We start from the raw sequence: 72,089 nt of genomic DNA on the forward strand, positions 1-72,089 counted from the left end.
CAAAACAAGGTGTTTCAACCGATTTTGATGCTTTATGGAATCCCAACCCAGCTTTGTCATAAAGAGGTTTTTAACTTGCCAATAGTTGATTTAAATTTTCTGAACTTTGTGCAAATTTGGCTAAGTCTTCTTTAAGCTTTTTTATCTCTTTATATAGCCACTCATTTTCTTCAAAATAAATCAGATTAGCAGTTACGGAATGGTGGTATTCACAGCTTTTAAGTTGAGCTTTTAACTGCTTGTTTTCTTCAACAAGTTCAACATCAGTTTCAGCATCTCTCAACTTATCTTTTAGAAAACCATTTTCAGCTTTAAGGATTTCAATTTGAGACTCAAGATTTTGGTTTTCAAGCAAGAAGCGTATAATTTTTTCAGACAGGTGATCGATCATGAGATGAAGATCTTCAGTGTCAGGGTTATGAAATACTACCTGCTCAACATGATCAGCCATAAGGCAAGTTTGAGACTTGGTTTCTGATTCTTCATCTTCATCAGAATCGTTCTCCAAGTCTTCCCAAGAATCCATGAGTCCCTTCCTCTTTCCTTTTTCCGGCTTCTCATCTTTCTTTAGCTTAGGGCAATCAGATTTGAAGTGCCCAGTCTCCTTGCAGTTGTAGCATATCACTTTGTTGGAATCTTTCCTTGGTTTTCTTGAACCGCTTCCTTTGTTCCTTTTCTTGAGTTTCACCATTTTCCTGAATTTTTTTGCAAACAAAACAAATTGATTTTCAGAAGAATAATCACTGGATTCCTCATCTAGGGGGTTAGTAACAGATGTGAGAGCTATTCCTTTTCTTTTAGTGTCTTTTTTCAAATATGTATTTTCAAAAGCAAGTAAATTTTCTCTCAAATCATCATATGTCATGGAATCAAGACTACTACTCTCAGATATCACTATAGCCTTAGTTTTCCACTCTTTAGTGAGACTTCTCAAAATTTTCCTCACAAGCACAGATTCAGGATACGTGATCCCCATAGCATCCAAGCCATTTATGATGATGTTGAATATTTCGAACAGATCATTAATTGATTCTCCTTCCTTCATTGTGAACATCTTATACTCTCTATTTAGCATGTCAATTCTGGTCTTCTTTACTAGGGTTGTGCCTTCATGAGTGACTTGTAATTTGTCCCAGATTTTCTTTGCCGTTGTACATCTTGATACCCGTCGGTATTCCTCGAAGATGATAGCACAATTAATCAAGTTGATAACTTTGGCGTTGAGCTCCACTTTCTTTCTATCTTCTTCGGTCCAGCTTGCTTCACCCTTGAGAGAGACCACACCATCTAGGATTATTTTCTAGAATCTATAATCTACTGATTGGACAAAGATCTTCATTCTTTCCTTCCAATACATATAGTTCTTTCCATTGAAGAGAGGAGGTTTGTTGCTTGACTGCCCTTCTGTCAGAGTGTAGGCCACCAGGTTTGAGCCACTGTTTTCTGCCAACAGGATCTTTTCTCCAAGATGCAAAGCTTGATCCCTTTGAGACCAAGCTCTGATACCAATTGATGGTTATCAGTGGCTAAGAGAAGGGTAGGAGGTTGAATCTTAGCCCCTTTTTTGCTGAGTAAATCTTGCTGCCCTTTTAAAACGCTTAAGGAGATATTTTTGCTTTTTATCTCGTTGCTAGTCAAGAGACATTTTCTTTTTGTCTCGTGACCAATGAGGAGATATTTTTCAATTTTGTCTCCTTCGAACAGATTCAAAATTTGAGTAGAGTAGAAAGAGAGAATCACACCCAGAAGTATCCTGGTTCAGCTGCTAAGTGCAGTGCAACCTACATCCAGTCTCCATCATAACAATGATGGAATTTTACTATAATCAAACAGATTACAGACACCAATTCTCCCTAGGAACTACCCTTCCTATCTGGGACAAGTCTAGAATCTATCCCCAATCCTGAACTTGACTTGGTCACCTGCCAAGCTTTCAACTGCTAAGTGCTAACCCAACTTGTAAGGGGATTTCCACAGAATCATGAAACACAACACAGATGTACAAAGGACCTCTAGGACATTTATGGCTTTTTCTTTTAATTTTGTATACTCTGCCTTTTTCCGCTCTATGGCTTTTTCATACAAACCTCACTGTTTGCTTTTTTCCATGAGACTCAAGACAGACAAAACTAAACAGAAAAATACAACATGAAGAACATTGAAGGAGAAGAACTTCTGTTAGCTTGGGTAGCTATGAGAAATCTGTACTTTACACTCCTTTTTCCTTGCCTCAAGCCTTGGCTGTTCACCCTTATTATAGAAGGGGAAGCCTCCAAGGTTGAAACGGTTGAACCGAGCTAATCTTCTTCTTCTTCAACACAAACCGGTTCGGCCAGAGAGAAAAGAGAGAGAACCGAATACAAAATCCAATATGCAATTACCTCTTTCTCATCCCTTCTCACCAAGCTTCATCAATCCGGGCCTTTCATCTTGACTTGCTCCCCAAGAAAGATTCCTGACCCTTGATGAGTCCTTGATGCTTGACAGCTCCTCCTGCTCTATCTTCTGCTTCTTACCCACGTAGCTACAGTAGCTACCTCCTGTGATGGATGAACAAAAGTAGAGACGAGCCATGCCTCTGGGATCTTCTTCTCTGACCGAGTTGGATCTCTTCTATTTTTGGGTATGGAGAGCTTGAGACTTCCTTACCACTTCTTATCATAAGTGGCAAAGATCTCAGCCACACCCTACTGTGAATCTTCCTTTTGCTAATGCCATCATCATAATGGCTTCTTGCTTGCAACTAGTTTCTTCTTCTTTCTTCTGATAGCTTGTTTTTGCTTTCATCTTTCCTGTAAAGTGACAACCGAATAGAGAAGAAAGAGAAGAGAGAGAATACAGAAAAGATTTCAAAGAAATTAAGAAAGAAAAAAATGAATTAAGTTTACACTCCCCATGCCTAGTAGCGTGTAAAGCAATAATAGCAATAAAATCAATGAGCTTTCTCTCTCATATTACCAAGGCATGTATTAAATTCAAGTTAATCAAAATTTGAATTTCATAACCCAAGTGAGTGGGTAACCGAACCCAATTAAGCATTTTCCCTTTCCTTCTTTTTTCAATTCGGACCAAGCTAGTTGGTCTTTCACCAAATGATTTAATTTGGGCTTACATAATAATTCCTGGCCCAATCCACATGATAATAATTCCAGCCACAAATATTCTTAAATATTTTTGCACAAGGCTAAATTTTGGCCAACCATTTTGGACTTTCATTTTTTCTTATGCCCAAAAACAAGATCTGCAAGCAACAAAATTATTAATTAACAAATGTGAATTAAAATTTAAATTAATAATTTTGTGATTAAATATTTTAATAATGTTTGAGCATCATCAAATTAATTTGGAGTTGTCCAAACTCATCAAGAATGAACCGAAATTACTTAATGATTGTGTTCGAAAATAAGCACACAAATAAAATTGAATGATCAGAAATTCACTCAGAAATGAACCGAAATTACATCCAGAATAAATCGAAAATTGAATTCCGAATGAACCAAAATTACTTAATGATAACGATACACAAAGAAATTTGTTTCATAACAAGCACAGACCAAGTCAATTTTGAACAAAAACACATCCAAATCAATTTTGGATCAGATAATGTCATCAATATGGCAAAAATTCAATGATACCAATAACAATGACGATGATAACGATAACGACGATACGTATTAGAAGAAGCCGATAATGACGATAACGATGATGATCATAATGATGATGATGATGATGATGATGATGATGATGATGGAGGAGGAGAAGGATAAAAAGGAAGGAGGAGAAGAAGAAGAAGACGTAACACCAGGGGTGAAAAAGAATGTGCGTGCGTGAATTTGAAAGAAGAAAAAGAAGAAAGCATGAAAAAAAGCGCATAAATCTAAAAGACTTGATTGGACTTGATTGATTAAATCACTTAAATATAGAGTTTTATTATATTATAAATCATAATACTTATTTCGAGTAACTTAATTTGATTTATTGCTCAAAATAATTAATTATATCTTTATTATTATTGATTAAGTCCATTAACTTATTATAAAAAATTTTTATATGCATTCTCAGTATAAAAAATTTATATAAACAACTAATTATATATTTATTACATCAATAAAAATAATTAATTTTTAAATTCTATACTTTAAATATTATCTAAATACATAAATCTGATTGAATAATTATATAAATTTTTTTATGCTGTTAGTAATTAAAATTAAATTTAACTTATAATTATAAGTAAAAGATAACAAAATCCTTTTATAAGTTCTAGTAATTTTCTCCGAGGAAATTATATAAATTCAAGAGTTATTAAACAATATATATGTAAGTAATTTGCCAAATAAACCCTATCATTGTTAATCCTTAATGTTGATTAATTCTACTAATAAAGGACAAATAAAGTACGTTTACCATGTGATAGTACAGAAAGGGTAAGAAATGAGCAAATGAGAGAGCGAAAATAAGGGTTTGAGGGCAAAATAGGGGAAAGACGACGGTCATGCCATCAAAAGAGATAAGGGAGAGAGTGAGGGTGGATGTGCACTCGGTGTCAAGGAGGATTTTTTTAGGAAGTTTTTCAAAGGCTTTGAAAGTCTCTTTTAGAGATAAAGTTATTAGTGTAGAAAAATCTAAGGCCTTTGCACTTGTAAGATCTCTTTCTGGGGATGGTATAACGACGGTGGTAGGTAAGTGGGGTGATTTCCAACCTCCGTGTGTTAACTTCACAAAAGAGACAAAGCTCTGCTTGATAGAACCTTATAGAGATGTCTTAGTGATCAAGGTCTTGGACAAGAACTACAGTTATACAACTCTTTCACATAAGTTTCAGATGGTCAAGCGCATCAAAGGTGGCTTCGATCTTCTAGACATGGGATTTGGGTATTTTCGGGTAAAATTTGATGCCACTGAAAATTGGGATAAGGTCATGCTTGGTAGCCCGTGGTTGATAGAGGGGAATCATGTTGCTGTAAAGCAAAATTTTAGGCCCAAGGTAGGAAGGGAACACTCAAGCATAGGTTCGGATAAGAAAGCAAGGCTCACGTTACATGTTCCTCATGTTGATGGGTTTGCTTCTTCACGAGCCAGGGTTGGATCTCGAACCATACTCCAGCAGCGTAGGTTGCGTGTGAAGAATGGAGATGCATCTGCAATGCCATTTTCTCAACAAACCCAAGCGCCCCGCGACTCCTCCCTTCGGAAATGGCCAAGACGCCGTCCTTACAAAGCTCGTCGACGAAGAAGAATGGAAGCTCGGTGGTAGACGCTTTCGCGAAGGTTGCTTCAGCGGCAGTACCACTGGGATGGAAGTCTCGGCATCGAAGGATGCAACGAGGGAAGGCATGGATGAAGGGGCCTCCCATGAGAGATCAATGACAATAAAGTGCAAGGGAGTTTGTCCCATGATTCAAGCCTCATCTTGAGGTTGGTGAACCAATTTTATATTCACTATTGTTCTATTATTCTATCTTTATATTATGGATAGTTTAAATATAATAATTTGAAACATTAGAGGTGCATCTAATAAGTTAGCCCGAATGAATTGCAAAGAGCTTGTTAGAAAATTTAAACCTATCTTTTTATTGTGGTTGAGATTCATTGTCCTTTTTAACACTTGAAACTATTTTGGGAAAGACTTGGTTATCATTCTATTGGTACAGTAGAAGCAACAGGGCATAAAGGGGGTATATGGTTCCTTTCTATAGTGTCGGATGCTTGCTGCAAGTGGGTAGATGCTTTTTGATCAGTGTGTTTCGGTGGAAGTTCAATTAGATAATGTGATTTGGAGGTGTAACGGTATTTATCGTAGTCCTCATTTTACCAGAGTTCTTTTATGGGATTATCTTGTGACCTAGCCCTCATCTTTTCGTCGGCCATGGATCATTCTTGGTGATTTTAATGAAGTCATCTTCTCTTATAAATATAAGGGTTGTCTTTTTTCAAGTCGATGCATAGATCGATTTGCTGCCTCATTAGGGGATACCAACCTGTTTGACTTAAAGACTATTGAAAGATGTTTCTCTTGATACATAAGGGTGAAAAATTATGTTGAGGCGGCAAAAATCCTTGACGGGGTTTATATCAATAGTGGATGGTTATCTCTATTTCCGAAGGCTTATGAGAAAATACTAAATAGACTTCAGTCTGATCATTGTCACATCCTAGTTCCCTTAAAGGTTGGCTCCAGCCGAAAAGGAACAGACCTTTCCGGTTTATTACAGCTTGGACTATCCATCTGGGGTACAGAGATAATGTGAACCAATCGTAGCAGTCTCTCTAGAGTTTAATTCTAAAGTGTTAGGTAATATTTTCATTAGGAAAAGCGAGTTGGAGTGCCAAATTAATTTCCTACAGAAGCGACTGGAAGTGATGGAAGATTTTTCTATGTGACAAAAAGAACAACAGTTGATTGAGGATTATAATAATACTCTTGTACAAGAGGAACTTCTATGGTTTCAGAAATCCAAAGAATAATGGATAAAATTCGGGGATAGAAATACCAATTTCTTTCATATTCAGACTCTGGTGCGGAGAAAACATCATGGTCTCTTTCTTCAGGATGGGGTATGAAAAACGGATCCGGATGTCCTTTGCAGGGAAGCTAAGTCTTTTTTTAGAAGCTTATTTCGCGAGTTGGAGGATGTGAATTTGGGATGTCTTGGTGAAGTGCCGCTTTCTTCCCTGATTGAGGACGCTTGCTATAACCTTATAGTGCTAGTTACATTAGAGAAAATTAAGTCGGCTATTTTTAGTATGTTTCTTTTAAGGCGTCGGGTCCTGATGGGTTTTAGGCTTTCTTTTTCAAGGAATATTGGGAGATTATTAGTTTTGATGTTTGGACTATGGTTAGTCAAGAGCATTCTCTGATATGGATATTGATTCGAGAATGATGGAAACTCTCTTGATTCTTATTCTGAAAGTAGAAGCTTCGATTTCCATGAAGGATTTTAGACTTATCAGTCTCTGTAATGTAGTTTACAAAGTTATAACGAAGGTCCTGGTTAATAGACTTCGTCCTCATCTCGCGGACATTGTTGGGCCCCTTCAAGGAGGTTTTATTTCAAGAAAGGGAACTCTTGACAACATCATTATTTTGCAAGAGATTTTTCACTTCATGAAGAAGACAAAGTCCAAGAAAGGCACACTGGCCTTTAAGATTGATCTGGAGAAAGCTTATGACAGAGTTGATTGGAAGTTTCTGAAACATACCCTTGTGAGTTTTGGCTTTCCTATCCCTACAATCAATCTGATTATACGTTGTGTCACTGCCTCTTTGTTGTCTATCCTGTGGAATGGGATAGATTAAATAGCTTCACTCCTAGTCGGAGACTTAGGCAAGGAGACCTAATGTCACCATATCTATTTGTGTTGTGTATGGAGAGATTGTGTTGCTTTATTAATCATCAAGTTGATAGGAGATTATAGAAGCCGATTGTGGTTTCTAGAGGGAGTCCAAGAATTTTTCTTTTGATTTCGCCGATTATTTGCTTCTTTTCTATAAAGCTGAAAATAGCAAGTTCAAAATGTAATGGTAGCTTTGGATAACTTCTGCAGAGCCTCTAGGATGAAGGTTAATATGGAGAAATCTAAAGCGCTATACTCCAAGAATGTCTCAGTGACAAGGAAAGAGATTTTTAATGGGGTGTCATCCATCAGATTCGTCCAAAATTTGGGTAAGAATTTAGGGGTTACCTTTAGTCACTATCGGGTGACACAAGCAGCGTTCAATGATGTTCTAGATAAGATTCGGGATAGGCTGGCCAGTTGAAAATGGAGATTGCTTATCAAGGCGAGAAGACTATGTTTGATCAATTCAGCAGTGGCTGGGATTCCTTCTTTCCACATGCAAGTATCTTTCTTCCTTAAAAGGATATCCAATAAGATAGAATCTATGATGCGGAGCTTTCTCTGAAAAAGTCAAGCTGATGGTAGAGGCATGAATCTGGTTAGTTGGAAGGTGTTGGTCACCCCTAAGAAGTTTGGAGGTTTGGGATTCGAGATCCGTTTTGTGCTAATGTTGCTCTTTTTGGGAAGCTAATATGGCAATTTTTTCATCATCCTACCAAGTTAGGGTTCAATTGTTGAGGGAAAAATACCGTTCTTCTCTCAAAGACTGTTTTAGTCGGTCTCAAGACACAGACTCTTATGTTTGGAAGAGTATATGTAAAACTTAAGATCTCTTGAAGGATGACTTTATTTGGTGCATTGGGAATCTGAATAAAAACTTTTGGTTTTCTAATTGGAGAAGAGAGGGGCAACTTTGTCATGAAATGGATTATGTTCACATTTCTGATTCATATCTTCGAATCTTGGATCTTTGATCATCTAGACAGTGGCATCTTCAGAATATCTATTCATATCTGTCCACTGCTGCTTTTCATTTCAGAAGGGGCATCTCGCCGACAGACAGCTGTCCACGATGTTTTTCTGGCCAGAAATCAGTTGTTCATTGTATTCGGGATTGTCCGAAAGTTCAGCTTGTTTGGCAAGCTTTGGAGATTTCTGGTCAACCACTGGATTTGATGAACTGGTTCTTACTTCATAGCAAAGAGCGCTCTTTTAGATTCTTTTCTGGTCTATGGTGGATTTGGCGTTCCAGGAATAATGAAATCTTTCATCCACATGAGTCCTAACTCCTGAATAAGGTGACTAGTATGGCTTTATCCTTTGAAAAAAGAGTTTCAGAATGTTTTTGAATTGTAACGAATTTTCTGTCCCCTCTACCATTAGTGACTCATAGTTTCCCCCCTTGGTGGGTACTTTTAAGATTAATTGTGATGCAAATTATCCTAGTACTGGCGATCGTGTTGGTTTTGCCTGTGTTAGCAGAGATTAGAATGAAAGTTGGCAACGAGGCTGTCTGGGAACGATTGAGAGTCGTAATATTCTGCAAGGAGAATTATTTGCTATTTGGAGAATATATCTTCTAGTCTGGGACTTAGGACAAAGAGATGTTATTTGTAAAACAGATTGTGTGGATGCCTTTATTCTTGTCAATAATTTTCAGGATACCTCTAATTTTGTTGATCCTTTGGTGCTGAAAATTTAGGACATCGTGTCTTAAAAATGGCCTATTGACTTCCGGTTGATGTTAAGAGATGCAAACAAAATGGCGGATATAATGGTAAAGACGGCAATGAGGATTCATACTCACCAAATAGAGCTTTGGTTGCCTTAAAAGGAACTTGAAAATAACATTAACGAAATTGTCCTACTTCTTAAGCAGTTTGATGTTTTTTATTTTTGTTTCTTTCTTATTTATTTCTTTTGTTACTTTCTAGTAAAAAAAAAAAAATACGTTTACATAATTTCACCTAAATCAAATTAGTTTTTATTGTCAGGTCAAAAATAATAATAGTAAAGTTAGAAATAAGATAGTAGCATTCCATAACTTAAAGCAGCAATTACTGTACACGATGATTTTTCTTTCTATGATTTCTTGAAGAGAACTCAGAATTTTAGTTGAGCAATCAAATCTCATAGACTCATAAAGATTCGTCTTTTTTTTTTTAATTCATATTGGATAAATAAATAAATAATCTATATCAGATTTTTTTTTCTATGAATATTCTTAATTTGGAAGAATATTTAATTTTGGTGTGAAATTTGTGTGATGGGGTGGTGCTTCTAGACGAATATAATCATACAAAATTCCTTGAAATGGACTTGTATTATTGGGTTGTGAAAAAAAGATTGAATTATTTCCCTGTGCAAGAAGAGTGCCTTTTATATCAACGTTGAAAAGCCAATAGAACCCATGAATTCCATGTCTAGCTATGGTGTTTTCTGATCCAATAACTCCACTTGTAAATAATGGTGGATTTGCTTCTGATGAATTCTTCACCCGAATCTAGCTCATTACATAAAAGCAAAAAAAATAAAATAAATAATAATATATAATCCAAAAGTACTTAATAAGTATTAATTCAATATAAAAGTATTAATAAGTATTAATTCAATATGCCAATGAATTATAGCTTAAATAGCATAGTTTTCCCATACTCAATTAAGAGGTTGCGGGTTCGAGTCTCCTATCTTTGATAAAAAAAAAAGTATTAATTCAATATGTTCATTACACATCATTAAGCATGCATAGTTATTATTTTAACAGGGTCCAACAGTCCGGCCCGTTGGGTCGAACCGAATTTAGTTACTATAATTTTGTTTTGGTTTAATTATTTTGTAAGTTTTATAGTTTTAGTTTTATCAAATTTTTAATTAGATATTTATATTTTTTTTAATTAATTTCTTACACTGATTTTAATTTTGTAATTAGGTCATTTTCATGTTAAAAATATTAAAATTAATATAATATTTCTCTCAAAAATATGTGATCAAAAATCTAATTAAATTTTTAATTATGAATACTTGCAAAAAAATATTCAATTTATTCTAATATATTTTATATTAGGAATGATTTAATTATAAAATTAAAAGTAATGCAAAGACTCAAATGAAAGAAAAAAAATATAAAAATCTAATTACAAATTTGATAAAACTACATGAATTAACAGAATAATTAATCTTTTTGTTTTTTATGTAATTGTGTAACTTTTACACAAATAATTGATCACATGTTATTATTGTTTATAAATTAATTTTTTTTTCGTTATAAACGTTATTAGCCTTAAATAATTTTATTTACAAATTTAAATTAGTAAGTAGGGTTATATGATTAATTTTATGTTTGATATACAAGACTTCTAAAATTGTAAAGAATACATCAATTAAACAAACTGAAACATATTTTTGTTTTATTCATTATTACTTAGCTAACATGTTAATATAAAGTTAGATATCCATATTTTAATATGAATGAAAAGTTGAAAACTTTTATACCTGTAACTCGGCATAATGTACAGAGGCCAGAGCCACTCGCAATTTGTAAGTTCCATTGGCATTCACATTTTCCAAATTGAAATTAATTTGCCAAGTGGTTGCTTGGTATGTCTTATTCTCCTTCTTCCTAACAAACATCAAAAGGAAATAATTATAATTATATTTATAAATGAGACTATAATCACATGAAACCTATTTCAAAATAAAAACTTATTCTCAAATTGACATTAAATACATCAAAGAAATTTAAAAAATTTATTATTATATTTTTAAAATATATTCTTAAAACACAAATTAGTTAAATCTTAACAATAATTAGGTTTAATTATTCTGTTGGTCCCTATAGTTTCACAAAGTTTTTAATTAGGTCCCTATACTTTTTTTCTTTTTAATTGGGTTCTGCACCAATTTTTTTTTTTCAATTAGGTCCCTTTTAATAGTAATTGGCTTCATTATATAGGGACCCAACTAAAAAAAAATTAGTGCAGGGACTCAAATAAAAGAAAAAAAAAGTGTAGGGACTCAATTGAAAAAAAATTAGTGTAGGGACCTAATTAAAAGAAAAAAATGTATAGGGATCTAATTGAAAATTTTGCGAAACTATAGGGACCAACAGAGTAATTAAACCCAATAATTTTATATGAAAATATAATCACATGAAACATATTTGAAAATAAAATCTTATCCTCAAATTGAGATTGGCAAAATAAAAGACATGAAAAATAAAACAAACCTGTTAACCTGAGCAAAGAACCAATCTTTTGTATAGTCACTTGTGCCAACATTGTATACTAAGTCTTCTTTTGGATACAAATCAGCATATCTCTCCCACAAACCATATTGCCTATACCTGCTACCCAATCAATTATTAGAATTTCATGTTAATCAACTCTTGTTTACACACTTTTTAAATTCAAATGTAGATATAATAAAAGAGTTTAATTTTAATACACTGATAGTATAAAGTATTTTATATTATAGTTCAATTATATCTATTTTTTGAATAATTATTCACTGATCGACTCAAAAGAATTATTTTTGACAACATATTGTTATTAGATGTATATATAAAACTATTTTTATATTGATAGTGTATCAAAAATTAAATATTATAATAAATTAGTAAAAATCAAGTAGAGTGAGTTTATAGTTTATTGGTTAAATTACACAGTTGGTCCCTATACTTTTAGTGAAATTGTAAATTGGTCCTTACACTTTAAAAGTTTGTAATTGAGTCCCTAAAAAGAATTAAAATTTGTAATTTAGTCCCTGCCGGTCAAAAAGTGTTGATTTAACAGAATATTCTCAGAATATACTGAGAATATTCTGTTAAAATAGAGAATATACTAAGAATATTCTGTTAAATCAAACACTTTTTAAACGATGGGGACTAAATTGCAAATTTTAATTCTCTTTAGGGACCCAATTACAAACTTTTAAAGTGTAGGGACTAATTTATAATTTTATTGAAAGTGTAGAGACCAATTATGTAATTTAACCTAGTTTATTCAACCTAGTAGTGATAAAATACAAATTAAAAAAAATACTTTTTTTAGATGTACAAATATTTTTTTTTAATTGTCACTATTAAAAGTTTAGTATATTCTAAAATTAGCTATTGATATAACAATACACTGAACTAGTGAATTTTAAAAGGATGGATAAAAAGCAAAAAGTAAAATATACTAATTACATTATTTGTCTAAAATAGTACTAGTATTAAATTTAAAAGGTTATACAAAGGGATTATAATATTATATTGCATGCCAATTATGAGAAATTAAAGAAGAATATATGAACAAACCTATCTGTATGGTTGACATAAATTCTGTTAATGTATTTGGGGTTAGGATCAGGAACATAGAACTCAGCAGCAGAACGATCAGGTATACCTATTTCCCACAAAGTAGCACCTTCTCTTGGTGCCTCATAAACAATTTCACCCACATTAACTTCACTCCCTGTGTTCACACATTTGCATCCCCAGGTTAAAATAATAGTTTAGAGAACAATAAATAATTAATTTCTTGAAGGATTTTGTAGTAAATTTATGTTTTTTCTTTAAAATAAGTAAGTTGTTTCGGCCAATGAGTTATAGTTCAAATGACATAGTCTCCCTATACTCATTTAAGAGGTTGCGGGTTCGAGTCTCCTATCTTTGGTAAAAAAAAAAAAAATAAGTTGTTTCGAATTTGAAAAAAGATAATTGCCAAATAATAAGAGATATTTAATATTAAAATATTTTTTAAGACCTACTTTTTTTAAGGACTTTAAAAATCAATCACAATAAATTTTGGAAAACTTATTTTGTATTTTTTTTTTAATTTAAGAACTTATAAATTAATTACAAAAGCTTTCAAAAGCCTAAAGTAATAATTTGTTTATTACCTGAAGTTATGTTAATGACTTTATCATATTTATAGTCACCAATGTATCCTTTGACCCAGGAGTAGAGATTATATTCCCCAGGGAGTATGTTAGTAATTGAGAAATAGCCTTTATCATCAGTAATGGTCCAAAATTGATAACCCTGTCAAGAAATTAGATTAAAAGAAAGTTAGTTTCTACATAACTGATAATTTAAATAAAGTAGTATATTTAAAAGGTTTAATTATTTATGTTAGTCCTTATAATTTTATTAAATTTGTAATTAGATTCTTATAAATATTTTGGAGTCTCGTTAGGAACAAACTTAAAATTAGTCAAGACTTGAAAATCAATAACAAATAAAGTGGAGAAGTTCAGTTTATAAAAAGCTAAGGTACTTAATAAAATTAGTAAGTTGGTAATCATTAAAACAGCATTAAATAGTCTACTGGTATATTATTTGATTTTATATAAAATATCAAAGATTATTGCTGAGGAAATAATTTCAATACAGAGGATTTTTTTATGGAGTAAAGAAGATTGGAGGAATTGTATAACATTGGTAAAGTAAAAAGTGGTGCAGGCTTCTAAAATGTTAGGTGGGTTTGGAGTCAGGGACGCAATGATTCATAACACAACACTTCTATTTAAGTGGTACTGGCGGTTTATAAAGGAGTGTCCGTTGTGGAAAAAAGGTAGTATGTTCCTATAATGATCTAAATCTTAATGAGCTGTTATCATTTCAGGAATTACCTACTAGAGGGGGTTCATAGAAGGATATTTGTCAACAACAATTTAGGAAGCAACAAGTAAAAGATAAGATGGTTACTGGTTTGTTTATGAAAGTTAGTGATGGAAGAAGAACTCAGTTCTGAGAGGATGTCTGGCTACGTTGTGGTTCATTGAAAGATCAGTTTTCAAATTTTTTTTTTCATAGGAGAATGTAAATTTTGGGATGGGTTAGAGAGAATTTGAAACTTCTAATGGAGGAGAGAGCTTTTCCAATGGGAGTTGAAACTTGTGAATCAATTACATGATATTTTAAGGCCAGTTAAGCTAGCGAATGGCACAGAGGATAGAGTTATATGAAAGCTTGATAGACAAGGAGTATTTTCTACTAACTCATTTGTGCAGGTGTTACAGGCAAAAACGCTTTCGGAGGACGTAACAAGTTACAATTTCACTAGGTCTATTTGAAAAGAGTTAGTTCCACCAAGAGTAGAGTTGTTTGTTTAGTTTGTTTTCATAGGCAGGGTGAATACAAAGGAAATGTTGAGTCGGGTCGAAATTGTTAATTAGAAAGATAATGTATGGGTATTATGTAACAAGGATGTTGAATATATTCATCACTTGTTTTTTTATCGTGAATTTACTTGGCAAGTATGGTGTGCATAAATATCCAATTTTGGCAAACAATGGTCTTTTCCAGAAACGTTGAAGGAATATTTTTAAAGATGGACAGAAGTAACAAATAGAAAGGAAGAGCACAATAAGTGGTTGATGTGTTTATTTGCGATCATCTGAATGGAAAGGAGTAGAAGGATGTTCAAGAATAAAGGAAAATGTATTCATGAAATTATCAATATATCTTTTCTTAGCTACAAGGACTGGAGGAGTATGGATCTCTTTTGTTGTTGAAGACAATGGCAAAAATGACAATGGGATAAAATTTGGTGTTGTTATGTTTTTTTTTTTTTTTAAAGGGAGTATATATTAAAATTAGAGATGGTCCATAATATCCAAAAAAGGCCAAATTGGTTACAACTAATGGAGACTCTTCCACCCAATTTAGTGTGGATAGAGCTAATCTTGCTAAGTTATTTGCAACTCTATTACCATCTCTCCTAACATGAGAGATTTGTCTACTTTTAAACCTATACAAAAGTCTTTTGCAATTTGACACTATAAGCCCAAGATTGTTTAAGAAGGGGGTATCTTTCTCTATAGCCCTGATTACGTTTATGTTATCCCCTTCCACCAAAAGGTCAAAAAAACAGTCTTCCAAAGCCATATTCAAACCCAAAAAACATGCCATTACTTCTGCCTCCTCTATCGAATAAGTAGTTGAAATATCCCATGTAGCTGCCAGCATAATAACTCCTTCATGGTTTCTAATAACTGCTCTTGCTCCAACCTTTCCCTCTTCTGTGCAAGATGCATCGAAATTGGGCTTGTAGAGATTCGGCAGTGGTGGCTCGCAAGACGACACACTATTGCTACCTGGAGGTGGCTCTGTGGATGTCGCGGCAGAGGCTTCTCTGAGCCCGGTAAGCTCCCGAAACGTGGATGATGCCATATCAATGATCTCCTGCATGTCCATTAATTTGCCTTCAAAAATTAATTCGTTCCTTTCCCACCATAATCCATGGAGGCACTCCAAGAAGAGACCCCTGAATTCTTTATAGATTCTCCCCAGCATCTTTTCAATCCACCTTCCTATTGATTGTTTTGTTTCTTGATCTGTTCTCAGGTTGAAAGGTGATAAGAATCAGAATCTGTGTCCAAGGACAGTCTTTGAATAGGTGAATATTTGTCTCTTCTCCCTTTCAGCATTTGGAACAAAGGTTTATGTCTCTGATTCCTCTTTTTTCCAGGTTAGATTTTGTGGGTAAAGCACGTGAGATTAATCTCCAAACAAAATTCAAAGTCCTTTAGCTTGCTTTGGTTTTTCAAAGTTTTTTTCAAGAGAAGTCCAGACGCTAGTTTGGATTGTTTTCTTGTGCTAAATTTTCGGGTTGGGACCTAATGAGATGGTATGCCTTTTTAACCTCAAACTCTCCTATTCTAGAATATTTTCAATAGTAGCAATCTTCTTGCTGGTTAATGTCAAGAGGTAGTTTTAGAATTTGCTCGACCTTAAATTGTAAGAAAGTCTGTTTAATTATCTCATCCTTCCATATTAATGAGTCTTGATCGATGAGGTTTTTCACTATGACTTCCTAATCAAAATTAGAGCAAGGACTCCAGATTTTGAAACCATTTTTATGAGGAAGCCACGGGTCACTCCAAATTCTTGTTGTTCTGCCCAAACCAATTCTCCACAGCCCTCCTAAATCAAGAACCCACTTAGCAGACCAAATGCTCCTCCAAGTATAGCTAGGCATGTACCCAATTTCAAACTTCAGAAAATTTTTTCTGTTAAAATATTAGCCTTTAAGGTCCTTGCAGCTAGAGAGTCGAGATTCTTGATGAGTCTCCAACCTTGCTTGGCAAAGAGTGCTTGGTTGAAAGCTTCAAAACTTCTTTGACCTACCCACAAAGGTTGGAATTCTCAAATATTTTGAGTGATTCTCCACTGACCTTATCTCTAACCATTCTTGTATAAGCTTTTGTCTGAAAGGAGGCACATTTTGGCTAAAGGAGAGTTCGGATTTGTCCAAGTTAACTCTTTGTCCATAAGCCATTTGGTAGGATTGAAGGATGTTCTTGATCTCTGTTATGTCTTGGTCTGATGCTCTCAAAAAAATTATGCTATCGTTCGCAAAGAAAAGGTGAGAGATCTCTGGAGCTTGTCTTGCAATCTTGATACCTCAAATAGCCTTCCTTTCTTGAGCTTTTATAAGCAGTCCTGAAAATACTTCAGCACCAAGGATAAACAGATAGGGGAATAGCGGGTCCCCCTATCTAATGCCCCTAGATAGGGTGAACTGCTTAGATGGTGTCCCGTTTATGAGAACTGAAAAAGAAACTGAGTTGATGAATCTTCCAATTAGTTCTGTCCATTAATCCGGGAAGCCCATGGCCCTGAGAACATCTATCAAAAAATTCTATTCAAGTCTATCATAGGCTTTTATCATGTCCAGTTTTAATCCCACATAACCTTTGCTTCCCGTTTTCTTCTTCCTCATGAAATGGAAAATATCAAAAGCAATCAGCCCATTGTCAGTGATCAGTCTCCTGAGAACAAAAGCACTTTGAAAATCACCCACAATTTTAATTAGGACTAGCTTTAGCTATTGGCTATAGTCTTCGTTGCTATCTTGAAAATGACATTGCATAAGGAGATTGGCCTAAATTCTCTTGTGTGCTTCAGATTCTTTGTCTTGGGAATTAGGCATATGTGAGTCTTGTTTAGTTCTAATAGGTCACCTCCTTCATTAATATAATTTAGCACCCAATTGGTTGTATCTTTTCCAACTACATTCCACATTTTTTGGTAGAACAGAGCTGGTAATCCATCCGGACCTGGGGCCTTTGATGGGTGCATCTGGTTTAATGCTCATTTGACATATTCTTTTCTGAATTTTTTTATCCAGCACATTAAACGCCTCTTGTGATATTCTCCCCCTCACTACATCAGCCATCTATTCCACAGTTTATGTGCTCTCTGCCCTGAAAAGGTTTTTGTAGAAGTCAACAATGATTTCTTTCATCTTTTCCTCCTCTTCAAAAACAATTCCAGCCTTATCGGCGATTCTTTCAATCCGATTTCTCTTTTTTCTTTGGGCTGCTTCTTGATGGAAAATATGGTATTTTTATCACCGGACTTTAGCCAAGTAGCCCGGGATCTTTGTGCCCACCAAACTTCTTGGCACAGAAGGTCATCTAAATCAACTTGAATCTCCTTTACTTCCTTCACTGTGTCCTCGGTTTGAGTGGGAGCTATTAGCTTATCTAGTCTTCTTTGTTTCTCATTTATTTTCTTTAGGATTATTCCAAAACTTGCTCACCCCCATTCGGTTAGGACTCTTCCACAATTCTCTATTCTTTTATTGATCTGATTTGAGTTGCTATTCCATGCTCTTTTCACCACATCTTTGCATTCCGGGTTCCCTAGCCACACCTCTTCGAACTTGAATAGTTTGGGCCTTTTTCTTCTCTTCAATGTCTTTCCTTTTACATCAATGAGAATGGGACAGTGATCAGATTGGTATCTTTAGAGATGTCGTACTATCGCTTTTAGGAAGGCTTCTTTCCAGTCTATAGATGCCACTGCCCTATCCAATCTTTCCTGAATGTTTGCAGCTCCTGTTTAGTTGTTCGACCATGTAAAGGTGTGTCCTACAAAATCCAAATCAAGTAATTGGTCGATCTGCAAAGTCTTTTGAAATCATTTTACCTGAGTATAAGTGACTGGTAAACCTTCTTGCTTCTCCTTTTGTTCATGAACCTAATTGAAATCACCAAAGACAAGCCATGGCATGTTTCGGGCTTGTCCAAGGATGTTCAAAAGATTCCATGATTCATGTTTGTTTGTTGTTTCTAGATTATCATAGAAGCCCGTGACTCTCCAAATCTGCTCACTCTCTTCTGCTTTAACCTCCATGTCTATGTGGTTTAGGGACATGGAAGAAACATTAATCTGGATAGAATTATCCCACAGAACTGCAAGGCCCCCTGCTCTGCTTCTACCTTTTCCGGAACAGTCAACTCCTGCAATGTTCATCATTCCTCCTCTGTTTCTTATCCTATTTAATTCATCTACTTTTCTCCTAGTCTCTATTAGGAACACCAGGTTGAAAGTTTGTTGTTTTAAGAGCTTGTTTAGGGCTCTCACTGCCCATGGGTTCCCAAGCCCATGGCAGTTTCAACTTATAAGTTTCATTGGTTTAGGCAGGGCTGTTGCCTTGCAGCCTTTGCCTCTCCTCCATTTTGTTCTCTTTTTTGTTGGGACTTTCCTCTTCATCAGACTTCATGACATCCTTCTCTTCATTTCTTCTTTTCTTTGATTCAGTTTCTGGCTTGCTTGTATTATGGGTTTGGCTTGGTTTGTTCTTGCGAGTCTCTTCCACTTTTTTTACGGTCTACTTGGGCAGCCTCTTTATTTTCTCTTTTCTTCCTTTTGTCATTTGTGTTCTTTTCACTTTCTGTTTTCTCCTTTACAATCTCTTTTTGTTTTGTTGCTCCGTCAACTTGCCTAACTTTTTATACGTTTTTACTTTCTTCTTGCACCTTCTCTTGCTCTTCTGCTTTCTTCTTCGTCTCTTTCCTGGTTACTTCAGCTTCCTTTTCTTATGATGGATTCTTTGTCTCTTCCACTGTTAGGTTGGCCATTTGCTCCAGCACACTTTCTTTCTCTATCTGAGTTTTTTCTTTTTCTGTCTAGGCATTGTTCCTTCCTAGTGCCATTTATTTTTGTTCCTTTTGCTCTATTTTGGTTCCTGTAATTTCTGATCGGATCCAGGGCCCCAACCCCTTTGTCTTTGAGCTGCTGTCCACTTCTTCTGCATTCTCGTAGGATGCTTCATCGTGTCCTTTTCTTCCACAAAAATAGCAGCAAGTGGATAATCTTTCATATTTGAAGTCCACCCATGTCTAGCCATCTTATTTGCTCCCCCATCTTATTCTACTTTTTTCTTCGTCTCTTTCCTGGTTACTTCAGCTTCCTTTTCTTCTGATAGATTATTTGTCTCTTTCACTATTAGGTTGGCCATTTGCTCCAGCACACTCCCTTTCTCTATCTGTGTTTTTTCTTTTTCTGTCTGGGCATTGTTCTTTTCTGGTGCCATTTATTTTTGTTCCTTTTGTTCTATTTTGGTTCCTGTAATTTCTGATCGGATCTAGGGCCCCAACCCCTTTGTCTTTGAGCTACTGTCCACTTCTTCTGCATTCTCGCAGGATGCTTCATCGTGTCCTATTCTTCCACAAAAATAGCAGCAAGTGGATAATCTTTCATATTTGAAGTCCACCCATGTCTAGCCATCTTATTTGCTCCCCATCTGTATGCCCTTCTTGATAGGTTCCGTTAGTTTTATCCATATTGTCGCTCTGATAAAACTTCCTTTGTCGGGGCTGGCTGTAAATAACTCGTAGTCAATGACATATCCTACTCAAGCGGCTATCTTCCTTCCCAAAATTGTGGTCTTGCAGTGTTTTGGCATATTCCAGATCTGAAGTTTGATCTGTGCTTTTGAAAAATCCATATCTGATGGGTTGGTTCTTCTTTCCCACTTTCTGGTCAGTAGTCATGAGTTCTTGAAAGTCCAAGGTTCCCTTTTTAGCACTCTCCTCATGTCAGCTTTCTTTTGAAAGAAGAATTGGTACAGTTTTGGCTTGATTTCTTCCATTCTGAAACCTTCTAATTTTTTTCAGATGTTGTACGTAGTAGTCTGCATCATATTGGGTTGATGAATTTTTCTGTGATTAGCTTTCCTATTATACTATGTTTGCATTTTTCTATACCCTCCTCTACATCTTTCTCTTCATACTCTATGTATTCCTCGTTCTCTTCTGGTGTATCTTCTGTGTGTATTGTATTTTCCTTTTCATATTCGATTACTAATGTTTCCATTGTCAGGACTTGGCTATGGGAATCAGCACGAAGGCGATTAATCACGATTTGTGGGGGCAAACGGCACTATTCACTACACTACTTGAAGCTGTTGGGTGTTGTCCTACCAGACCTTACCAGGAGAGAGGATATCTTTAAGGCATGTTAATTTACTTTCTTTTTTCTTTTTAATAATATCCTGTTTGTGACAATTTGGTGTTGTTATGTTATTTGATTGTTTGGTTGTTGCTTTATGTGTTTGTTCTGTTTTCGTTCCATTTTATTGTGTTGAACTTCTTTATTTTAATTTTTTTTAATTGGATTTTTACACTGATTTTAGTTTTTTAATTAGATCCTTCGTACAAAAAGTTATAGTTAAACAAATATTTCTCTGTAAATTAAATGTATCTATAATTAAGAACCTATTTTAATGTTTGGCCACATATTTTTAGAAAAAATATTCTATTAATTTTAACATTTTTGACATGAAAAGAATCTAATTATAAACTTAAAAGCAGTGTAAGAATTTAATTAAAAATATAGATATTTAATTGTAAATTTAGTAAAACTATAGAAACTAATAGAATAATTAAATTTATTTAAAATAAAATCAAAACTTTATTTAAATTGATGATTACTTTTAAAGAGAAAAAATAAATGCAAATAAGTTGGTTACCTTGGATTCCCTTTGCCAAGAGCCAGGCTCTCCTGGAGAAGCTAATCCCACAGAAGCACTGCTAACTGGGATGAATGCATCACTCATGTACCTTTGCATTTTTAATCATACATCAATACACCCCAAATTAAACTTTATAAAGTTCCATTTCCAATAACAATTATGTTCTTTGTACTTTAATTTCTTTTTTTTTTTTTTTTTTGTATTTTAGTCAAAATACTTTCTATTATCTGATATAATTTGAGATTTATTCGCCTGAATTCATTATCGGTTATAAGAAAAACGTGAAATTTTTAATTCCTAACAAGTAAAATTTATTGAATTTGAAAAGGATGTTAATAAATACCTGATCCGTTATTAGTTAATAAATATTGGACAATTACAATTAAAATATACCTTTTTCAATTTTTTTTTAATTTTTCACGCTATTTTTTAGTTTAATAGGTTAAAAATTTATTTGTTGCGGATTTAAATTTCATTTAATAAGTTATTGCAAATCAATAGATTGTTATATGTGCAGAAATCGAATTTTCAATACTTATAAGTTAACTATTGACTAATTAAAATTAATTATTTTGAATTGTCACATGAGTTCAGCAAAAAGAAGAGGTAACAATAAATGGAATTTAAATCCTCTAAATTTTTAATTTTATTTTAGAAGGTAAAATGTGATCTTTCACAATTTATTTTATAGGTAGAATAAAAAAAATATAAAAAAAACTCAATAATAAAAAATTATATTTTATCTTTTAAAATAAAAATTTAAAATTTAGACTATCTAAATTCCAATAAATGAGTACCTGTCTCGGACAAGCAATCTTCCTTCAACTTGACCCCTTTGCTCAGCTTTCACATACTCCTCCGAAGCTGGAAACTTATAGGGCCAGCTTTCAATTTCATTCACCATCTGAACATTATTATTTTATTTTGATTTTCAGTTTTTTCTTATACAGGGTAAAATAAAGAGTTAAGTATGATTTTGATCTTTAAAGTATATGCTAACATTTTTTTGTCTCCAACTTTTTTTTGAATACAAAATCGTCTCCAAAATTTAACTTGGTTTTAAAATCGTCCTTACTTTAGGGACTAAAATCATACGGAGGTAGCGACGAAAGTAGAGGCAAAGATGGATCGTGAACAGCTTTTTCTTCTTCTTCTTCTTCCCTTCTCATTTCTCGTTCTTCCATTTTCTCTTTAGAAACACTTTCTTTGTGTTATTTTTTTCTTTTTTTTTATTTTATATTTTTTTGTTATAGGTAATTTAGTCCAAAATTTTAATATTTAAGTAAAAATGACCATTTTAAAACTTGGTTTTAAACCTTAGGGACGATTTTGTATGAAAAAAAAAAGTTGGAGACAAAAAAAATTTTCAGCATATACCTTAAATTAAAGACCAAAATCGTACTTAACCCAAAATAAAACAAGACTAATCGCTTCAATGTTTTTGAAAAAAAATTATAAGATTTTATAGGATATTGAAAACATTTTATTCTTCTTTAGTCACTTATCCTATTTTTTGAAAACATTTTTAATATCTTTTTCACTCAACAATCTATAAATCTAACATAAAATATTTTTCCTAGAAATTATTTTTTTAGAAATGTATGAATTTTTCAAAAGTCAACCTGTTGTCTGGCGTCGTCCCAGAGCCCGGTTGGGCTTTCTCCATTAGAGAGTGAATTAAGATATATAAATATGGGCCCATATACTTTCTTCCAGGCTTCATTGGGCCTAAACCTCATTATCAGATCTACCCCGGAATAGTGTGTGCTATGGAATACCTACAAACAATATAAAATTTGAAATATTATATCGATTCATATTCTACCCATTCTTCAACCAAACATGAATCAAATAATTTAAGTAGAATTTTACATTTTATTCTCGTATGTATACATAATATATTTGTAGCATCAAACGTAAATAATACTCCAATGTAACAAAGATTTATACGACAAAATTATAAATTCAATAAAAAATAAATACTCATTTTTAAAAATTTTTTTAATAGTAATTTTTCAGTTTTACAGACTAATAATTAATCTATCATCAATTTAAATTTTATTTAAGAATTTGTCTTTAACTAATAAATTATTATATACACAAACATAATTTTTTTCAATAATGTACTACTCGACCAACCTAACCTAAATTGATTATTCATCTTTTTACTTTAGAGGATTTAGTGTGGTAAGACGAGAGAGCTTACGGATAGAGAAGTGGGGCCGACGTGAGAAGCGAGATATTGTTTGAGCGGGCCGCCGGATCGGAACTCATTGCTTGGGGTGATGATCCAGAAGCCGGTGGACTTGGGTGGATCCATGGATATCCAACCATGAACTTGGTTCTTTCTACTCTCACATGAATATTGATACTTGTCATCCACCTAAGTGCAACCAGCAAAATTTAAATAAATAAATAAATAAAAACAAAGCATTAGGTCCACAACCAAAAAAGAAATTTCCACTCAATAAAAGTGAAAATGTCATTAAAAAAAAAGGTCCGTTTAGAAAGTTTTAAAAGTTATTTTTTTGAGTTTTTGACTTATAAAAAATAGTAGTATTAATGTCTAGTACAATTTTCAAAATCAAATTGTAATTTTTTAAGAAACTATTTAAGTGCTTATAAAAAAATTAAAAAAAATGACTTTTCTCGTAATAAAAATTTTTTTATCACATTTTTTTTAAAATATGAACTTTTAGAACTAAAAAATTAAATATAAAATAATTTATTATTATTTTTAATATAAATATTTATTATTTAAATTATTTTTTTTTAATTTAATTAAACTGTTTATCCAAATTAAATTTAAGTATAAAACACTAGACTAAAGAATCCTTTTCATTTTATTAAGATAAATTACTTAATTTTGGAGTCTAAAGAGCCCTTAATAAAAAAAAAACCTAGGACACTGCAAATTTAGTGGGGTAAGCATGTTTGTAGAATTTAGTAATTTAAACAAAATAAAATTAAAATATTTGAAATATAAATTAATCAATTAAAAACAAAAGAAATTACCAACACATTAGAAGAAGAAACCTTGAATTATTTGTTAAGAAATGAATATTATTATTACCTCTCCTTTGAATTGAGGCTCAATAGGATTGAGAAGCAAGACAGCTTCAGGATAAGCAAGAACTTGGCCTCTTCCTTCTTCTCTATCATCAGGAAGAGGCATAAATCTCTGTCTGTCCCCTGCTACCACCATGTAATGGAACCTTACCAATTATCAACAAAATCATCAAAAGATTATTGATTACAATATAAACGAGCCTTAATTAACTTTTTTTTTTATCATAAAAATATTTGTTCCCAAAACCTATCCTAGAATAAATAATTTCATAATCTGGTGTTAAACATTTAGATTTAACTTTTGTTATCCTAAAAAAAGAATTTAAACATAAAGACAAATAAAGGATAAAGTAAATTTATACAAAATTTGTACGCAAAACTAAAAAAAAAATAGTGGCTTTTTTTTTAAAAGACAACATCTATATACATCTTATTAATTTTTGAAAGGTTTAATTAATCTGTTGGTCTTTATAATTTTATTAAATTTGTAATTAAGATTTTATTTTTTTTCAATTGAATTTTTATATTGCTTTTAATTTTGTAATTAGGTCATTGTCATTATAAAAAATATTAGAGTTAACAGAATAATTCTTTGCAAATTAAAAATACCCACAATTAAAAATCTAATTAGATCTTTGATCATATATTTTTTGAGAAAAATATTTCGTTAATTTTAACATTTTTAACACGAAAATAACTTAATTACAAAATTAAAAGTAGTTAAGGACTTTATTAAAAAAAATATAAAAATTTAATTATAAATTTGATAAAATTATAAAAATAAAAAAAATGATTAAATTTTTTTAAAATAAATAATTTCATGTTATTTTTTTATTTTTTATTTGATTGCTGATTCATAAATTAAATTCATAATTTAATGAAGTTTTGAGAGTGTGACGTACTTGTCCTTTCTAAGCTTGAAAGCAATCCTTGTATTGGAGAGATTGAATCCTGGCCATTCATCCAAATGCTCGTATATTGCATAGGTATAGAACCCCGACGACCCACTAACCATTACAAACCTGTTTTATTTTGTTTTGTTTTGTTTTGTATAGACAATTTATGTATTATGGACAAATAATAATTAATATAAAAAGTTTATATGATTATTATATTTAAAAAATGTTCATTTTAAATTTAGTGTAAAGTCAGATCTTTTTCAAGGTATAATACCAGATTAAATCAAATATGAATTAGAAAGTATTCTTTGAGAAGGTATCTATTATCTAACAACTAAAATATAGGCTGAACTACCTACTAATAAATGTTTACAAGATCCAAAATTGTTTTAAATATTGCCGTAAAAAACAGAATAAAAAAGGAGTAATATCTCAAATTGATCTTTAATCATTTTTGTATTAAAAAAAAGTCTTTCCAAAAAAAATGAAAAATTAATTTTTAATTTTTTTAAAATATCAAATAAATTAGCCTCTAATAATATAAAAAGATAATTAACCTCTAATATTTTAAGAAAATGATAAATTAGTCTTTAATTTTTTATATAAATATCATGATTAAAATATATTAGGAATTGTATAGAGGAGGCAATTAAACTATTAGTGAGTTGGCAAAATTTGTTAGAATCACACACAAGACATGAACCACCATACTTACCACTATAAATACTCTACTCTCTATTGTAATAAGTGTGATTAATATACTTCTTATGAAAGCAATATGATTTTATTTTTTCTCTGATTCACTTTACTCTTTTTCTCTCTTTCTCACTTCTGTTTCTTTTCTACCCTAAGTCTCTGATACCTTTCTTGATATCAGAGCATAAGTTCTAATCCATGGATCCTGTTAATCCAACCATAGCTTCTGCAAATTCAAGTTTTTTGACTGCTTCGGTGAAATCGAGAGTAACGATTAACACTATTTCCTTCAAATTAAATGACAACAACTTTATGCCGTGGAAGCACTAGGCTTTTGCATTTTTAAAATCAAATAGCCTCAAATATCATCTCAACATAAAAAAAATTTCTAAGAGATACGAGTCTGAAGAGGACTAGCTCGCCGAAATTGAATCGAAGGAGTTCTTGTAGTAAGAGCAGGATGATCAATTCCTAGTGGCATGGTTATTTGCCTCAGTAGATCCGAGCTTTACAAGCTTGCTGGTGGAGTGTGAATTCACAAGCAAGATCTGGTCCAAATTAGATGAATATTTTTCGAAGAGATTGAAATCGTAGGTGAAATAACTGAAAACGTAGGTAAAGGCTGTGAAATTCCAAATTTCGGTGTCCGACTATATGGCACAGATCAAGAAAATTACCAATACTCTCTCAACCCTAGGAACACCTCTGTCCAATGAAGAGTTTGTTGATGTTGTGGCTCAAGGTTTAACCGAGGATTACAGCACTTTTCTCACTAAAGCAGAGACAATCACCGAAAGTGAAGTAGAAGTGTTGCCAATAAATCCAGATGAGCTAGTTTAGAGGTTCAAAAAGGTGAAATTAGGATCTATGCCGGTGCATCTATCTTAGTCCAGTGAAACTAAGCCAGATTCAAGTGAGAGGCGACAAGGTCAACAACAGCACCACGATTATCAGCATCAAGGCTTTCAAGAACAGCAAGTCTATCAAGATCGAGGTCAAGGCTTCATAGAAAGAATGAGGCTCAGAGAATAATACGAATTTGCCAACACTTTTTATGTTCATACCTTGTCTGTTATCTGTCAATACCTGATCTGATCCCTCATAGTCTAAGCTTGTAATGAGATTGTTGCTGTCAAAGGTCAGATGATGTGAGGCACCAGTGTCCAGGTACCAAGCCTTATCGATGAAAGGAGTGGTAGGTGGTGCAGCAGTTACGAGAGCCTTGGCCTGCTGGTCGTGTGATGAATGTGGTTGATGGAACGAGTGAGACGGAGGTGCAGGTGAATGGGACACTTAGCCATGTGGATTCAAATAGTCTTGATTGCACCTATGGAAGTACTCCTACATTGTGTGACCAACTCTCCCGCACAGTTGACACTTCTGAAGCCATAGAAATTGGATCGGCCTCCTCTGAAGCCACATCCTTGGAACCTTTGGCACTGAACTACAATTTCTTAAGAACCTTTGGTTGCGCATGTTTTCATCAACTTAGATATTACCAACCTCAAAGTTTAGTTTCAAGCTCCAAAAATGTCTTTTCCTTGGTTATTCATCCTTCTGCAAGGTTATAGATGCATGGACAGCTTCAGAAAAGTCTACATCTCTTGGCATGTGCTCTTTGATGAAACCGAACTTCCTATAACTTTATGTTCCCTCACACCAACCACAAACTCTCCAGCTCGGTTCCGCATCTTCCCACCCTCACCACCATCTCTTCCACACCAACTGCATCCCCGAGTACTCTACCTTCTCCACTGATAAAATTGTGAAAGAATAGGAAAAACAAAGAAAATAACTTTTATTGATTATTGATTAATTGAATTGTACTGAAGTGTATTGTAAACTATGAGGATAAAACTAAATATATATAGAGCATTGTCCTATGAAAGATAAAAACAAATAAAGATAAGAAGAGAAGATAACATAAAGATAAGATAAGATAAATTAATAAAGACTGAAATTAGAACTGAATTTATGTATTCTGTTGGGCTGAATTTGTGGGCCACAAGACTTCTTTATTGTTGTCATGGGCTAATATAGAAGAGTAGTTTAATACGCCCCCGCAAGCTGGTGGATGGAAGATGTTAATAATCCACAGCTTGGATAAGTTCCAATGAAATTGTTGAGGAAGACGCGTCTGACGTAGTGACGCGGAGGAAGATGCGTGCGGCGGAGCTTGAGCTGCCGGCGGCAAAAATATAAAAGGAGATGCTGTACTTGAGCAGCGATCTTCAAAAAATGCGTGCGGCGGAGCTTGAGCTGCCGGCGGCAAAAATATAAAAGGAGATGCTGTACTTGAGCAGCGATCTTTAAACAATTGCGTGCGGCGGAGCTTGAGCTGCCGACGACAAAAATACATAAAAGGAGATGCTGTGCTTGAGCAGCGATCTTTAAACAATTGCGTGCGGCGAAGCTTGAGCTGCCGACGGCAAAAATACATAAAAGGAGATGCTGTGCTTGAGGGGGAGAGAGCAAGCAGCGATCTTCATAAAAAAAAAGAATGAAAAAATAAAAAATAAAAAAAAATAAAAAAATAAAAAAATAAAAAATAAAAAAATAAAAAATAAAAAATAAGCGTGTAAAACGCAACAAGATTGATCTTTAGAGGGCGTGTATGGCGCAATAAGAGTGGTCTTCAAATGGTGCGTAGAGCGCAATAAGAGTGCAGATGGAACTGCTAGAACAGATGCAGATTGAACTGCTAGAACAGATGCAAATTGAACTGCTGAAACAGAATACTGACGAAACTCCCGGAAGAAGTTGCAGATGAAATACAAGAAGGCGCAGACGAAATTGCTGGTAAAGAACCGGGATAATCAAAACTGTGGTAGAATTTTCACTTGGATGCATGTAACTAAATCTATGATTATTTATTGTGGGAGGAAGTTTGAAAAAGAAGCAAGGTGATTTCTCACCGAAGAGATGATAACTTATATATCCTCTCCTCAAGGAGGATACCATGGCTCTGATACCATGATAAAATTGTGAAAGAATAGGAAAAACAAAGAAAATAACTTTTATTGATTATTGATTAATTGAATTGTACTGAAGTGTATTGTAAACTATGAGGATAAAACTAAATATATATAGAGCATTGTCCTATGAAAGATAAAAACAAATAAAGATAAGAAGAGAAGATAACATAAAGATAAGATAAGATAAATTAATAAAGACTGAAATTAGAACTGAATTTATGTATTCTGTTGGACTGAATTTGTGGGCCACAAGACTTCTTTATTGTTGTCATGGGCTAATATAGAAGAGTAGTTTAATATCCACCTCCATATCCTACTCCTCCTGTCTGTGTATCTAACCCTTCTCCCATCCCCGGGTCATCCAAGTTATTCCTTAGTATCTAGTGCCATTCCCACCCAATCCCAGGTTTCGGGGACTATTGGCAATACTGATTATGTTGATATTTGTTCTTTACCTAGCAATATAAATTCTATTCCTTGTATTTATGTGTTTTTCTCAGGTACTGCAAGGTTAGCTACTAATGCTGGAGCTGCAATAGTCATGGATCCTGGCCGCATCTATCTTATGGTGACTAGGATTAGAGTTTGTATTTTTAAGTCGAAAGTGCTAGCATCTCTGGTTCCAGAGCACTAGCCATGTCCCATTGGAAGGCGGCGGTGGATGAAGAGTATGCTGCTCTCATTTGCCACAAAACCTAGACGCTAGTTCCGACCACACCTGCTATTGCTGCATCGAGTGTAAGTGAGTTTTTCGGGTGAAATGTTAACCCGATGGCCAAGTACAAAATACAAAGCAAGACTCATCGCAAAAGGATTCCATCAGCGAGAGGGGCTGGACTATGATAAGATTTTCAGCCCGATGGCCAAGCCAGCCACTGTGCGGATTGTCTTATCTGTTGCCATGACTTTTGGGTGGAAAATTCGGTAGTTTGACTTCAACAATACGTTTTCGAATGGGGATTTGTCTGAAACAGTTCACATGGTTCAACCTGACAGCTATATGTTTGGTTCAAGCTTGGTTTTGCAAACTTGACAAGGCACTCTATGGCCTCAAGCAGGCTCTTAGGGCTTGGTTCCTCAAGCTCAGTGAGGCTTTAAATAGGTTCGGTTTCTCCAGCACTATGTCGGACCCATGCCTATTTGTTCGTCACTGCTCCAGCTCCATTATTTACCTACTCAGCTATGTCAATGACATTCTTGTAATAGGAAACAATCCCTCTGAAGTTAATACTCTTATCAAGCAACTTGATGCAGTTTTTACACTAAAAGACCTGAGTGAAATGAGTTCTTTTCTGGGGCTTGAGACAGTAACAACCTCAAATCAGTGCATGATCTTGCAGCAGTCTAAATATATTAATGATCTTTTGAAGCGAACACACTTGGCTGATGTGAAACTAGTTGCAACCACATGATGAGTAGCTTAAAGCTATCTGCAGCTGGAGACACTCCCTGCAAAATCTCTTTCTCTATCGCTCGGTTGTCGAAAGGGGCTTCAGTATGTCACGATCACATGGCTGGATATTACCTATGCAGTCAAAGTCTCGTAGTATATGCACTCGCCGTCTGAGCTGCAATGGAAGGCAGTCAAACACATTTTGCGATACTTGGCTAGTACATCTAAAATAGGGCTCCATATTCATAAAAATTTGGAGTTCTACATCATTGCCTTCTGTAGCTCAGACTGGGTAGCGGACCTTGATGATCGAAGATCCATCACCAGGTACTGTGTTTTGCTAGGAAATAATCTCATATGCTGGTCGAGTAGGAAGTAAGCTGCTGTCTCACACTCAAGTGCAGAAGCAGAATTTCGTACTTTAGCATAGGCAATGAATGAGTCCATATGGTTACAAAAGCTTATGTGTGAAATGTATCTTCCATCAGGTCCTATCCCATTTTTTTTTGTGACAATCGAAGCATTGTACTGATGTCAAAGAATCCTATCCTTCACCATAGGTCCAAACACTTTGAAATAGACCTGCATTTTTGTCCGTACCAGAGTTGTCCAACAGCAAGCTCATGTGGTTCATATACTTTCTCATGATCAAGTGGCCGATGTGCTAACCAAGCCAGTGTCTCAGGCGCAGTTTCTCAGTTTCAGACCTAAGCTTTGTGTAGGGCTTAATAAAAAAATAAAACAAACAAACAAACACAAATGGGCCAAGCCCATAACTTTTCCTTCTTTTCTTCTACTCCAACGGCACAAAGAACCCTTGAATCCAGCAATACACACACACATGTTATTACATTGCTTCAGAATTTCTCACCGCTACTACTATGCTAATCTCCCCTTCCATTGTCACTTCTTCAACAATAATTCCATACAATTTTATTTCAATTAGTTTCACTACTCTTCTTCTACTCCAACTCTATTACACTCTATCAAGTGTGCTCTCTTATGTTGGTATTATTCCAAAACTTCATTGAAGTAGCCTAAACTTGAAGAAGAGGAAAATAACCTTTAATTCAAGTATTACTAATTATTAAGCCATTAAAGTGATTCTTTAGCTTGATAATTATCTATATCTTTAATTTTTTATCATGTTTATAATTATGGGTATTAATAAATTCGAAAATTTAGGGTTAGGGTAAGATAGAATTTGGGATTATTTGGTATATAGGTTCTATTATATCAATTGATGTTAAGATTAACTTATTAGAGTTATTATTATGTTTGTGGTATTAGATACTTAAAGGAACCACTCTCCTTGCTTGTTGGAACCTTTGGAGTAGAAATTCCTCGTTTAAATTTTAGTCTGTGAATAAACTTTGTATCTATAGTTAAATTTTAGCATTCACATCATTTTTATAATTATTGAAAATAATTTTATAATTTATTATTTAGTTATGTACTAACTTATTTGTTAATATGATGTTTATGTTAAATATTTTACAAAGAAAATCCCACTTGAGACATGATATTTTACGTTGAAATGAATGAAGTGGTTATTTGAGAAATTAAACTATAATGTAAATATTATCTTGCATATACACTTTGAATGTAAATTTAGTATTGAATTTGGATAAAGTTATTACATGAATTATTACTATTGAATTGATAATGTATTTATTGATTTGGTTGACAACCTTTAACTTGATCATAATTTGTATGTCAAAATATTTTGGAAGGTTCTATAACAGAAACTACAGTTAGCGGCAGTAAGCGCTAGACTTGGTGCACTTTGTCAGTATATAATTGCATTTTCAGGACCATATGAGATGAAATGGTTCCTGTCTGTTTTATGTCCACAAAATTAGTGGAACATGTCTGTTTCAGAACTCACACGAAGAAAAACAACCTAAGTGTGATTTCTGTCTGTTATTTTGACTTTTCTGGATTAGATAACATTCCGCGTATATTGTTATAAATAAAGAAATTTGAATGTTTGATATTTATAATTAATTACCATTGCGTTTGAATATAATTTTGTCACTATTATTAATGTGGATTTATTTTAACTAAGAGTTTACTAATTATACAAATGTCTCTTGTGGGGCTATAGATGCTCTGCTTACTTACTGAGTTGTAAAACTCACTCTGTTGTTCTTTCATTTTTTTTAGATATGGGCATTGATCCTAATCCAACTTCATCAATTCTGCTCTAGTTTTGTTTGTGTTGGTGATTCTTTTACTGTTTAAGGACTTAATATTTTGTGTAAATAGCCTTAAAGCTCTTTAGACCTATTAAATTGCTCCATGTGATATAGGCAGGATCTATCTTTGGTGACTTGAGTATGTTGCTTGTAAATATCCTAGCATATAAAACTAATAGACTATGCTTTGCTGTAAATATTTAAGATATGCTGAGTATGTTTTAAATATGAGGTTGAGAATGTATTGTCTTTTAGTATAATTGAAAATTCTATTTATTCTAGTTTAGGTCGTGACACTTTGAGTAGCCTCACCACCACCCTCTGGTTGAGGGAGAATGTTAGGAGTTGTATAGAAAAAGCAATTAGACAGTTAATAAACTGACAAAGTTTGTTAGAATTACACACAAGATATGAACTACCATATTTATCATTATAAATACTCTCCTCTCTATTATAATAAGTATGATTAATATATTTTTTATGAAAGCAATATGATTCTATTTTTTCTTTGATTCACTTTACTCTTTCCTTCTCTTTCTCACATTTATTTTCTTTCTACTCTAAGTCTTGGTACTTTTTAAAGATATTAAATTGTCTAAAATTTTTTATTTGTCATGGATTAACTTATCTAATATTTTATAAGGTTAAGAGATTAATTCGTCATTTCTTTATGTTAAAAACTAATTTATACTACAATAAGTGATTAAGGATCAATATAAAATGTAACTAAAAAATATTGAGACATGCATACTATCTTATTCTTAACTATATATAAAGGGAATACGACATAGATTGGTGTCTAATTTTCTATTTTAAAATATATTTTAGTATATATAATTCATAAAAAAACTTTTTTTATTATATTAAATACTTGAATCCAACACCTTTTGACTAAGTTATAAACAATTCATCATCCCAATGAATTCTATTTTTACTATTTTATATATATTTAATAAATAAAAAGTAAATCAATTGACACATTAATATTTATTGATACACTTATGTATATAATAAAATCACTTATCTGAAAAAGCTTTTTGGGTTTAAACACTAAATTTTAGATTTTCTTTCTTTTTCTGTTAATCGTATCTTAAATTTTTTTTGGAAGAATAATAATTAAATTTTAAATATTTATTCATAAAAACTCTAATATTATGGATAAATCTATTTTTTCAAAATAAACAAAAACATATAAATGAGTATATATTTAACACGAAAAATGCAATAATATATATGCAAGATATAAAGTCGAATTAAAGAACCTTTTATCAATGTTGAGTGGGGGATACAATCCCTGAAGGGAAGAATTCCACATTCTGGTGAATGATAGCTCCACTTGTTCCTCATTTTCCACTATCACACTCATATTTGTAGCTTCCATTCTGCACAAAACATTCTCAAAGTTTTACTTAATTACACAAGAATTATTATATATCTTAATAAAATAGAGTTTAATTTTGATGTACTGATAATATAAAATATTTTATATAGTTATACAATCACATTTGTTCTTTTAGATTACTATTCATATAATTAATGTAAAATGTAATTATTTTTACTGATATGACATTACGTAATTGAATACACGTGTAAAATTATTTTATATGAGTGTGCATCAAAATTAAATTCAACAAAATAATACAAAATATAAAAGGAAAAGTCTAGGGGGCCAACAACTTTTCTAAATTCTGACCAACATGTAACCATAAAAAAAAAGTGAGTCAGGATAAAATTTCACACCAATCTCACATCATTAAAATTATTATTAATAGCTATTTGATAACTACAAATCACAAAAGTTACTGACCCTAACATTACTCAGTATAAAATATAAAGCCGTGAATTGAAAAATCTCACATTCTCACCTGTCAAATTCACCTTTTTTCCTCTTTGACTTACCTTCATCCCACACCATATCAAAGTACCTACACACATTGATTCGAAGGAAAAATTAATTAATTTCTTATTTCTAAAGAAAAGAAGAATTGTTGTTGCACTTATCGAGAAACATTTGAAAACTATATTAATTGTTACCCTCGGTTAGATTCCTTGTTAAGAAGTTCAAGCAAATTGTCGATTCCATTATACCGAATCTCTGTAACAAATCCTTCAGGATTTGATATTGTGACCTCAACTATGCCATTATCCATAACCACCTGCGCCACTCCAAAAATAATTAAATTTAAATTAGTGAAACAAATCAAATCATAATTAAGCTGAAAATAAATAAATAATTTTGAAAAAATTAGGAAAGCGCAGAGAGAAGAAGACATTGATGAAAGGAAGTGGATTACATGTTTATCGTGAATGTCCAAGCGCACCCCTGAGGATCACACAAATTAGTCTCTTCAAATTCTGATGAAAAAGAGAAAGAAGAAGAAGAAGAAAAGAGAGAAACCTGATGAATAGGTAAAAGAAGAGAGGAAGAGGAAGAGGAAGAAGTAGTTGTTCATGGTTGTTGGTGGTTGAAAAACGTTGCTTTCTGGTTGGTCCTCGTTACCGTTGTTTTTGTCTTTGTATTTTCATTTTGTCTGTTGCTCTGAACTCTGAAGAAAAGCCATTTATGTCTTCTTCATTCACATGGCTATGGCTATGGCTATGGCGGAAAAATATGGAAATTCCTCCTTTAAGGGTAAGCATTTTAGACATACCTGAATATATTATATTTATTGTTTTTCTTTTTTGTGAAAATCTCATTAGATTTATGTCTTTAGATAATATTTAAAGACAAAGTATATGGAGCCAATAAAGTACTGTACAATGTGAACAATAGGATTTTAGAGATGTTCGATTCAATAGGATATCAGATGTTTATTATTCTTTTTTGATGTTTATTTTTTAACTCATATTGGACTAAATAAATAGCTTATTGTACATGTTGTACAAATATTCTATTGGCTCTCTAGCAGGATTTATATTTAAATAGTGAATTTAAAAAATAAATCAAATGAAACTTTTTCACAGTACATAAAAATTAATTCAAGAAAATAAATATAAAAAAATATTTTTTACTTTTTAGATTCCTACTTATTTTCTTAATAATTACTATCAAGTATCAAGTTATTTTCTTTCAACATATCTGTTAAGTTAAAAAAATATTAAGAAGGGTAATTATTATAATAATAATATATTGTATAAGTAGATATAATTAACCGTAAATATTTGAATACATGGTACTAAGCCATTATAATTTATCTAACAGTGTTATTGGAAATTTTAATATTATTTTGATTAGAAATGGACATTTATTCTAACATTTTAACCTTTTTTTTTTTAGAAAAAGATAGATACAGCGTAACATGCATATGAAACATTTGATTTGGATAGACTCTTTGTAGTATGTACTAATTGATATTTATCCTTTTTTTCACTGTTGATTTTTAATTTTTTATCATTCTAAACACTAAACAAGTAAAAGATTAACGTTCTCCGATCCGTATCTTAAAATTTTGAGTAGTTACCCGATTTAATTCCAAACGATTTTAGAAGTGGATATTCTAGTCTCTAAAAAATAAATATATAAATTAATTTTTAAGATTTTATTTTAGTAAATAAATTAATTTTTAATTTATTTTTGACAGAATAATTATTTAAATTAACTTTTAAGAATTTTAAAAGTAGATATTTTAGTCTCTTAAAAAAATTAATACATATATCAATTTTTAACGTTTTTTTATCAGACATAATAATTTTTCATCTATTTTACTTTTACTATATGTGAACCTTTATTATTATTAAGGAGTAATAGTCAAATTAGTCCCTGAAAGATAATATATATATTTTTTAAATTCATCCCTAAAAGATTTTTTCAATCAAATTAGACTTTCAAAGATTACGAATTAATCATATTTGTCCTTCGGTCACTCAATTAACAATTTTTTTCAAAGATTGATATCGTAAATCGTTAATTGATAACATATATAATACCTGATATGTCTAATTGGATGTTGACCAAATATATTTATAAAAATTTATTAATTTAGTCATTTTTTTCAATTATAAAAATCCTAATTCTAATATAACCTAGTAACTAAATTGATAGATTTTTGTAAATATATTTAGTTAATGTCTAATTGAACATCTTATGTGTCATGTATGCTATCAGTTAATATTTTATATTATCAATTGTTGACGAAAATTGTGAGTGGAGTAACTAAAGGATAGATATGATTAATTTTTAATCTTTGAAGGACTAATTTGACTATTAGCTCACTTAGCTTTGTACATGTAAATGATGACATTAGCATATTAATACACTCTTTTCGTTAGAAATAAGAAGAGTGAATAATGATGATTTAAAATCCAAATTAAAACATTTTCTTTTAATACAAACATGTTTTTTAAAAAATGACATATTTTGATTATATTAAATACAAAAATATCAAATGATTTCAACTTTGAATTTCTTGTAGAATAGTCTTTAATAATAATAATAATAATAATTATTATTATTATTATTATTATTATTATTATTATTATAATAATAATATTATTATTATTATTATTATTATTACTAGTAGTAGTAGTAGTAGTAGTAGTAGGGTTAAGTACGATTTTGGTCCCTAACGTAGAGGCCGAAAATTTATTTCGTCCCCGGTCTTTTTGTCGTTACAAAATGGTCCCGAAGGTTTAACTTAATTTTAAAATCTTCTTCTTTACTAATTTTTTTATTTTTATTACTAAATTATCTTTATCTAAAAAAAAAAAAAACGAGAAAGGGGGAAGGGATTCAAGAAAGGTCACGCTCGGGGGGGGAGGGAGGGGTGTTGTTTCCAGGGAAGAGGGGGAAGGGGGAAGGTTGTTGCTCCTCGCCGCCGTCGCTGTTCCTCCCACCGCTGCCGCTGCTCCTCGCCGCCACCGCTGCTTCCTCGTCGCTGCTTCTTTCTTCCTCAATACTCACTCACACTAACGGCAAGAAAGGAGAGAGCAGAGGGAGAGAGAAAGAGAAGAGATAAACAGAGCTGTTCTCGTCACCACACCCCTGTCCTCATCGCGATTTGCAGCGTCATCGACCACCATAGCGCCCTCCTCGTCGCGATTTGCAGCCCGCCACCACCACATCGCCGTTCTTGTCGCAATTCGCGGTGTCGCCACCACTGCTGCAGCCTTTTTCACGTGATCCGCCGCCACCACTGCAGCTCTCCTCCCCTAGCGATTCGTAGTTCACCGCCATAGCCCCTCCTCCTCCACCACCGCCGCAGCCCTTCCCCTACAGTGTTATTTCAATTTTTTATTCCTTTTTTCTTTAATTTTTTAGATTTAAAAGAAGGTATTTTGCTTCTGTTTATTCCATTGTTGTTGTTGTTGATGCCTATGGTTGCTTCTATTTATTCCTTTTATTCCATTGTTGTTGTTGATGCTTTGGTTGCTTCTGCTTTTGCCTGTTTCTGTTTTTGTTGTTGCTCTGATTCTATTATCTATTGTTATTGTTGTTGTTGTTCCACTGGTTGTTGTTGTTTGATTGTTGTTATTATGCTTCTACTTTCTGCTTCTGCCTGCTTCTATTTATGCATTTGCTTGTGCCTCTGCGCTTCTGCTTCTGGTTAATTTTGGGGAAGAAGAGGGGACGGTATTTTCGTGCGAAGGACGATTTTAAAACTAAGTTAAACCTTCAAGACTATTTTGCAGCGAAAAAAAGGCCGGGGACGAAATAAATTTTCGGCCTCTACGTTAGGGACCAAAATCGTACTTAACCCTATATATATTGTAACATCCCAAGCTTTTTTTATTACTATCCTACCCTCTAATTTTATCAAAATTTCTAAACTACCCTTACCCTTCTTTTTCCAAACCTTAACCTTAATCCAAAAATTCCTAATTTTGTCCTATTTTCATTACAACATATACACCGACAAACAGGAGTAAGAAAGAGAGAAAGGGAGGAGAACATAAATCAGAGAGGGAGCGATTGGAGAAGAAAGGAAGAAGAAGAAAGGGAGAAGAGGAAAGAGACGACGCCAGCAGGCTGGGCGCCGTTATTGCCGTCGCAGAGAAAAGAAGAGACGCACAAGAGAGATGAGAGTGAGATCGCAGACCTTCCATGGAGAAAGAGGGAAGCGCGCGATGGAGAAAAGGAAGGAGGGAGTCTTGTCGTTGTCGCTGTCCCGGTTGAGGCCATCGTCGTCACCAAAAGGGCAGAGAAGGAGGGCGCAAACGGGAGAGAGAAAGGGGAGCTCTGCTGGAGCCTGTCACTGAGATGATGCTGCCTTCCACCACCGCCAGACAGAGCCACCATTTTGTTCATCAAGTGTCATTGCGGTTGCCTCTGTTACAGGTGGAGGACATCACCAGAGAAGGGATTGTTCTGTTCTACTTCTGCTTTTAGTTTTTCATTGGTTGCCGGAGTCTTTGGGGCCATGAATGTTGCCTCCGGAGTCTTCGGAATTGTTGCCGCCAAGGGCCACCATTGCTATGCCTTTACCTTGGTAAAACAAACCCCTTTCTGCTTGTACTTGACTTCTCTTTCTATTCCTGTTCCACTTTTATCTACCTTACTGTCTCGCTCTATTTTTGTGTTGTCTTTCTTGATTAATTTTCTTTTGCCGTTGTTTGTTACGGGCTAGAAGTGGTAGCAATGCTGCTGTTGTTGTCGAGATTGCATCTGTAACATAGTCATTGCTGCTGTTTGAATTGAAGTTGCTGCCACAGGCTCGGTTCAAATTCTGCATTCTTTCGTTGTATTCTATACCAACCTTTCTCACCTTTTAATTCGGCACTCCGGGTTTGGTCTCTTCGGTCCCTTAGGACCATGCTGTGAGTAGGCTTTATATTTATAACCGTTAACCTTTTGATTTATGTCATTCTGAGTTTTTAATTATGTTTATAAAACTATTGTTGAAGAACTTTACTTTGATTAGAATAATTGATTTATTATAGTTGAATAATTATTTTTATGAAGCTCATACCTTAGAAACTTTACATGAGACTATATATATATTTGATGAAGCTATATATTATTTTAGAATATTTGACTTTATTCGAATATATATTTTTGAAGCATTGAAGTATTTGTTGGTATACACTTACTTTGAAATTGTGATTGAAATTGTGAAATATATTTGAAATTTCTTATGATTAGAAAAGTATGATTGGAAAAGATTTCTGATCAGGAAGTATTATCAGATTTGATTTGACTCGATACCTTATATATTTGAAAGATCAAAAAATTATTGTATTTGAAATTATATGTTTTGAATTGGTTTGGGAGGCTCATATTAGAAAACTGTAGTTAACGGCGGTTATGACGTTAACTTAGATGCATCTAACTCAGACTCCAGCTAGCAGGCGTGTTGCTAGCCTAACGTGTAGGCCACACGTTAGATCTATTATTCTGTTAGAGCACACAAAAGGAAAGGGTTACCCATAGAGGTAGAACCGCTTAAGTGTGGATTTTTTATTTGATTTCTGTACGAGAACTCCCTTATTGATTCGCTTATTCATATAAATTATTATTTTTGAACTAAAAACATGTTTATAATAAGGTTTATATGGTCTCATGTGAATTATAGATGTACTGTCTAGTCACTGGGTTGTAAAACTCACTCTTTTTTTTTAAATATTTTTTAGGAATAAATATTTGATTATGTAAGCCTCTCTATTCAACAATAATGATCTGTAATGGGTATCTATTCTTTTTTGAGTTCTTAGACATCATCTGCTCTATATGTCACAGATATGATCCATTCATATTTATTTATTTTTTTGTTTAAAATATGTAATTATTCATTCTACAAAGTGTAAATTTATCAAAAATATTTGTAACCTTCTTATTTATCTTATATTTGAATCTGTTAGGCTTGCTAGGGTATTATTTCTCTGAGCACCAGTCATGGCTCATTTTGGGTTGAAACAAAGTGGTATCAGAGTTTATGTTTAATTTGTGTAATTTGGAGCAAATGTTCGATGGTAGGATCATAAATAGAAACACGCCTATTTGTACAAATTGTGACACTATCAAAGGTCTATAGGAATGTCCTCTTTGTCCTCTATGTCATTGTTGTCTTCTGATTATTATGATCATGTGTTTTCTGCTATTTCTTACTACTCCTGTCCTTTTGTATCCAATCTAAACTTATCCTTTGGTAAATTTTCTCGAACGTGTTTTTGCAATGGTTTCAGCTTTGGTTTCAATTCGTGATTTCTCTTATAGCTAGTTCTAATTTTTCCCAATTTTGTGAATGTATGTTTTAATCTTTTTTGTCTTCGTGTTCTCTGTGATTCCTAATATGAAGTTATCATGCATTATTTATAAGATTCAATCGATGTTTACTATAAATTGCTATCTAATTCCTTTATAGAACAGTATTTGGATTTGTGGATTCATGGATTCACTGAGTTTCTGACCGAAATGCTTTGTTCTGGATTTGATAAGCGATATTGGGATTTTTCTTCTTATGTTGATAATCTTTGAAGTTATAACATAATTTTGATTTGCCTTTGATTCTTTTTTACAAATCAATAATTTTGAAAACTTTTATTTAGTTGCACAAGAAGAAAGACTATGTGATGAAACATATGAATAGTGTAACACCCTACCACACAGAGCTTTACACCTAGGATGTAAAATAGAGGTGATGTGGTATTACGACCTCTAAAATAAAAATATATAATAATACATAACAAAGGATATAGTATACTAGGAGCCTTGAAAAACAGATTAAGCAAAATTCGTAAAATAAAAAGTGCAACACTCAGAACAACATAACTTGCGTACCAAGAAAACTAAGGTTCAAAGGCATAAGTAAACAGAGAGCCGGAATAGAGGATCAAGAATACAAAATAACAAGCTCCTAACTCAGTCTATGAAGCTAAGGCTGGCCGGAGAATATTTACATACATATATAAGTATCCCAAAATACCTAAAATACAGAAATAAAACCTTAACTCTCCTTAAACCTCTAAGAAGAACAAAATAAACAAGTTTCTTGGAGAAAAAGTTAAGTACATATATACATAAACAGCTAATCAAAAGAACCCAGGGACCACTCCGCTTCAGGGATCCAGATACCTAGCGAGGAGCCTCTTGACCTGCATCTGAAAATAACAACACAGTATGGGGTGAGAACCGGAGGTTCTCAGCATGGTAAAGGTGCCACACACATAAGATATAAGGTCTTGGGAATACTAGAGGCAATCCTAGAACGCCAACACTCAATTATAAATCTTAAATTCTAAACAGAAGCCATAAAAAGGGTAGGTGTTTTAAGGAATTCTAAACTTACTTACTTAAACCTAACTTTATCACCAAACCGGTCCACCCTTCCTCCATTCCTCCATCACCAATGACTTAGCAGAGACAGACAACCAAACAAATTCAAGCACAAGTAGAAAACAGGTAGTACAGGTAGCAAATATAACAAATAGCATAATATATATTCAGTTAGGCAATCCCAAGTAATGCATAGCAGACAACACAAACAGAATGCACATAATGTATGCCTGTCCTATGGCTGATGAGGCTCATCTGTCGGTTATCCAGCCAACCTGACAAGTCCGAAAACCTTAGACTGTCTCTCGTTGCGTATCCCCATGAGTCTATGCATAAATTTTTCTCATTTCATTCATAATTCATACATTCATTCATTCATATATAACTTACCCAATGGGGGATATCCATTCTCGGGGATTTATACGTGTCTGGTCACCCTTACGACGTAGGATCAACAGAGTATCGAGTTTCAACCTAGAACACGTGGTGGCAAGCCACGGTTCTGTTACCCAAAGAAACTCATATCTCAGATATCATTAATTTCATAAGCCGCATAATATTCATAACCATTCATATTCATCATGTAATCATTCATCATAGCCATGGCATCATAACTTCTTTTCACCTTCATATCATTCTCTTATAATTCATCATGTTTACCTCTTTTCTTCATTCTCAAGTTACCTCAATTTCCTAGCTTCAACTAATTACTAAGCTTACTAATAAGATCTAGGGTTAAAAGGATATAAATAGAGGTTTAGAGGCTCGAAACCATGTTTGAATCATAAAAATACAAGTGCTGAAAAAATAGAGTGTGTGCGGACGCACACAGGTGTGCGTGCGCATACCAACCAGGAACTACTTAGTGTGCATGCGTCTCACCTATGCGAGCGCCACCAGCAGACAGCATACCCCGGTGCTTGCGTGCGCACCATGGCGTGTGTACGCACATTTTCTGTAAAACACCAGGTGTGTGTGCGCACAAAGGTGTGCGTACGCACAAGTGAAGTTGTTGCTACTGTTGGGTGCGTGCGCACATCAGTGTGCGTAGGCACACACCAGAAATTCTGGTTCTGCTGTATTTTAAAAGATTTCAGTTTTTGCACTAGATTTCCGGCGTCCATTACTTCCTCTACAGGATTCGGTTTTCCGCAAAATTTATATTGTTCTCAAGCTTATAAAACCCTCTTTGATTTGAAATAAATCTCATCTTCATCCAACATTTGAGGTTCGAGTTATGGACTGCCAAAGTTCGTAAAAATTAAGTTTTCGTTCAAAACCTCAAACCTCCATTTTCTTTAAAATTCAACTTACCATCAGTATAACCTATCTATATCATTACCACCACAGCCACCATAATAAACCATACCTCAAATCAACAACATATACACACACCTCCCAAATGCATTAACCAAAATTATAATTTACCAATTCTAAGCTCATATGCTCATGTACCCAAGTCATTAGTTATCAATTCATCAAATTACCAACTAGTTAATAAGCACCAAAATCAACACAATATCACTTTACCATTACCACAATAATTCTTCCATAACTACCATAACCCAATTCCACAATATCAGATATCAACCTTGCAAATATATTAACAATTTGTCCTTCACCTATCCAAGACATTCATATATCCCTTCAACAAGTTCATAGTCATAAATTCATCAATTCACATCTTGTTATCACTATCCACCACAATAACCCAATGCACAACTCATAGTATAATTCAACAACAAGGATACTAAATATTAAACGTTCCTTTACATTCCAACTTATCCTAGGGTCATCTAGCCTAAGTTTTCACAGAACATTATATATTAAATACGCGAAACCTAAACCATACCTTAGCTGATTTCCGCGTATTTATCCAAGGTAACCCACAAGACAAAGTTGTAAGCCTCAACCGCCAAAAATTCAGCAACTAGAACTCTCACCAAGCTTCTAATTAAGCTTCCAATATATCCAATTGCCTCATATCACATATTTACATGCACCTAACATAATTATCACAAGCATATTCCCAAAATTCAATACCCAAAATACCAAATTAATGAATTAACTAGAGTTCTAAGATTCTCACCTTACCAATGGAAAATTGGGATAAGATCCGACAAGTCCACCAAGTTAATTTGATCCTAAACACCGAAATTGAACAATTTTTAACATAATTGCTCATAAATTTTTGAAATTGGGGGAAGTGGCTGAGAAGAGAATAGTGAGTTACCTACCAAATTGTTTTATGAGTTTTGTAGAGCTCGTCGCGGTGAACATGTGGTCACAAACGGTTTGTCAATCGGAACTCCGAATCAAAAGTTATTGAAAAATAAAATTTGAGTGAGGGTTTTGGAATTCTCCACGTTCTTCCTCTTTCCCAGCGTGATTTCTTGTGCTTGGGAAGTAAATGAGCTAATTCTCATGAACATTAATGAAATGGGTTAGTCTTGGGCCCATTTTGGGTTCGGTTCGACTGGTTCGGCCTATTCGGTCCAATTTTGGGCCAAATTCTTTGAAATTAGTGTCAAAATTTTCGTTTTGATGAGCTCTATCCTAATTTAATATAAAATTCATATTTTTAATTTTCTTTATTAAAATTTAATCTATTGACTAATTATTCGCTAATTTTACGAGGTTTACAAATAGAGTATTATTGTTGTTTGTTCGATTGGTAATTTTCTTTACTTAAGTGTAGTGAATTATTTGGGTGATCAGTTAGCTGAATCGAAAGTCTTTTCCAATCTAGAAGTTTGGTTGTGCTTTTCTAATTTAATGTTTTGGTTCTGTTATGGTTCTTTGTTGCTGGACATGGCTTTTCTGTCACGAAACTATTTTCGGCTTGATAAGTTGAGAGAAAGATTGTGAACACTTACTTTTTAGTTGGTGATTATAAGATGAATTTTGTTTTTGGCTAAGATATAAAACTTGAGAATTTTCTTAACTTTTTGCTTTTTGAATATCCTCTTGTTCTCAACTATTATTTTTATTCTTAGATATTTAGGAGATTTGTTTTCTTGGTTTATAGTGGCCTTGTGAAATTGAGATTGTAGATCTTAGATATTGGAAAGAATTGCTAGAAATTTTCGACAAAAGGGACTAGATATCCAATTTTTTTTAAGCTGAATAAATTCTTTATACAAATTTTTCTCTTTATTATATTCAACTAATTATTATAAACCATGTTTTTTTATGAATCACTTAATAACTCTAGTTTTAAAATTATTTGATTTTTCAACGAGACTTAATGTTTCATGAATCACATTTGGTTGGGTTCGTGGGATAAAATAGTATAGTAAAATTATGTACTTCTTTAAGCTGTACAATGATACTTAGAATTAAAATTTTTAATAAGATTGAAAAGATATTATTTATTTTAATGTGATAACATGAGATTCTTGTGAACTTTGTTGCCTCTTATTTATAAGCGGGAACTAATATTAAAATAACTTGAGATTTTATTAGGATAATCATAACATATAAATACTATTTTGGTAAGTTTTTCAACAAGTTAGGATTTTTTTTATTAAAAGATTGGTATTTTAAAATGTCTGTGCTCTAATAATAAAATTGTTTCTCTTTTTATTATTCGTATCATTGAGTATTTATATGTTACAACTTTTTTATAGATACAATTTTTTGTTCTATATTATGATACTTGAAATTGTTGCTGAATCCTCTATCTCTAGCCATTAGAATAGGTTGTTGCATGAGTTATTGTTGTTGTTGCTGTTCGAGTCATGCATGCTTATTGATATCATTATTGTTTGTAATCAGAGAATTTTTGCTCATTGATATAGTTAAAATTTAATTTTCTAGTCAATAGTTATTTTAGTACCATTTTTCTTTTATCTCATTGTTATTATTATTATTTTGTCTCTTACATAATTGGCATGTCTTTTCAATTCAATAGGATTGAAATGAGATATTTTAAGTACCTTTGAGATATATATATATATATATATATATATATATATATATATATATAATTTGAGTTTGTTTTTAGATCATGAGCTTTAAGTTCAGTTACCTAATTATGAAGACAAATTTTGTTTGTGTTTTAATTTTATAAAAAAAAAAAATCCTGTACTAATTTTTTGAAATTCTTTTGATACGTGCTTCGAATATATTAAAAGAAAATTCACAATTGGAGATTTAGACCAAAAAAAATATAAAATAAAAAAATAAAAGTAATTATTATAACTAACTGTAGTCTATTGTATTTCGAATTTTAGTTTTATTGTTATCATTATTATAGAAAATTATTTGATTGTATTTTACTATAATGACAAGAATGAGTTAAATGTATATATAAATTTTGGCTTAAGGAACAATAAGGAGATCAATTATATTTCCTGTCATATTTTACATAATCTATCTACTATTTTGAATTAGGAGATATCAAATTTTATATTCACATAATTATTTAATGTCCAAGGTCATGATAATAATCTCAAAAGTACTTAGTTGAAGGTTTCTATGAAAAAGGAAAAGAAGCATACTGGTTTTTGTGACGGTTGCTGTTTTTTATTTTTATGACTGTTAAATTGTCTATTCCAATGTGTTGTTGTATTTTTTAATTATGTTTTGCTTTGCTTTCTCTGTTACTGATTGTCTTTTACTTATACATATCCTTGCTTGATTGTGCACCTATATATCCTCCAAGGTTCTTGAGGAAAAACCTTTGTCTTTGACCATTATTAATCTCTAATTCATAAACCTTGCATCTTTTGTTTCAAATTGAATTTGTGTGACGTGATAATATTTATACTTTTATCATTTCTTTTTAAAATGTTCGTCTTATATCCTTTTCCTTGAGAATGTGAAATAATTCTTAGTTTTATCCATTGTTGATGGATATCTTATTTGATTGTGTTCCTAATCATTCTCTTAAATCTTTGTGAACATTATCATTGACTTTAGTGGCCATCTCTTATGAGTTTTATACTTTTTTTTATTCATTTTGAACTTGTTTCGACGTAGTACTCCATCTTTCTTTTTATTGCTTCCATTGAAGTTTCTTGATTTAGATTTACTTGTTAAGATGTGATTTGACTCTCTTTTGGTACATTTCATTGTTTCTGTACATTCTTGTTTAATTGCGATCCTATACATCCTTCCGAATTCTTGTGAACCTCATATGTGATACTTGTTCTTCTCTTCCTAAGCTTTGTATTCCTTTGAGTAAACTCGAGATTTATTAGTTAACGTGTAATTCCTAGATATAGCAAGTGATACGTTAGTTTTTAAGATGCGGCTCATGGACCCGAAAGGTAAAACTTGTAAGTGTGCGACGTCGTAAAAGAATGCTGAAGTAGGAGTATTCTGAGGAGGACGTTAAGGATATTTTGGTACAAATTGAAAGGTTAGTCCTGATGTTTGACTTTCGGATGTTCTTTAGGAGTGATGAACGAAGTGAAAAGCGTTATATGTGTTTGACTTATTAAGGGAACAAGAGAGTATGAATGTTAACCACATCTTTTTAACACAAACCTATCTGGTAACCTTTTGTACTCGATTATACTTCTTTCTCATATTTGGTAAAAGGCTAAAACCATGTAACATTTTGCATACTGTATCAATTTTTGAGGGCAAAAATTTTTGTAAGGAGGATAGAATGTAACGTCCCAAGCCTTTTTTTATTACTACCCTACCCTCTAATTTTATCAAAATCGCTAAACTACCCTTACCCCTCTTTTTTCAACCTTAACCTTAATCCAAAAATCCCAAATTGTGCCCTAATTTTATTACAACACATACACTCACAAACAAGAGAAAGAACGAGGAAAAGGGAGGAGAACAAAAATCAAAGGGGGAGCGATCGAAGAAGAAAGGAAGAAGAAGAAAGGGAGAAGAGGGAAGAGACGATGCTGGTGGGGCTAGGCGCCGCTGTTGCCGTCGCAGAGAAAAGAAGAGACGCACGAGAGAGATGAGAGTGAGATCGTAGACCTTCCATGGAGAAAGAGGAAAGCGCATGACGGAGAAGAGGAAGGAGGGAGTCCTGTCGTCGTTGTCGCTGTGCCCATCGCCGCCACTGCCGTTGATCGAGACCGTCGCCATCCCTGTTGAGGCCATCGTCGTCGCCAAACAAGGCAGAGAAGGAGGGTGCGAATGGGAGAGAGAAAGGAGAGATCTGTTGGAGCTCGTCACCGAGATGCTGCTGCCTTCCACTACCGCAAGACAAAGCCAACCTTCTGTTCTTCCACTGTCATCGTGGTTACCTCCGTTGCAGGTGGAGGAGGTCACCGGAGAAGGAATTGTTCTGTTCTGCTTCTGCTTTTACATTTCCATTGGTTGTTGGAGTCTCTGGGACCATGAATGTTGCCACCGGAGTCGTCGGAATTGTTGCCGCTAAGAGCCACCACTGCTATGCCTTTACCTTGGTAAAACAAACCCCATTCTGCTTGTACTTGACATCTCTTTCTATTCCTATTCTGCTTTTATCTACCTTACAGTCTCGCTCCATTTTTGTGTCGTCTTTTTTGATTAATTTGCTTTTGCTGTTGTTTGTTACGGGTTAGAAGTGGTAGCAATGCTGCTGTTGTTGTCGAGATTGCATCCGTAACATAGTCGTTGCTGCTGTTTGAATTGAAGTTGCTGCCACAGGCTCGGTCCAAATTTTGCATTCTTTTATTGTATTCTATTCCAACCTTTCTCACCTTTTAATTCGGCACTCCGGGTCTAGTCTCTTCGGTCCATTAGGACCACGCTGTGAGTAGGCTTTACATTTATAACCGTTAACTTTTCGGTTTATGCCATTCTGAGTTTTTAATTATATTTATAAAACTATTGTTGAAAAACTTTGATTTGATTAGAATACTTGATTTATTATAGTTGAATAATTATTTTTATGAAGCTCATACCTTAGGAATTTTACATGAGACTATATATATGTTTGATGAAGCTTTATATTATTTTAGAACATTTGACTTTATTCGAATATATATTTTTGAAACATTGAAGTATTTGTTGGTATTCACTTACTTTGAAATTGTGATTGAAATTGTGAAATATGTTTGGAATTTCTTTTGATTAGAAAAGTATGATTTGAAAAGATTTCTGATGAAGAAGTATTATCTGATTTGATTTGATTCAATATCTTATATATTTGAAAGATCAAAGAATTGTTGTATTTGAAATTATATGTTTTGAATTGGTTTGGGAGGCTCGTTTAGAAAACCGTAGTTAATGTCGGTTATGACGTTAACTTAGATGCATCTAACTCAAACTCCAGCGTGCAGGGGTGTTGCTAGCTTAACGTGTAGGCCACACGTTAGATCTGTTATTCTGTTAGGACACACAAGAGAAAAGGGCTACCCATAGAGGTAGAGCTGCCTAAATGTGAATTTTTTATTTGATTTATGTACGAAAACTACCTTATTGATTCACTTATTCATATAAATTATTATTTTCTAACTAAAATCATGTTTATAATAATGTTTATATGGTCTCAAGTGAATTATAAATGTCTATCTAGTCACTAGGTTGCAAAACTCATTTTTTTAAAAATATTTTTCAAGAATAAATATTTGATTATGTGAACCTTTCTATTCAAGAGTAATGATCTGTAATGGATATCTATTCTTTATTGAGTTCTTAGACGTTATCTGCTCCATATGTCACGGGCAGGATCCCTCCATATTTATTTATTTTATTTTTATTTAAAATATGTAATTATTCATTCTAAAAAGTATAAATTTATCAAAAATATTTGTAACCTTTTTATTTATCTTATATTCAAATCTGTTAGACTTGTTAGGGGACTATTTTTCTAAGTGTCACTCATGACTCATTTTGAACTGTGACATATATATGTATATTTTTTATATTATAAATACATTCATAAGAATTTAAAGAATAAATTTATTATTATTTTGGTCTAAAAAATTATGGTACAGTGTCTTTGTGCAAATAATAATAATAATAATAATAATAATAATAATTTTATTTTACTTTTTTTTTACAGAAGACTGTTATGTCTGATGAAGAAAAACGTTAGGAATTGATTTATGTATTAATTTTTTTTGGGAATTAAAATATCTACTTTTAAAATTTTTGGATACTGATTTAGATAATTACTCTGTCAAAAAATAAATTGGAGATTGATTTATCTATCGAAATAATAAAGTCTAAGAGATGTTTTTATATATTAATTTTGTTTAGAAACTAAAATGTCCATTTTAAAAATTTTTAAAAACTGATTTGAATAATTATTCATTCTAAAATTTTCAATAAATAATTGATTTTTCTTGCATTATTAGCTACTGTCTCTGAACTCTGATGTCTGAAATGTTTCAAAATTATTGAAAGTGAGCATTGATTTATTTTGAAACAAAAGTAAATAACACAATTTTAAAAAGAAAAAGTTTAGGGAGTTAACTATAATTTAAGTCAATCCAAGTCAATCTTTTATATTTTTAGTTTTAAAATTTTAAAAATTAGGATAATAAGAGATTATTTTTTTTAAAACAGACCTCTTATTTTTTAACTAGTTAACTCTAATTAATTATCCTCCTAATTAGTTCTCTAACAAAATCATTTTAAAAATACATATTAAGCGATCAACATTTTTTTTAAAATTTGTCTTGTATTTAAACCAGCATTTACTTTAAAAATACATATTAAGCAATCAACATTTGTCTCGTATTTAAAAAAAGATAAGTTAAAAATATAGTTCTATGATAAATAAATAAATAATCACCTAACTCTTATATATACCAATTACCAAACCTCTAAACCATGAGTATTAGGCAAGCTATATTCTAATTTAGCAAAAGGGTATTTACCTAGCTTTGACTTTGTCATGAAAAAGGTCGTCATGGTTAACAAGAGAACCATGTGGCAGTTGGAAATAAAGCAGGAGTAGAGAGAAATAATAATAATAATAATAATAATAATAATAATAATAATAATAATGTTTAAATAATTTTTTAATTATAAAATATATTTTTTAGTATTGATCTTTCTTTCTAAATTTGATGTTAGCCTCAAAATTTTTTAAACAATACAATTTAAATTTTTATGATTATTTTTTATTTTATTAAATATTGACGTGATAGACTAAATAAGAAAGGTGATTAGGTAGTTAAAGGTTTGTGTCAGCAAATGAATTAGGTAACATTAACAAATAACATGGAAGGAAGCAAAGTATATATAAGATCATGTGAAATCATACTCTTTAAGAATCTTGTTGGAATATAGTTTTTTCTACCTGCCACAGTTTCACGGGTCGTTATTAGTCACGGAGTTAGTAAGTTTTGATTTTTTAACTGCATAATAACCTTAGGTTAGAACATAAAATATATTAATTTAATATTTTTGAATAATTTTTATTTTATATCTTATCTATTAAATATAATTTTATGTTTTTATATTTCTATCTTAGTGTTATGTACTTGTAAATAAATGTAGTCTAACAGTCCATATTATAAAGTCACGTTAGTATATTATTAACAAAAAATAGATCAACGACTAAGGTAACGTATTTTTGCCAAATTCAAAGACATAATTGATAAAATTTGAATCTCAGACACAATTTTAGTGTGCGACGTCAATCTCAATGACCACTTTAGGACTTTACTCCTCTTAGAACCAATATTACACGACTAACATTGTAGCCAACATTTAACACAAGAAAAAAAATCCTAAATTTTTAAGAAATAAAAACATCCAAAATTCAAACTCAAGAAAAACTCATCCTTAGTAGTTTCAAAGTGAATTTGTTTGGTAATATACTATAATATTAGCTAAAATTGACCGTTATAGTATTGGTTCTATAATATTCATTACCCATTAAAAACTATTGTATAAAGTAAAGTATGTTATGTTTCTATCTGGCTAACACTTTTAAAATTTTTTAAAATTATTTTTAATATTTAATTTAATTTAATTTAATTTTAATATTTTAAATAATTTTTTAATTCTATTCTTACCGTTATATTTTTGACAATTAATAATTAATAAATTATTTTCTTTTAATTTTACCTTTAATTAAAATCTTGATTTTAACTCCAATCCAATCTAATTTAAAAATTCAAATTTAATCCCAGCCCAAAAACTAGTTTGGTAGCTACTCTTCTTCTTGTTAACAAAACAAACGAAGAGTTTGTTTGGGTGAGCTTCTAAGAAAATATCTTTTTTTGAGTTATCTTTTTTTAAAAAATCTTATGAAAAAGTAAAAGTAATTTTATATTTGGGTATCTCATGCAAAAAGATCTTTTTATCTATCAATTATATTTGGATATAACGATATAAAAGTATTTTTTTGTTTATTTATTAAATGAAAAACATCTTTTTTTAAGAGAAAAAGATCTTTTAAAAAAAGATATAAATTACAGTTTCTCAAAAAAAAAAATTTTTTTAATATTTCTAGTGTTTTTACTTTTACTACTAAAAATTTGCCAAATACGCTAAAAAATAAAAAAAAAAATTCATTGAAAAAAAAATTTTTTTTATCAAAATAATGGCGCCCAAACAAACACGAACAAAATCTAAGAGTGATTGATTTTTGTACTAGTTGGCCTTTGGATGATTGGATCACTGTGAAATGTGAATTCATTATTGATATTGAAACAGTAAAAAATTCCTAGCTATATATATTTGCACAATTATTATGTTACCCACTCAATTTGCTCCTGATTTGTGAGAATTCAATTGCACTTCCAATAAAATTGTGGCGCTATTTTATTTAGCAGAGCAATAAAAATTGTGGTTCTCCTTTATTTTCTTCTTTTGTGCGAAACTTTCTACTAATCGTGCAATTCATGAGTTGTAATAATTTGACTAGTGAAAACAACCTGGATAATTATAACGATAATGATAACACTTAATATTTTGCGTATAGTTTTATTATATGATTGACTAATTTCTTTGTATACCACCATTATGGCCAACGCCCAAGTCCATATTACAAATGATGAGTGATAAGAAGCTAATAATCACAATTAGATCATGATTATAATTTGGTAAATTCTATAGTGCCTATAACTTAATGTCTAACTTTGTCTAACTTACTTTTAGGGCTGCATATGGATCGGATAATATCCGCATATCCGCGGTAATTATCCGCATCCGATCCGAATTTTGCGGATATTATCCGATCCGCAGAGCCATCGGATCGGATCGGATTGCGGATTTGGCAGTGATATCCGCGGATCCGATCCGCAAATCCGCATATCCGCACATCACATATAAATAGCATAGTTTAAGAAAATAAACCCTAATGTGATATGAATTTTAGTGTGTTATTTATGAATTTTATGATATTTTGTTTTTAATTTTTTATGTTGTACTTCAACTTAGAATAATTAAACTTAAATCTTGTGTTATTATTTTGTTTTTGTTATTCAAAAGAACTATTATTGATAATATTTTAGGAGTAAATAGGCTTAAACAGATAAAAAATGAATTTTTTGGATTTTTTTGTAAATATAGTCAAATAGAATCTTAAAATAGTTATTTTTTTTAATTATGCGGATATACCCGATATCCGATCCGATCCGATTCGCAAGTATGCGGATCGGATCGGATCCGGCCTAAAAAAATGCGGATATCGTATCCGATTCGATCCGATGAGTGCAGTGCGGATCGGATAGAATTTTAGGCTATATCCGATCCGATCCGATCCGTTTGCAGCCCTACTTACTTTTTATGGTATTTTTTGAATATTTAATAATTATTTATTTTTATACTTTTAAAATTAAATATTAATTTTTAACCCTTTTTAGTAAATTAGGCAATTACTTTTAGGCACCATAGCAATCACCTTATAACTTTTGGCCCTTACTTGCATGTTGTGCCTTCAATTTGATCTCTTAATTTGTACATAAATTTTAATTTAATCAAAATTTTAGTTATTTTTATTTAATCCCTAAATTTTATGTACATGATTCATGTTAGTTTCTAAAATAATTTTTAACATATAGATATTAACAGAATACTGATGTAAAGAATTGGATACTATGTTAGACTCTGTAAAATAATGTTGTTTTAGTTTTGGTATTTAAATAGCCCAAAAATATTATAACTGATGTTTGTTAAAATTTTTTCTCACAAAACAGTATAACAAGTGATACTGTTTTGATACGACTTCAATTTTTTATTATTTGGACGCTAAAACTAAAAATGCATCATTTTACATATCCTACCATGGTGTCTGACTTTTGTGTCAATACTTCATTAATGTTTGTGTACCAAAAATTGTCTAAAGAACTAATATAAGTCATGCTTGCAAAGTTTAAAAAACTAAACAAAAATAGTTAGAACTTCAGAGATTAAATTTAAAATTTGTGTATAAATTCATGAATCAAATTGAATATTATCTCCATCTTAAAAATATATAAAAAAAATATTAGGTAATCATCAAGACTTTAATTTACTAGAATTTTCTCACCCACCAAACTAAACAATTCTCAAATTAAAATGCATAATTTCATTTGAAAAACTAATAGAAAAAAAATGAAACGAAGAATTCCCCACAGCACCATAATTCCATTGAATGGTTCGATTAAATTAATCAGCTATAATTAAGGCTATAATAATGCAACAAACTAAACTCAAGTATATCTTAAATGTTTTTATTTAAACTAGGTGGTTGTGGTGGACCTTCCAAACGAACGTAATCATACATAATGTTCTGAAATGGGGTATTGCCTCTAGCTTGTGTTAGAAAAATGGTGTTATCTCCTTCAACAAGTTTGGTTCCTTGAATGTCCACATTGAAAAGCCAATAGAGTCCATGAATTCCATGCCTTGCAATTGAGTTATCCCTTCCTATCAACCCACTTGAAAATAGAGGACGACTTGCCTTTGGATCATTAACTCGCACCTATAATTAAACAAATTAAATTATTTTATTTATCAAGTTAATATATATGAAGAAAATTTCATGTCCTAAACTATTCAAGCTGTGTTGTTAATAGTTTGACAAAATAAGCAGACCTGGAGTTCAGAAAATGTAGCGGAAGCCAAAGCCAGGCGCAGTTTATAGGTACCGGTTTTGTTTACATTGGAAAGCTGAAACTTGATCTGCCAAGTGGTTCCTTGATATGTATTGTCGTCTTTCTTCCTATAAACAATGGTGGAGAGATAGATAGCACATTTGGAAAGCAAAATTCAATTCCAAAATTAGTATGAGTATAAGTACCTTGTAACTTGGGCAAAGAACCAATCTTTGGTGTAATCACTAACTCCAACAGTGTAGATTAAATCTTTGTCGGGGTACAATTCTGCATATCTCTCCCATAATCCATATTGCCTAAATCTGTCAATAATTATGCTTCCCTTTAGATGCTATATGGTTTAATAATCAAAATGGTATTATAAATTATTAGTCAATTTAGTTATGGAAAGATCAAATGTTTTAAAGTAGTCTCAAAAAATATATAATAATAAATCAAATTAATTTTTCTGTTAATTAGATAATGATGTGTCACAAAATAATTATGTTACATGTCATTATCTAACAGATGAAAAAATAAATATGATTTACAGTTGTATTTTTTAGGAATCAATTTAAAACATTTGATCTTTGAGATTTTTATTAAAATTTGGCCAGTACTTAATTAACAAAAAAAAGTGAGTAATTTTACACTATTAAATATAATTTCACACCATTAAAAATACTAATAATGACTAATTGATGGCTACAAATTATGAAACCTACTGGCCCTTAGCACTCCTCTTATTTTGACTATCCAATATTATTATTATTATTATTATTAGAAAAAATAACAAATCGATTCTGACTTTTTGTTTCGCGGACATTTAAGTCTCTAAGAATTTAAAAATACATTTAAATCTCTAATCTCTTCAAAATTTGGACATATGGTTCCCTACAAAAGACACATTTTTTTCTGTTGAGTCTAACTGACCCAAGTGAACATGAGGGATCGATATATCCAAGTTTTGAAAAGGTCAGAAACTTAAATATATTTTCAAATTCTCGAAAACTTAAATGTCTGCTTATCAAAAGGTGAATATGACCTATTTATCATTTATTATTATTATTATTATTATTATTATTATTATTAGATGATCAAAAATCTTTTTGGTACTAAAAAATTAAACATATTTCACGTTTGTATGAAAAAGGAGACGTAAATAATTAAGGTATTAACTTTTGAGGATGATTAACGTAGAGTTTGTTGATGTATTTGGGATTTGGATCAGGAACATAGAACTCTGCAGCTACACGATCTGGAATCCCTATTTCCCAAAGTGTTGGTCCATCTCTTGGTGGCTCATAAGCAAGATCACCCAATTCAATCAAAGTAGTAGACCCTGTTTAATTTAATTAATTTTCACATATATAAATAATAATAAACCCCAAGAACAAAAAGAAAAATAGTGAAGTTGGTTATATATATATACCTTCCGCTATGGTTATAATTGAATTATTGTATTTGTAGTCTCCAATAAAACCAGGTACCCATGCATATAAATTATAGTCACCAGCTCGTACATTGCTGATGGAGAAATACCCATCTTCATCTGCTTCACTCCAGAACTGATAATTCTGTTACATATTAACAACATAATTAAGAATCAAACTCCTCAAAAATAACAACATTGGTAAAACGAAAATTAATTACTATTCAATTTTATAATTTTTGTGGAAACAGTTGCTGTATGTATCAATATAAATCGTTAAAAATAGTGATTTAAATCTATTTTTGTGAGATTTGAGATTGGAAGTGTCATTTCACATGCGCCAAATATGACACCAGTCTTGTTCACCGCTTTTGATTTTTCGTGTGGGAGAGAGAAACGTGTATGACAATATGGTGTGAGGAGAGAGGTGTTTTATTTGGGAATGGGATGACACAAATCGAAGACACCGATTTGTTTGCATTGTTTTGTTTTTTAAATAAACAATCACAAATCGACGGTCCGATTTGTGATTTCGAAAATAAAAAAAAATTAATATTGGAATCAGACCGTTCGATTTTTATTTTAACAAATAAAAAAAAATAAAAAATACAAATCGGACCCTCGGATTTGGAGTTTAATTTTTTCTTCAAGCAAATCGAATCTTTCGATTTGTAATTTATTTTTTTCATCAAACAAATCGGACCGTCCGATTTGAATAAAACACCTATAAAAAAAAACACCTAATTTTTCAATAACATTGTATTACACATATATTTAATCAATATAAAAAAAATTAGCCCTTGTTCACAACATGGGCTAGAAATGAATTAGGCCATTTTATAAGCGTTCGGAGTAAAATAATATTATAATCTATTTTACTCGTGTTTAAAACGGAGTTAATATTCAATTTGATCTTAAAAATTTAAAGTTAGATTCAAATTGATCCATAAAATTACAATTAACTCAATTTTGACTCCAAAATTTATAATAATAATTCACATTAGTCATAATAAAATTTATAATAAAAAACCTACACGTACATAATGTAAGTTAGATGATTAAATTCTTCTTTTTTAACTTTACTAATTTAATTTTGTATCTTTAAAAGATGAATTCTTTTATACCTTGCATTCTCTTTGCCATGATCCAACATCTCCAGGGGGAGCCAAACCAACATATGCACCTTTTGCTGCTATGTAGTCATCATCGCTTATATACCTTTTTTATTTACCAAAACATATATATATATATATATATATATATATATATATATATATATATATATATATATATATATATATATATATATATATATATATAAACGGTCCATGTTATTATTAGATTAATCAATTAATTCTTATAAAATCTCACATGAATTAATTTGACTTTTAAAAAATTCAACATCTCAATTTATTTAATCATTGAAAATACTAACATAGTTGGTATACTGTCACTGTTAAATATTATATAGTATTTTAAAACGTGACTTACATTATACATTAACGATGATATGTTAACAAAAAATTAACAGAAATATCACTAATTTGACTCATATTAGTATTTTTAGAGACTAAATTATATTGTTAACTCATTATAAATAAATTTCATCAAAATGCATAAGGTGATGAGGTATATATAACAGGCTAATTTTTTTTTTAAAAAAAAAAGAAACAATTGTGTGAAATCTAATATCATGGTTAATTAGTGTGTTTTTTTATATAAATTTTATTTTTTATTTTAAATAACAAATCAAACCCTTAGATTTTAAATTTAAGAGTCAGATTTTATAGTGCACAAATTAAAAATCTGATTTGTAGTGAAATAATTTTTTTTTTTGCTGCAAAATAAATCGAAAAGTTTGATTAGCATGTTTAAAAAATTTTTCAACACTGAAATACAAATATAAAAGTTAAATTTGTATATTTAAAAAAAAAATCTGATCTTCAAATTTACATATTTAAAAAAAATTGAAAACCACAAATCTGAGTCAAATTTGTGATATCAACACAAAAAAAATGCACCAAATTCTTACGTTGTTAGAAAATATTATGGAATTACAACACTAAAATTGAAAACAGAAATGTTAGAAGGTGGAAACTCAGATAAAGTCGATTTCACGTGAAGTTGATATTTGAAAGCTGTTAGATGATTTGATTAATTTGACTAAATTTTTATTCAACGGCTCTCAAGTATCAATTTCACGTGAAATCGATTTCATTTGAATTTCCATCATGTTAGAAACATAAAAATTTAACTAAAATCAATCAAAACATGTTTTATTTAGCATTTATTAACTGCTACAGTAATTAATAAATACTAAATAAAATAAATTTTAACTATTTTTTATCTTTCTAACATAACCGAACTAAAAAGCGGATAACATACCTCTCTCTAACTAATAACCTGCCAGTAACAATACCCCGTTCGTACCACTTTGGGTAATCATCTGATTCGGGAAAAGTGTAAGGCCAACTTTGTACTTCTACATTCATCTATTGCATTAGAAAGAGTAATTAATAATTAAAAAGATAATTAATTATTGTTAGATATTATACATAATTTAGCTTGATTATTCTAAATAAACCTGAAGTTTAGCATCTTCCCAGAGCATTTTATGGGGTTCAACATCACCATTATCGTCATTAGGAGAATTCAAATAAATGAAAACTGGACCAAAAACCTTCTTCCATGCTTCTCCTTCTTTGAATTTTGGCACCAAGTCCTCTCCACTATAATGGGCACTTAGAAACACCTATAATGATTACATTGTTTTGAACCGAAGAAGTTTTCAGCACCAAACATTATTTGGGATACAAAGTACTATTTCATATTTTCATGTGCTATAAATCAAGTATACAAGGAAATTATAGATACTAATCTATGTTTTAATTATTTAATGTGTGTAATTATATTAAGTAATGGGAGATTAGTTAAGTATTTTACTCTCTAATACTTAGTCTCTTATCCAAATCTAAGTCAATGTTATTATATGCATATATTTTTAATCAAGAGTATTATAAACTTTCATAAAAAAAATTGATCAAAATGGATATATATTATTTTTATTTTTTTTAGAGAATATGACATATAAGTCTTTGATTTTTTTTTTTAACAAAGACAAATAAATTTTTTTATTAAATTAAAATACAAATAGGTCTCCCACTTTTGTAAATAAAAGACACACAAGTTTTTCAGAAATTATGACTCAATATTATATTTGTTGGTTTAGAGATTGATACTAAAATTTTAGTTTTTGTCTTTTAAAATTTATATTTTAGTATCTTCAAAAAGTGACAATACAAAAAATTAAAATTTTTAAAAATAAAATTAAAATTTTAATAATATTTTATATTTAAAATATTTCTATTTTAACTAATTAATTTTAATTTTATTCTTTTGTGCAAATTAAATTCTACGCACTTATTTACCATTTTCTGATGTTAATTTGTTATAGAAGCATATACTTACAGCGAGCGTGGTGGGTCCAACGTGGGAGGTTAAGTTTTGTTTGAGGGGCCCACCAGAACGGAACTCATTGCTGGGCGTAATTAGCCAAAATCCAACGGCAGGATCCATGCACACCCACCCATGAACTTGGCTATCTTTGTTGTCACATGAATATTGGTACTTGTCATCTACCTATATATTCAAATACTTCTTAATCACCTTATAAAACAAACTTTATTTTTTAATAATTTAATTTTAAAGTATTTTTAATATAAAATATTTTATAAAATTATTTAATTATATTTTTTTAAATAATTATTTATGTAATTAATATAAAATATAATTATTTTTAAAATAATATTACATGATCAACAAATATTATTATTTTTAATCAGTACTTGATTAATAATAGTTTGTATTTATATTTATAAAAATTTAACACACAAAAATATATAATTTTTGTATTTATATTTATCAAAATTTTGTATACATGAATTAATACAATTTATATTTACATTTTTTTAAGAATTTACACACATAAATATAAAATTTATTTATTAAAAATAATTTAATATTTATACTAGTCAAATAATAATAAAAAATATTCAAAATTATTAATCCTCACAAATTTCTCTTTTATTTATTTACTTGATAATATATAATTAAATATGTATAAAATTGTTTTTCATTAACTATGTATTAAAATTAAATTTTATTTTTAATATAAAATATGGTCAAAACTCAGTGCAGTTAACTTTACATGAAGTTAATAGTTGAGAGCCGTTAAATAATTTGACTTATTTGATTAAATTTTATTTAATAACTCTCAGTTATCAACTTCAACGAGAAGTTGACTACACCTCAGTTTTCACAAGTGTTATCAACCTCTCCTTTGAATTCAGGTTCAAGAGGATCGCCAAAAAGAACTGCTTCGGGATATGCAAGGGGTTGGCCTCTTGGTGGCACTCGATCATCAGGAAGAGGCATGTTTCTTTGTCGGTTATCCGCCATTGCCATATAATGGAACCTCCAAAAATATAACACACTATTCAGTCATAGCTAGTCTCTAATTAAACAAAGCATAGCATATAAGGTTAATAATTAATAATTACTTGTCTTTTCTGAGCTTGAAAGCAATTCTGGTTTCGTCAAGATTAAAAGCAGGCCACTCGCTTAAGTGTTCGTAAATAGCATATGAATAGAACCCCGAAGTACCACGAAGCATTATGAACCTATATTATATATGCATGTTATTATTAACTATAAATACTAATAACGTAATTAATAGGAATTAATGTTTAATTTAATTTCTGAAATTTTCAATATTTATTAAAATAGTTTCTGATTTAACTGCCCTGTTGTTATGAAATGTTACACTGCTAGGGTGATATTTCCAACAATAAGTGTTTAAATAGTTAATTTCTAGAACAATATATAATTAATTAATTGAAATGAGTCTAATTAACTAATTTAAAATTCATATTTAATCACATTAAAGTCTTAACTATGTCACCTTTTGTCGTTGGAAATGTCACACTTACATTTTAAAGTTCTACTATGGTTGAATTAGGAACAATTATGATGCACGGACACTGATATAAGACACGATATGGAATATACCGATACGCAAATTTTAAAATTTTATAAAATATGGAGACACGTATACATATAAAATATAAAGTATTTTTAAATAAATTGTAATGATATTTTGATATTTTATTGATATTAAAATATGAATTAATTTTTTAATTATTTTTAATGTCTTATTTTAATTATATCAAGTATTTAAAATATTTTTTGTTTTAATAAATAATAATATATACTATATCTAAATTTATTTTAAAAATATATGTTAAGAATAAGACTAGACGCTAACACGTTATGGTATTTAAGTGTGTCCAAGCATGTCCGAAGAATAATCTTTTTACTTTTTCTTAAGACACAGTTGGATCCAGCAGACACGCGTGTCGAACGAATGTCGATAAATGTCATGTCAGACACGACAATTCCGTAAAATGTCTGTGCTTTATAGGTCGAACAAAAAAAATAAATCATTTGTAAATTCAAAAACTAATTTAGTTATGTTTAAAAATCAAAGACTATTTTAACCGAATGTTAAAAAATTTAGGAACCAAACTAAACATTATTACCTCCTATTAATAATATAGAAGACAATTTATTTATATGACCTTTTATCGATATTCAAAGGAACTAGCTGGTCTTTGAGGGACACGTCCCATGTTCTTGTGAAAGAAATCTCAACTTGATCCTCATTTTCCATTATTACTTTGAAAGCGGTTCCTTTTATTCTGCATTCACAATTTCACATAACATAATAATAGCTCAATTTACTAACTTAGTCCTATTTTTTCAACTCTCAATCAATAATTCATGAAATATATATATCTAAAATTTATATTAATCAATTCTTTACTAAAAAAAAAAAAGAAAGCGAAATTCTTATAACGACGAATTGGCATGGTTACTTCATACATAGAAATGAAATAGATTATATGAAAATGAAAATAAAATGAAGATGAACATACACGTCAAATTTGCCAGTGGTTCCTGTAGTTGTTGGTGAGCTCCAAACAAGGTCCCAATACCTATTTACACATATCAATTTCAAAACAAATTTATGTATTAAAAAAGAACAATAAGACTACGTTTGTTTCTGAGAACAGGACAAGACTGAGAACAAAATATAAAGACACAAATTTTTGTATTCTTATATTCTATTTGGTGATAAATTAAAACAAATTATGAATATTCAATTTATTTTCATTTTTTTTTTCATTTAAAAAATTTGAAACGAAAAATATAATACTAAAAAATATAATTATGAAAAATTAACAAAAATAATATAAAAATAAAAAATAAGTTGTATTTTTTGTTAGTCTCCCCGTGTCTTTCCTATTATGATGGATACAAAATACACTAACTATGTTTGTTTGAGAAGAAAATGAAAGGAAAAAAAAGAGAGGAAAGAAAATGGGAAGGAAAATGATTATTTTTCATTGTTTGGTTGAGGAGGAAAATTAGAGAGGAAAGAAAATAGATGGAAAAAAACTGGTGGGACCCACTAATTTTTTTTTCTCTCCAACATTGGAAAGAAAATGGAGAGAAAACTAATGTTTCTCTCTCTACTTCCAATACTACCCCTTCATTTTTTTAATATATTTTATATATATGGATAAAATTGTCTTTTTATAACATTTCTTTTCTTCTTACTTTCCTTCCATCCAAACACATCTAAAGAAAATAAAAATCCACCTAATTTCTTTGCTTTCTTTTTTTTCCTTTCTATTTTCTTCCTCTCTATTTCTTTCCTAAATCTTTGGACACAGTACCTGTCTTCTCAGTGTCCTGTCTCGGTAAACAAGGACAGCCTAAATGAAGAACTAGGTTGTAAATAAAGTATTTCTATATTATACCCTCTATTAGATTCGTCATTCAAAACTTCAAGCAAGTTGTCGATTCCATTATACTGAATTCCAGTCACTATTCCTTCTGGATTTGAAATCGTTACTCTTACTATGCCATTCTCCACCACCACCTGCACATCAATGAACAAAATGAAAATAAATAAATAAATAAATAAATAATGAAAATTTTAATATAATATTAATGCATACATACATGACGATCTTGAATGGTGAGTTGCACCCCGAGTAGTGTTGTCATGGTGATAATACAATTCCTCAGAGATTTGAGTTGAGCAACGAAATGCAGATTCAGAGTAGTTTGAAAGTGGTTGAGAATGAATTATCTTTCTTATAAGGTAGAATATGAATAGAAAGAATATAATGAACTGGGTTTGGAAAATAATAAAAGAGTTTGTACAGTTATTATTACATATATAGTGTACGCCATGAATTCATGATGAAGAGGAACTTAAATAGATTGGTTATTAGTGTAGGTTCCTTGGACCGAAAAGAAAGCAATATTGTTGTTTAATAATCTCTTTACTTAGTCGCCACAGTTAATAGATAAAAGGCGTGCGATTGAAGAAGCAGTGTGTGGCATTATGGGGATTAAGACTAAGATATAAATATTATGTGTCTCTTCATTTGTTTTGGTTTCTTTTTGCCGAGGGGAAGTTTTGAGCCACATCCTTCATCATCGCTTTACAAAGCACTTTTTAAACATGTATTTTTAATAAAATTCAAAACACAATGTTGGAGGTAGGTGACTTCTTGTTCAATGCAAAGGGACACAGAAAATGCAATACCAAGGTTTAATAGAAGGTGAACTTCAATTAATAAATAAGGGGTCAAAAACCACCGATAAATGTAAACATTAGGACATCTAAGGAAATGCAAGGAGTTGTTTATTGTGTACTAAAGTGAAGGGTAAAGTATACTTTTTGTCTTTGAAATTTGGCAAGAATTTTAAAAATATTCCTAAGTTTTATTTTGTTTCAATTTTGTCCCACAAGTTTTTTATTTGCATCAAATATATCATGGCGACTAATTTTTTAAAAAATTTAGAACCAATTCAACAACAATTTCATAAGAACGACCTTCAATGCAAACAAATCAAACATAATTGTTATACATTGCTGGATTTGTTTTGAATTTTTTGTAAATTTAGCTGTCGAAAGATATTTGATACAAATAAAAAACTTTTAAGACAAAATTAAAACAAAATAAAATTTAAAAATATTTTTAAAATTTTTACTAAATTTTAGGGACAAAAAATATATATTACCTTACGTGAAAGTTTAAACATCAAATCAATTTCTAGTTTTAAGTATTTCAAATACAATATAACAATCTAAAATCAGAAATTCTCATCTGTCCAATCCGGCCATGTTTGACATCTTGGCACCAATTGAATGAAAGATTTCCATTTCCAGTAAAAAAATCTAAAATTAGAAATTCTCATGTTGCACACTCTATTAAAATATTCACATCAATAATGGAAAATGTCAAATTATGTGAACTTAGATATCTTAAAAAAAAAAAGTCACAACCTAGGATAAAATCCCACATTATTCATGATCTGTATTAAAAAAAAAAAAAAAAAAAATCAACGTTCGATCTGCCTGTTTCATGAATGATGGTCGATGAAGTAGTCAAAACTAATCAAATAAACATAAATATTAATTTATCACGTATAAAGTCATTCTAGAATGTTTCTACATCTTAAATCTACTTACAGAGTAAAAGAAAAAAAGAACAATAAATATACATACCAATATGTTGAAAATACAATACATACATGCATTACTATGTTGTTCCATTTAATCAGTTTCCAACACTTAGCTTAAAGATGTTTAATTTGGAATCAAGGTGGTCCTTCCATACGAATATAATCATACATGATACCCTGGAAACAATTGTTGCAACGTGGTTGAGTAAAATATAAAGTGTTGGGGCCATTTATAAGAAGAGAACCAGGTACATTCACACTGTACAGCCAATAGAGTCCATGAATTCCATGTCTTGCAATCGAGTTATCCCTCCCTATTAGCCCAGTCGTAAACACAGGACGCCTTGCATTCGGATCATTTACTCGAATCTTCGCAAAAAAATATGCAAAAAGACAAGTTTATTACAACCTCAATCTCTTCTATGACAAAGATATGGAGGACAAAATCATCCCTCGGAATTTAAAAATGTAACAAAATTGCGCCTACCATTTTAAAAAGGGAGACAGTCATTGTTTCATACATCTGTGGAAGAACTAGTATGTCTGTACTAATTTTTTAAGAGATTATTTTGCCTCTTGTTTTTGGTTAGGGACGAGATTGAGTACTTATTCTTTTGTCAATCCAAATATCGTTTACATCCAACAAAGCATTATGCATATATGTAAGAGGAAAAAGTTTTACCTGCAATTCAGCTAATGTTGCAGATGCAATTGCAACTCTCAGTGTATAAGTACTTCCTTGAACCACATCATTGAGTTCAAACTTGATTTGCCAAGTTGTTCCTTGATGGGTATTATCCTCTTTCTTTCTGCAGTTATATACAAGCTTGAAAAATTAATATATAATGTAAGAGTGTCACTTCAAACAAGAAAAGAAACTTCTTTTGTAGATGTGAGGTCACTAGGAACATCTTTAGCCATGCTATTAAGATGAACAATGTTCAAAGAATTATACCTAGGAATATGGGCATAAAACCAATCTCTCCTATAGTCACTGACACCAACCGTGTAAACCAAATCTGATTCCGGATACAATTCTGTATACCTTTCCCATAATCCGTACTGTCTGAACCTACAAGTTGAGAGAAAAAAAAGGAAGATCAAAGAATAGATCAATTTAAAATTTGAAGAAAAGAAAAAGAAAACTTAATCAACCAATTTAGAAAGGAGACATAAGAGGCTAACCTTTCAGGATGGTTGATAAAAAGCTTATTAATATGTTCTGGCTTGGGATCAGGAACATAAAATTCTGCAGCAGTTCGATCAGGAATACCTATTTCCCACAATGTTGGACCAACCCTTGGAGGCTCATATACCAGTTCACCCACTTCAATATTAGAACCTGTGCAGTAATTCTAGTAAGCATACATTTTTGGCAAGATGGCAAAATATTTCAAGTTTCACTAAGCTATGGAACCTGGGGTTATCTTCATCAAATCATCCAATTTGTAGTCCCCAACAAAACCAGGAACCCAGGCATAAAGGTTATAGTCGCCAGCACGTATGTTCCTGATTGTAAAAAATCCATTCTCATCTGCTCTGGTCCAGAATTGATAGTGCTGGCAGGATGAAATTTTAAATAAGTATATGTCAACATTATTGTTTCTCAGAAGCATTAAAGAAATAAAAATGAGGAAGTTTTGGAATAATGAAACACTCTAATTCCATTTCTTTGAATCTTGATTCACCTGATTCATGAATTAAAATTTTCAGTCAAAAAGGAAGAAGTTACATATCAGAGCATTTATCAGATCCTGTGACTACCAATGCAAGTGATTTGTGCGTTAAGGTTACTTTCTTTCTGATGAATATTAATACATTATTAAAACATTAATTAGTTGTTTCGAACTACTCAATCAAGGTAACAAATCTTTATATCAAAGAGACTCCCAATTTCATCTTAGCCCTTACCATAGAGCAACACTTGTTCAAAGTAAATCAGGAACGTCACAGAGAATGAGAGAATATTTAAGAAAACTTCAATAGCCCCCCTGTCACTCCAATATTATTTTCCAAAATAATAATAAAAATAAGCAGAACCAAAAATGACAGTTAAGCATGAAGAGAAATGTGCACTGATCAGGTGCTCATGCAATTAGGCTTATAGATACTGCATGTGTTTTTTTGTTGTTTTATTTATTTAAGCCTTCAATAAGTGCAAAGGAAAAACACCTTGCATTCTCTTTGCCATGACCCGGCATCTCCTGGCAGGGCTAGACCAACATAAGCACCATTTGCAGATATTAAGTCTGTGCTAACATATCTGGACATTATAGTTAGAACAGCTCAATCAACTTCTCATATATGAGACAATGAACAATAAAAGATTTCTCAAGATACGAAAAGTTGTTTATTAAGATATCATAGTAGTTAAGAAATAAACTGGAAGCATTCTGTGCCAGTATTCAAAGCACCACTGTAACAATAAGATTCACATCCAATAATCAAAAGTGAAAACCTCAAGAAGTTCTGTGTCGCAAAATAGGAGTATCTTCCATATGCTTACCTGTCTAAGACGAGCAGTCTGCCACCAACGTTGCCCCTTTGATCCGACTTTGGAAAATCCTCTGAAGCTGGGAAAGAATATGGCCAGCTTTGAACTTCATTCATCATCTAAATATCAACTCATAGAAGAATTTATCTTACAACTTCTTCATCCAACTGAATGGTATCATCTATTTCATAACAATGGTATAATAGGAAAATGAGCATACCTGTATTTTGGCGTCCTCCCAGAGCCAATGTGGGTCATCACCAACTGGTCCAGAATTAAGATATATGAATACTGGACCAAAAACCTTCTTCCATGGTTCACCATCTTTGAATTTGGGGTTCAAATCTTGCCCCGCATAGTGACCACTAAGAAACATCTGATCATGCAAATTTAACGAAACATATTATAGTTGATAATAATCAGGTCAACTGATCTCAACTAGTAACACTCATTGTATGAAAGCATTGCAGGGAAAATCTCATCAAACTTGAGTTTATTAACTTACTGCAAGTGTGGTGGGGCCTACATGAGAGGTCAAATTCTGCTTGTGCGGTCCACCAGAACGAAACTCATCACTTGGTGTGATCTGCCAAAATCCCACTGGTGGATTGAAAGATATCCACCCATGGACTTTATTATCTATGTTGTCGCAGGAATATTGATACTTGTCATCCACCTGGGAACCAAAGAATCATAGATAAAGACAATGAAACTCTTCATACTACATGCAAAGGAAAAATATGCATCTCCTCTTCAACTAGCCACATGATGAGACCATTTGAAAACTGTAATACACGTAGGCAAAGTGATTTCCACAAATGGGAAGGAGCAAACTAAAGTTAACCATAATTATCATTAAATTGTGTGCGAAGGAAAAAACTTCAATGTTCCAATGCCAAATGGGTTTCAGTGAATTTGGCGAACTGATGTTCAAGTTGTTCAAGGAAATAAGTAACAAACATTTTGACTTGATTGAGCTAAATAGCATCAAAAGGACTTTTTTTTAAGTTTCCACATGGCATTACTGCAGCATTCATTCCTTGCTTCAAATATCAGTTGCAAATGTAAGATCAGATGTGCATACATGCAAATAAGACCTATAAGAAGTAGATTACTACAGAAACATACAATTAGAAGGTTTGTACAGGAAAAAATGAGTACAATAAGTACCTCATCTTTCAGTTGAGGATCCTTGGGATTGACTAATTTGACAGCTTCTGGGTATGCCAAGGTTTGGCATCTCCCTGGTAATCGATCATCCGGAAGAGGCATAAGCCTTCGCCTGTTGTCTGCCATAGCCATGTATTGAAACCTGTATACTTGCTTGTTAAATTGGATGAACATTCAAAATAAAAAATGACTGAATGTTGTCTGCTACAACCATCTCTACTGAACTGATGTACATGCTTCTGCTAATTTTGTCCCTAGAGTAGCACAAAAATAGCAATATTTGAAATAACTAAATTATTGGCAAATGGTTAAATCCTAAAGAATTATTTGGAATTAAAATTTTCAGTTTTCACTAAACAAAACTTTACAAAGTCTTGTTAACATATAAAAATATGGCAAACACATGGAATGAGAAGGACAATCTTACATGTGTTTTCTAAGCTTGAAAGTGATCCTTGTTTCACTAAGATCAAAGTCTGGCCATCCACTTAAGTGCTCATAAATTCCATAAGAGTAGAAGCCTGATGAACCTCGGAGCAGTATGAATCTGAAATTGATCACCCACAGTAATTAATCCTGAACTTAGGATTTCAAGAAGGTAATGAATAATAAGCAAAGTCTTGAGCAAGGGACCTTTTGTCAATGTTTAAGGGGACAAACTTTCCCTCAAGAGAAGGATCCCACATTCTTGTAAACGAAACCTCAACTTGTTCATCATTTTGAACTATAACTCTGAAAAACGTTCCTTGAATCCTGGAGCATAACATCTTCAGTTCACATTCGTTTCAAATATTATCCTTATAAGAAATTATTGAACACATAATATTGAAGAAAGAAACACACAGCAAAACAGAGGGGTTAGGGAAATTGTATATATTTCTACTCAGGTGCGACATAAAAGCCACTCCCGATTTAGTTATGAAACCTAGTAAGTAGTCGCATTTGAATATAGCTTTATTGAGAATTGACTTGGTGGCATAATATCAAACACTGACACCATGCAGTTACAAAGAAGATACTGTTGCCATACACATCAAAAGTTCCTTTGATTCCTGGTGCACCCCAAACAAGATCCCAGTACCTAAAAATCCAATTTAAAACAAAATTAGTTCCCAACTTGAAAAAGGTAACACCTACTTGAATTTCAACAAGGACATCAAGTAAATTTGCACTGCTCTCTCTATAAAGCAAAGCAAATTCACCAACACATATATTGTCTTTTGTTCTTTCTTTTTTCGTGCTTTCATACCTTCCAAGAATATAATGGTTTATGTTTTCAAGACTCTGAAGAAAAAACAAAAAACTAAAAACAAAAGAGACAATTCCATTAAATTCCTTTTTTTTTTGTCTTCATAAAATTTTGAAACCAATAACAGCACTTCAAAACGAAAACAGAAACCAAATAGTCCGAAGTCTAAACTACTTAAGAGATAGAAATAGAGAACCTAAATGAAATTTATGCATCATTGAAAGCACATACCCTCTATTAGTCTCCTTGTTGAGAACTTCAAGCAAATTATCAACACCATTATATGCTATCCCAGTAACAATTCCACCTGGATTCGATAACGTCACTTGAACTATACCATTATCCATCACCACCTGCTCATTCCAAATAACTAAACATTTAGAACAAGAAACAAAAACATAACAATAGAAAGCGAAGCAATTAATTGTGTTGAGCTTACATAGCGATCTTGAATGTGCAACCGCACCCCTTGGGTAGACATAGTGATCCTTCTTCCTTTTTCTTCTTCTCACCAACACCACAAAAATCTCAGTGTCCGAGTTACAAAAAAATAAAAAATAAAAATAAAACATGAACCGATATTTTAGTACTCACTCCAAATTTTCAACGAAATGTGAAGAATGATTTCACCAGTTGATGAGAACAAGCGCGAATTATGAAAATCGTGTTACTATGCAAGGTGCATACATTTCTCAAATAAATAAATACAGAAGAGGTTTAAGTGCTCATTTAATTGATTTGAAAGTGATTGGATTGCGATTAAATGAGATGATTTAACAGCCATACGGAGTTAGTTATTCGGAGAGAGAGAAAGAAAGAGAAACTTTTGAATGCAGCGAGAAATTAACGTTCGGTGAAATTATATTGTTGACAAAGAAAGCTATTTACGAAAACGGAGGAGGAGCCATGGATCAGTTCTAATACGGTGTCGTGTGGTTGTTTTTGTTCTCATCGCTGCTGGCGGCCTGGCGCAATTTTTTTCCGACGAAAAATGAGTGAGTAGTTGGAAAAATGAAAAAGGCCGGGTGACACGTGGCTTCTGTAGATTCGAGAGAAGCTTTACGGTGATTGGAAACTAGGGGTGTCCGCAGATCGGATCGGATCGGATATGGCCAAAAATTCGATCCGATCCGCACAATTTTCATCGGATCAGATCGGATATCGGATATATCCGCATAATTAAACCTTCTCTTTTTAATCATATTTCTATGTAAAAGAATTCGATAAAAATATTTCTTTCATACTTTTAAACTTATTTATTTCTAAAATATTTTTAATCAAGCTCTCTCTAAATAACAAAAATAAAATAATACAATATATGAATAATAATTACTAACTAAAACATACAAACAAGTAAATATAATACCAAATATATATATATTTATTTATTTTTTAATTATTATAGTGCGGATCTGCGGATTCGCGGATCGGATACGCGAATGTAAAGCAGATATCCGCAATCCGATCCGCAAAGGGTGCGGATCCGATCCGATCCGATCCGATCAATTTGCGGATCGGATCGTATCCGCAATTTTCGGATCGGATGCGGATATTTACCACGGATCTGCGAATACGATCTGATTCATGGACACCCCTGTTGAAAACTTGAGTAAGACCTAATTAAGTCCCAAGGATTTTCTTAATAATTTAATTGGCATTGCTAGAACTAGAGTTTTAATAATAATAATTATATAATGATGAAAGTAATTAATTTTTTTATTTTATTTAAAAATTTTCTGAATAAATAAATTTAATTAAATAATTATATAATTTTTTTTGTATTAATTAATACATCAAAATTAAATTATTTTTTAAAAAACCTTTAGTCCCAAAAATATTTAATATATAAATATATCTCCAATTTTTAATTCCGTTTATTAAAATAGTCTCCACTTAAATTTGAGGCACTTTGCTCCACTAAAATATTAAAAAATATTAATAATTATTGATTTATAAATATATAGCAAAAGAATAATAATATGTTCAGTTGGGACAAACTGGACAAACTTTGGTCATTGAATGAAGGGCAATTTACCCAAATAAATAAATTAGGTGAAAATTTTACTTAAATACACAAAACAGAAATCTCTTATGTACATGTGCATTTTTACACTTCTATGTAAATCGTGGGAAGCTACCACGGTTTCTGATTTTAACATAAACCGTGGCAAGCTACCACGGATTATAGTGTTTGTGGTTTGTGTGTAAACCGTGGCAAGTTCCCACAGTTTATGAAGGAGGAATTTTTATTATAAACCATTTATTTTTAGATGTTTGATTGCATCAATGTGGTATCATTTAGACTGCGCATGATAATTGTGACAGAATACATGTATATAATAGAAGCTCAAACAGCTTAAACTATCAAATACATAGCAGATAATATATTAGACAATTCTTAAACCTTTTTAACTATCATTTCCTGTTACTTCATTATTGTGTCATGTCATGCACCCAACAAAACTAATCTAATGTAATCTAATCTTCACTCTCAAATCTCAATATTCACTGCTCAATACACAATAGTAAAACAATTTTGTTAACACATTCATCGTATTTTTTTTTAAGTTTTGGATTATAAAATTAAAGTATCAATTATATGTATAAAATATATATTAAAATGTAAAATATATATTAAAAATAAATAAAATAATATATATTTATACAAAAATATATAA

General features: G+C 31.7%; 3 protein-coding genes across 5 annotated transcripts; all 3 read right to left on the minus strand.

The window, feature by feature from the left end:
* Positions 1–9,463: 9,463 nt before the first annotated feature.
* LOC112767157 (uncharacterized) lies at positions 9,464–34,997 on the minus strand. 3 transcript variants are annotated; one of them, XM_025813038.3, is made up of 16 exons: positions 34,718–34,997; positions 34,614–34,642; positions 34,354–34,475; positions 34,185–34,244; positions 33,582–33,701; positions 25,061–25,165; positions 24,163–24,304; positions 23,296–23,472; positions 22,712–22,867; positions 21,887–21,993; positions 21,087–21,177; positions 13,222–13,363; positions 12,638–12,794; positions 11,567–11,683; positions 10,834–10,960; positions 9,464–9,844 (listed from the first exon to the last, which is right to left on the minus strand). In XM_025813038.3, exons 1-16 carry the CDS (start codon positions 34,770–34,772, stop codon positions 9,566–9,568), a joined length of 1,986 nt encoding a protein of 661 aa, XP_025668823.1. In that variant the 5' UTR covers positions 34,773–34,997; the 3' UTR covers positions 9,464–9,565. The 3 variants fall into 3 exon arrangements, with proteins under 3 accessions (XP_025668823.1, XP_025668822.1, XP_025668824.1); XM_025813037.3 differs by having other exon boundaries at positions 25,061–25,180; positions 34,718–34,911; XM_025813039.3 differs by lacking the exon at positions 25,061–25,165 and having other exon boundaries at positions 34,718–34,911.
* An 18,884-nt stretch (positions 34,998–53,881) lies between these two features.
* LOC112767192 (uncharacterized) lies at positions 53,882–63,216 on the minus strand. Its single transcript, XM_025813077.3, has 15 exons — positions 62,984–63,216; positions 62,779–62,900; positions 61,891–61,950; positions 61,534–61,653; positions 60,457–60,576; positions 60,230–60,371; positions 59,366–59,536; positions 58,482–58,649; positions 58,283–58,389; positions 57,022–57,115; positions 55,898–56,042; positions 55,645–55,807; positions 54,672–54,788; positions 54,467–54,593; positions 53,882–54,353 (listed from the first exon to the last, which is right to left on the minus strand). Exons 1-15 carry the CDS (start codon positions 63,026–63,028, stop codon positions 54,093–54,095), a joined length of 1,962 nt encoding a protein of 653 aa, XP_025668862.1. The 5' UTR covers positions 63,029–63,216; the 3' UTR covers positions 53,882–54,092.
* Positions 63,217–64,418: 1,202 nt separating this feature from the next.
* On the minus strand, positions 64,419–70,445 carry LOC112764368 (uncharacterized). Its single transcript, XM_025809926.3, has 16 exons — positions 70,006–70,445; positions 69,851–69,915; positions 69,643–69,764; positions 69,193–69,243; positions 68,796–68,915; positions 68,590–68,709; positions 68,163–68,304; positions 67,498–67,668; positions 67,213–67,368; positions 67,005–67,111; positions 66,671–66,761; positions 65,916–66,057; positions 65,684–65,840; positions 65,454–65,570; positions 65,181–65,307; positions 64,419–64,867 (listed from the first exon to the last, which is right to left on the minus strand). The coding sequence occupies exons 2-16, from the start codon at positions 69,890–69,892 to the stop codon at positions 64,634–64,636; spliced, it is 1,899 nt and encodes a 632-aa protein (XP_025665711.1). The 5' UTR covers positions 69,893–69,915; positions 70,006–70,445; the 3' UTR covers positions 64,419–64,633.
* Positions 70,446–72,089: the final 1,644 nt, after the last annotated feature.

The sequence above is a fragment of the Arachis hypogaea genome, chromosome 17 (genome assembly GCF_003086295.3).
Source record: "Arachis hypogaea cultivar Tifrunner chromosome 17, arahy.Tifrunner.gnm2.J5K5, whole genome shotgun sequence".
Taxonomy (NCBI): domain Eukaryota; kingdom Viridiplantae; phylum Streptophyta; class Magnoliopsida; order Fabales; family Fabaceae; genus Arachis; species Arachis hypogaea.

What these genes read in the sequence shown, in the direction of transcription:
- LOC112767157 (XM_025813037.3), bottom strand. Translation starts at nt 34,772, where the DNA reads ATGAACAACTACTTCTTCCTCTTCCTCTTCCTCTCTTCTTTTACCTAT. An exon ending in TCGGCCCCACTTCTCTATCC is followed by an intron (nt 22,868 to 23,295) that starts GTAAGCTCTCTC and finishes TATTGTTTGTAG; the next exon opens with GTATTCCATAGCACACACTA. An exon ending in TTCTTTGCTCAGGTTAACAG is followed by an intron (nt 10,961 to 11,566) that starts GTTTGTTTTATT and finishes GATGTTTGTTAG; the next exon opens with GAAGAAGGAGAATAAGACAT.
- LOC112767192 (XM_025813077.3), bottom strand. Translation starts at nt 63,028, where the DNA reads ATGACAACACTACTCGGGGTGCAACTCACCATTCAAGATCGTCAT. An exon ending in TTCAAGCTCAGAAAAGACAA is followed by an intron (nt 60,372 to 60,456) that starts GTAATTATTAAT and finishes ATATTTTTGGAG; the next exon opens with GTTCCATTATATGGCAATGG. An exon ending in GGGAAGATGCTAAACTTCAG is followed by an intron (nt 58,390 to 58,481) that starts GTTTATTTAGAA and finishes CTAATGCAATAG; the next exon opens with ATGAATGTAGAAGTACAAAG.
- LOC112764368 (XM_025809926.3), bottom strand. Translation starts at nt 69,892, where the DNA reads ATGTCTACCCAAGGGGTGCGGTTGCACATTCAAGATCGCTAT. An exon ending in AACAAGGAGACTAATAGAGG is followed by an intron (nt 69,244 to 69,642) that starts GTATGTGCTTTC and finishes TTGGATTTTTAG; the next exon opens with GTACTGGGATCTTGTTTGGG. An exon ending in TTTGATGAAGATAACCCCAG is followed by an intron (nt 65,841 to 65,915) that starts GTTCCATAGCTT and finishes ATTACTGCACAG; the next exon opens with GTTCTAATATTGAAGTGGGT.